At 36.4% G+C, this 68,064-nt stretch overlaps 1 protein-coding gene across 1 annotated transcript; it reads left to right on the top strand.

Annotated features, from left to right (window-relative positions):
• Positions 1 to 17,425: 17,425 nt before the first annotated feature.
• LOC150101596 (lactosylceramide 4-alpha-galactosyltransferase-like) lies at positions 17,426 to 34,127 on the top strand. Its single transcript, XM_090400852.1, has 2 exons — positions 17,426 to 17,573; positions 33,250 to 34,127. The coding sequence occupies exons 1-2, from the start codon at positions 17,426 to 17,428 to the stop codon at positions 34,125 to 34,127; spliced, it is 1,026 nt and encodes a 341-aa protein (XP_090256978.1).
• Positions 34,128 to 68,064: the final 33,937 nt, after the last annotated feature.

Raw genomic sequence — 68,064 nt, 5'->3', positions numbered from 1 at the left:
AGAGTTAAACGCCTTATAGCCATACATATAATGAAAGGATACAGGACAATATCTTTAGAGGCAGCTTGTGTTATTGCAGCTCTAACACCAATCTGCCTGAAAATACAAGAATTCTCTCTTATATATGACGTCACTCCTGGAAGATATAATGAAAATTAGAACATTGATTCAAATTACTACTGACTTCCACTTCACTACAGTAGGTGGCCTTACCCGGCAAAAAGAACGTATATTAAGGAGAACGAAAGTGACGATTTTCATATATATATATTTAAAGTTCTTTAAGAAAGATAATAGAGATGACCCTAAAAACTATAGAGGTATCAGTATACTAAATTCCTGTTAATAACATTCTAGAGGTACAGAATGGATTTAGAAAAGGACGATCATGTATAGACCCGGCCTTTTGCCTAAAATTAATAATAGAGAAAAAAGAGAATATAATTTAGAAACACATATTGCATTTATTGACTTTGAAAAAGCATTTGACAAAGTTAAAAGAAACATTATTTAACATATTAAAAGAAAGACAAATACCAAATAATATCTTAAAAGCTATCACAAGTATATATGAAAATAATCAAATAAAAATAAGATTAAATCACGAGCTATCATATACAAGAGAGATAAACCAAGGGGTCCGACAGGGATGTCCCCTCTCAGAAACTCATTTTAATATCTACTTAAATGAAATAATAATAAAATGGAGTAAAAATTTACATCGAGGAATTAAACTTTCACCTACAGTTAACTTAAACACTCTCCTCTTTGCAGTCGACCAAATAATAATTACAAATTCTGAAGATAACTTACAGAAAGCTATTTTAAATCTAAATGAGATATCCAAAGATTATGGTATGATAATATCAACGGAAAAATCAAAAACTATGACCTTTAAAGGACAAGATCCAGCAAGAACTAAAAGAGTAATAGATAACAAGATCTTAGAACAGGTGAATTCATTTAACTACCTAGGATGTATGATCACATATGAAAATGAAAAAGATATAAACGTAAAAATTGCAAAATATTTAAAAATAACAGGTGTAATTAACCCTATATTTAAACCAAACCTAGTTCAAAAACAAACCAGGCTAAAAGTATACAATACATTAGCCTTACCGGTCTTAATGTATGGAAGCGAAATCTGGACAATAAAACAAGACAAACAAAGATTAACAACAGCAGAAATGAAGTTTATGAGAAAAACTGCAAAGTATACCCTATTTGATCACAAAAGAAACGAAGATATTATGAAAGAATTAAACTAAGACCCAGTAATAGAAAAAATTAAAAAATATAAACATAAATGGATGGAACACGTTCAAAGAATGAAAACAGAAAGATTACCAAAACAAGCCTTAAAGTACAAGCCATTAGGAAAAAGAAAACCAGGACGTCCTCTTAAACGATTCAACGATAACTTCTAAGGCCGGAACAGGCCATGCCTAAACAGGCCTAAATCCTTGATACGTATGATGATGATGATATATATATATATATATATATATTAGGATAACCAAGCAATTTTATATGCTTGGTTATTTTAGCTCCTAATCCCAAGTATGCAAACAATTAAGTTTGCGCCTGAAACAAAGTTCAAGTCTAAAGATGGTACAACACCAGGCAACTCATTGTAAAGGTGGTTAAAGCTTTGATCACTATTCTTAGTATTTTCCCATAATGTAAAGCACATCTCACTAGAAGATGTATACTGCAATGCATTATGGGTGGGGTCACTACCCAGACCGGTTTCGACCTTTTTTGAGGTCTCCTCAGTGAGTAGCTAGACCCTAAATACCAAGGTTTTAGTAATACAAAGCCTTATCAACTTTACCTATATAAGTTGCAACAAGGTGTATTAAGTTTTAATAAAAATCTCTGGAGGAGATATTGATGGGAATAAATTTTTAACTTGGGTATATTGTATATTATTCCCATCAATATCTCCTCCAGAGATTTTTATTAAAACTTAATACACCTTGTTGCAACTTATATAGGTAAAGTTGATAAGGCTTTGTATTACTAAAACCTTGGTATTTAGGGTCTAGCTACTCACTGAGGAGACCTCAAAAAAGGTCGAAACCGGTCTGGGTAGTGACCCCACCCATAATGCATTGCAGTATACATCTTCTAGTGAGATGTGCTTTACATTATGGGAAAATACTAAGAATAGTGATCAAAGCTTTAACCACCTTTACAATGAGTTGCCTGGTGTTGTACCATCTTTAGACTTGAACTTTGTTTCAGGCGCAAACTTAATTGTTTGCATACTTGGGATTAGGAGCTAAAATAACCAAGCATATAAAATTGCTTGGTTATCCTAATATACAATATACCCAAGTTAAAAATTTATTCCCATATATATATATATATATATCTACTGATGGAAGCAAAATCGGAGGGAACGTCAGCTGTTCTTTCATTGCATATAACAGCAGTCCATTATACAAGAACGCTGCTCTGGACCGCATCCTATCTGTTCCAACAACCAATCAGAACAACTTGCTATAGTTCATTCACTTACATATCTCCAGGAGTTAGAATTCAACACCTCTCACCAAAAGACAGCAGCAATTTACAGTGACAGTAGAAGCACTATGCACGAAATAAAAAGAACAACTATAAAGCGTTAATAGAACAGACAAGAAATCTGGTTTGGAAACTCTAGAGGGAGGATGGAATCAACAGAATCAAGTTCTGTTGGGTGAACGTGCATACTGGGATCGCAGGAAACGAGAGCGGATCGGATCACCTTACTAAAGCTTCTAAAAACGAATGGCTAGAAATAAGTTACCAAAAGTACTGGATATCTATAACATTAAAAAGCGGATCAACAACAAAATAATTCTAGCCAAGCATCAGAAGCAGATTCCGGCTAAAAAAACACCCCAACCAGGTTTAAATACGCTACTAACGGGATATGGAAAATTACGACATTGCCTACACCGATTCCATATCCTGGAATCGCCATCCTGCATTTGTTGTCTGCAATTTCAACAGACCGTTGATCACATACTCTACGACTGTCAGCTACTGGATTCTATCCGGATGCCCCTAATACAACACGTCATCACTTCCGGAGACAAGTGGCCAGTGTCAAAACAGACATCGAAAAGTATTACTCAGAATTGATTAAATTTGCGAATAAGATCAATTTCCAGTTGTTGTAATGTAACGGTTACTGATGTTGTATGAATTATATAATGAAAAAATATATATAAAAGAAAATATGAATGTTAATCAATACTTGGCAGCTACAATGTAATATATGCATTGTATACAATAAAGTATTTAGGAATAAATTACCTTCTGGTAGGGCAATTATTTAGGGGAAAAACGCAAAAAACACAAAAATTAACTTAGCCTGTTATCAACCCAGCCAATGTATATATATGAAACTGACAAAGGAAAAATGTATATATATATATATATATATATATATATATATATATATATATATATATATATAAATTTGAAAACATTGTACCATTCCGAAAGCTGATAAAGTTCACATGATATGCAAAAAAGCTACAATGATAAACTTATAAATTCGATCATTTATTTTATTTGCTCAAATAATGTCGAATTATTTGTAATGCAATGAGGGAGTTCGTAAAATTATTTGTTCTAGGACCCAAAATGGATAAATAATGCCAAATTTCATTTCAAGTTATGCTTCAAAGTTCAAATTGCCACCCGATGAATTCTAAAAGATTTCTAGTGCATTCTGAGCAGTAAAAGGGGTCAAAAACACAAAACGTAATACAGATAAAATATTTCAAGAAAAATAACTTTTATTGCTTCTACAACTTCGGTTACAGCAATTAAGACAAACTTCGATAGTGGGATTAAAAACCCTAGTTTCCTGGGAGAAAAAACTCTGCATCTCTGTATTTTTTTTTCTAACACTGAAATACAAGTACACCTAAATAAACAATCATTTGATCATGAGTAAAACTGAACTTAAGTCTTTTCTGGTAGAAGGACGCAATGGATGCTCAATCATCCAACTTTTATGAAGACCCACATTTCTGAAAGCAGCTACAAAAATATCATCTTTTGTACTTTGGGAGAGTCTCCTGAATTGAGCAGTAGCAACTCTTTTATGTTTGACTGCAAATCTCTCTCTCTGCTATCTGTATAAAAAAAAAAGGAAAAGAATTCATTATTCAACCGGAACTTTAGACGAGATTTCCCTTTCGTAAGGACACCGGCACGAACAATGAGTGTCACCGTTTCCTCCCCCTCCTAATGGGCTAACATATGCTGCACTGGTGGCCCCACCCCCATCGTCTGGATCCGGTTGTTCTAATCAATACTCAACTTAACCTCTCTTATGTAACTAATTGGCTCGTGGCTGCCAGCTCAGAAGAGCGGCTCTACACGGCCTGTAATATTGTGACGAACCCCTTCTGGATGGACACGCTGCATTTCAACTATGCAAGACATGTAGGAACAATTACCATATCCTCCAACTCCTAACGATCAAAGTTCGACTACAGCAAAGTGCCGTTCAGTTAAAAGCCAACACGCCCATCGTTCTTCACATTTGGGCTTCTCAACGAATGAGAATGATCATCTTCAAACAAACAAAAACAAAATACCTGAAAACGACAATAAAAGAAAACCTATTCTAAAACAAATGTTGAATTTGCTAATTAATACTTAAAATTATCATCAAAGGGAAAATAAAAACTAGATGGATAAATAATCGCTGTCATTAAGAATAACTTATAAAATCAGCTTTCTCTTGTACATTTTACACTATCCCCTCGTAACATCAGTCACTCGCATGCAAGTTACCGATATAACACTGATCTTTTCTTCTTTTTGCCAATTTCTATAAATTCACTTGTGACATCGGAAATATACTTATCGAAGACAGCGTTCTATCTTCCGATTGAAGAACTAATCACACTGTAATCTCAATAAAAGAACCATACTATTGTATTGGTTCTTTTGTTGTGAAAGTGAATTTTAGCTTTCCTATCAACAATGGAAAGCATCCTAACCGAGGCATTTGCTGTTGAAACGATTGTTTGAATCGTCATCATTTAATACGGTTTCACTCTATATGAAATAAATAAACCTGGGACTGATTTGATGATAAATGGGGGGTAATGTTTTTGTGAAAGGTGGAAGTGAAAACGAAACGTTACAGACTACATTCGTTTCCAATTTCAGCTTATCATTTTATAGTATAGAGTAGATATATATGTTCATGTGTGTGTGTGTGTGTGTGAGTGTGTGTATATATATATATATATATATATATATATATATATATATATATATATATATATATATACATAGTGGGAAACACTGAACTAAAGCTTCTCTCAATGCTTTATTTCAGTTCAAATTTATTAAATTAATGCGTGCGTCTTTGTGTTGTGTGGCAGATTTTTCTGTTTTCAGAGGTGAAAAACGTCTGCTAGGAAAACCTCTTATGAGGTTGTGTAACTCACCTTTAGTCAAAATATATATGTGTGTATGTGTGTTCCTTGCGTCTTAGAAACTGGATTCAAACCAGGTTTTTCAAATCGAAGGCAAATTTCCTCGTAACTGAGTTGCAAAACTTAGGTATTGTTCTTTGAACGCTGGAAAGAAATCGCAGTCCTCAGTTTCTTTATTAAAAAGCTATAAGCACACACACACACACACACTGAAAAGTGACGTTTTGAGCAGACGGTTGAAAAATATTAACCACAGTTGCAACGGTACCCGAACTTCAACATAGAGATTCTTTCGACTAATCTAAAATGAAAGGAAAGAATTACGTATCTACCTCTCTATATTGTGGGGATTTAGAAACACACGCATGACAAATAAAACAAAGATCATTCTTATTGATTTATTTACTTAAATCACTCCACGTGAAGGTTTATTTATCTTAGGTTTATTTTTTTCATATAGAGGGAAACTGTATTAAACGATGGAGATTCAACAATCGTTATTTCAATAGCAAATGCCTCAGTCAGGATGCTTGTCATTGTTGATAGGAAAGTTAAAATTCACTTTTACAACAAAGGAAACTGAGATTATAAAGTGAACGCCACATTTACCACAATAATTAGTTCTTCAATAGGAAGATAGAGCGGGAACTCCGAGAGTAAACCGTCACGTGGGGTGATTTAAGTAAATAAATCAATAAGAAAGATCTTTGTTTTATTTGTCATGCGTGTGTTTCTAAATCTGATCTTTTCCTTTTTTTGCTAACTTCTGTAAATTGACTTGTGAAATCGCAAATATACTCTCGGAGTTCTCGTTCTATCTTCCTATTGAAGAATTAATCATTGTGGTAAATGTGGTGTTCACTTTGTAATCTCAATTTCCTTTGTTGTAAAAGTGAATTTTAACTTTCCTATCAACAATGAAAAGCATCCTGACTGAGGCATTTGCTATTGAAATAACGATTGTTGAATCTCCATCGTTTAATACAGTTTCCCTCTAAATTGGAAACGAATGTAGGCTGTAACGTTTCGTTTTCACTTCTACCTTTCACAAAAACATTACCCCCCATTTATCATCAAATCAGTCCCAGGTTTATTTATTTCATATAGAGTGAAACCGTATTAAATGATGACGATTCAAACAATCGTTTCAACAGCAAATGCCTCGGTTAGGATGCTTTCCATTGTTGATAGGAAAGCTAAAATTCACTTTCACAACAAAAGAACCAATACAATAGTATGGTTCTTTTATTGAGATTACAGTGTGATTAGTTCTTCAATCGGAAGATAGAACGCTGTCTTCGATAAGTATATTTCCGATGTCACAAGTGAATTTATAGAAATTGGCAAAAAGAAGAAAAGATCAGTGTTATATCGGTAACTTGCATGCGAGTGACTGATGTTACGAGGGGATAGTGTAAAATGTACAAGAGAAAGCTGATTTTATAAGTTATTCTTAATGACAGCGATTATTTATCCATCTAGTTTTTATTTTCCCTTTGATGATAATTTTAAGTATTAATTAGCAAATTCAACATTTGTTTTAGAATAGGTTTTCTTTTATTGTCGTTTTCAGGTATTTTGTTTTTGTTTGTTTGAAGATGATCATTCTCATTCGTTGAGAAGCCCAAATGTGAAGAACGATGGGCGTGTTGGCTTTTAACTGAACGGCACTTTGCTGTAGTCGAACTTTGATCGTTAGGAGTTGGAGGATATGGTAATTGTTCCTACATGTCTTGCATAGTTGAAATGCAGCGTGTCCATCCAGAAGGGGTTCGTCACAATATTACAGGCCGTGTAGAGCCGCTCTTCTGAGCTGGCAGCCACGAGCCAATTAGTTACATAAGAGAGGTTAAGTTGAGTATTGATTAGAACAACTGGATCCAGACGATGGGGGTGGGGCCACCAGTGCAGCATATGTTTGGCCGTTAGAAGGGGGAGGAAACGGGGACACTTTTCGATGAAACGGTGTCATTGTTCGTACTGGTGTCCTTCCGAAAGGGAAATCTCGTCTAAAGTTCCGGTTGAATAATGAATTCTTTTCATTTCCTTTTTTTTAATTTTTTTTTTTATTTTACAGATAGCAGAGAGAGAGAGAGAGACAGAGAGATTTGCAGTCAAACATAAAAGAGTTGCTACTGCTCAATTCAGGAGACTCTCCCAAAGTACAAAAGATGATATTTTTGTAGCTGCTTTCAGCAATGCAGGTCTTCATAAGACAGTTGGATGATTGAGCGTCCATTGCATCCTTCTACCGGAAAAGACTTAAGTTCAATTTTACTCATGACCAAATGATAGTTTATATAGGTGTACTTGTATTTCAGTGTTAGTTAACAGATCTCATATGGCGATAGCAGGATTTTTTCTCCCAGGAAACTCGGGTTTTTAATCCCGCGATCGAAGTTTGTCTTAATTGCTGTAACCGAAGTTGTAGAAGCAATAAAAGTTATTTTTCTTGAATTTTTTTTTTTTTTTTTAATCTGTATTACTTTTTGTGTTTTTGACTCCTTTTACTGTTCAGAATGCACTAGGAATCTTTTAGAATTCATCTGGCGGCAATTTGAACTTTAAAACATAACTTTAAGTGAAATTTCGCATTATTTATCCATTTTGGGTCCTAGAACAAATAATTTTGCGAACTCATTACAAATACAGTAATTTGACATTATTCGAGAAAATAAAATAAATGATCGAATTTATAAGTTCATCACTGTAACTTTTGCAGATCATTTTGAACTTTATTCTCAGTTTTCTGAACACTAGAAAATTTTTAACTTTATTATAAGATTTTTTGTTATTTTTAAATATTTTTCCTTCGTCAACTTAATGTATACATCGGCTGGGTTGATAAGAGGCTTAGTTATTTTGTGTGTGTGTGTGTGTGTGTGTGTGTGTGTGTGTGTGTGTGTGTGTGTGTGTGTGTGTGTGTGTGTGTGTGTGTGTGTGTGTGTGTGTGTGTGTGTTTACCATCTTTCAAATTTCAGCAATAAAGGGCACAGCTTTAATAAAAATGAGATGTGTGTGTAGTGAAATAGGGTGTCCTCCCGCGATGAATTCCTTGAAGGTGTAACACGTAATAAATAATAAAAAGTGCCCATGCCTAAAAAGGGGTACACCGATGGTACTAGAATTTTAAAAGGAATGAATGGGTACTGAAAATTTCGGGAAACAATCGTCCAGTATCTATGTAAATAAACTTGGTTTAGTTGATTTGACGATGATTCCAAACAAACAGAAAGTAATAAATAAAAATAAACTACAGGTGACAAAAAATGATGCGTCAAAAATAACTCAAAAAATGTTGATTATATTTGATATCCAATATTACCGAGAATTCTTTTTTACTTGTAGTTCTCAAAAAAGAACGTGAATAAACTGAGTTTATTTCTATAAATGTTGAATATATTGCCTACATTTCGTTGTAGCTGTTTCTTGCTGTCATAGTTTTCTAAAACAGAATAATACACAAAATATTTTCATAAATCAATATTTTCTATCCTTAGATAACATATTCATTTAATCAGTGGGCGCCTTGTAATTCATGGCACATTAAATTTCGATCGTTGGACTTCAGCCCGAATACAATTTTCGGTAAATAAAATAAAATAACTCTCTTCAATCCATCAAAATTACAAAAAAGATTTAATGTTGAATATCCGGAAGAGTGGCGACAAAATTCGAAACGAAAGTGACAGAATCAATTTCTTTTACGTAATCACAGAGCATCAACACTCAGTCGGTATAGACCAAGCCTTCTGATTGAAAAGACCTGGGTTCAAATGCTGTCTAGGACATGAAAAACCCGCATGAGAAGTTTTCTACTGAAAGTAAGTTATATGGGCTTTTTCCTCCTGCAAACTTGGGTTATTCATCCCGCAAACAGGCAAACCGAATCCCTGACCACACATATCTAAGGCACTAGCAATCCACACGTCAAGGGGCGCGTTATCAGAGACAAGTGGCGAGCGAATTTTTAGTCTTGTTCTAATGCTGAAAATATATTAACTTATTTTCTTCACCTAATTAACACGTATTTTTTTGTTTGTTTGCTTTTCATTTTAAAACCTCATTCTGTTAAGTTATTTGATCACGGATGGAATCCAATGAGTATAACAAAGAAATTTTATGTTAAACTGAAGTCGAAAGTAAGACTAGAAGGTATTAAAAACGAGAAAGAGTTCTGCTGTCTCATCAACTAAAAACAAAGTCTTACTTTTCAAGAAAAATGAAAGAAAGTCAAGTGGTTGTGCTACAAAAACGATATGTAATGTATAAACAATAACTTTGAGCTGATGACAGAAAATATAGATTACTATAACATTTTCAAGGCTCTTTCAAAGTGGAGACATCTAGTGTTCATAAGGCATTCAGTTATCACACACACATAAAAAAAAAGTAATATAGACTTGGTCAGAAATCACCCGGGAAACACATCTCTAGCTACTTTTCAAACAAAAGAGGATTCTTTTTAATACAGCCTAATATAAAGCTAATTTTAATAAATCAATTTATTCATTTCAATCAGTTCAAAGTCTCAATAGTCCAATTATTATTGCATGTAATTTGAATTTGACTAGTTTAAACAATACCAAAATGACATGAAATGTAAAGAATTTGGGTCGAATTATTGAAATATTTCAAGAAATCAGATTCCAGTAGCGAGTCTTCCAAATGCTTCAAATATTTCTAATGAAAAGAAAATTCATCCATTATAGGAAATGAGTAAATAAAAATCGCATAATTCCACACACAGAGCTATAGTACTTTGATAGAATAGAGGATGAAATGAACAAGCTTTTCTTTCTAGAACAGTGTTTCTTAACCAGGGGCGCGAACTGGAAAATATTCCAACATATATTGACTAATTATTTACATCATATTTGCTTTTTCCGCGAGAGGTGAAAAGTTATGCAAACTAAATATATTTAAGATATATAATCTTTCAATCCGCGCAGAATTATTTTATTTCACCAAGAACCATTAAATATAAGTTATATTTTTTATTCGTTACATTTTAAGAAGTTAAAAACCACTATATTCAAAAAATATCCCCGGATGCACTGCTACTCACAAACCCTCACGCATGCGCCCAAGAAGAACGTACGGATACTTGCTGCGGATACACTCGCCATTGTCATGAGAAACGTCATTTCATTGTGTACAAACGTCAACAAAGTGGATCAAGTGACAGGCGAACGCTATTTTTTTTTTGTTTGTTTGTTAGTAAAGAACAATTGATTAAATTTTTTCTCTCGAATTTTGAAAAGTTTCGTAAGAACTAAAAGTAACTTTTGTTTACGCGTTATTTTATAATTTTCTTAAGGAACCATGGCCAAATGCGTAGTTAAATAATATGTAAATATTAATTTATTATTTGTAATAATCCTTGAGCAAACCGCGCGGTTAGCCTAGTGGCTGTGCGCTTCGCAACCATATGCCTCGGGAAGGAGTGTCCCAGGTTCGATTCCCGTTGTAGACGTGAGGAATTTGAGGATCTTCCTCAGGCATAGCCAAGTTAGCCGGTCTTGGGCGCGGTCAGTAGGGTTTTTTCCGCCAGTTTATCTGGTGTTTTTCATCCCGCAAACAGGCAAACCGGCCCCGTGAACATACGCCTCTACAGTCAAAAATATCTCCCCCCCCCCAGCGGCAGACCAGGCGACGGGTCGGTTGGGAGTAGTACTAACAAGAAGTCGCATCTAAAAGTAACACGCGGACCCTGCATAGGAAGCGGGAATAACGGGTAGAAGAAGAAGAAGAAGATTTGTAATAATCCTTGCCATGTCAAAGATGCCACTGGAAAGACGTTTATGTTGCTTATGGATTTACTTGTGCAACAGAGAACGGTACTCAAAGACCACGAAGCTGCAGGACATACATTGAACATCTTGAAGTCTAAGAAGGCACGATTCGATAGCAGCGGTACCATTACAAAATTTGATTCTGCCTTAGTTCAATAGTCTTTGCTAGAAGCTTCTTATCAGGTAGCATATCTGTGCGTAAAGAAAAAAAAACTTCATACAATAGCTGAAGAATTGATGGAGCCATGTGCATTAGAAATTGCGAAAATTGTATTAGGTTCTGAAGCACATAAAATTCAGCAGATTCCATTATCAAACGATGTGATTCGATCACGCATTCAAGACATCAGTCAGGATATTTTACTGCGAGTAGTGCAAGATATCAAAACCAATCCTCTGAAAGTGTGTATTCAATTGGACGACCAGCAATTGTGCAATACATAAAGAAAGAGGAAATTTTGGAAGAATTTTTATTTTGTGATCAACTGGAACTCAAATCAAAAGGAATTGATGGTTTTAATCACATTAAAAACTTTTTTCTTGAAACGTCAAATACCAATGGATGTGATTAGCTCAATATGTACTCATGGTGTACCTACAATGTTAGGCAATCCGTTTTTTTTTCCTGCCTATATCAAAAAAGAGTACCGCAAGTTACAATAACACATTGCAAGTTGCAAAGACATGCACTTGCATCGAAAACTTTGCCAGAGAACTTAAAATACCGGGTGATTATAAAATAACGTCAAGTGTTCAGAGCCCTCTCGCAAGTAATGTATTGGACGAAACACACCAATATTCGGTAGACGTACACAGTGGAACATGGGGATTCGACTTAACGAAGAAAAAAAAAGTACCAAAAGTCGCCAACAGGGGAAATTTTGGCGCTGCTTACCGAGTAAAATGCATTAATTTGCATTATCGCGTTGCTTTTGAGCGATCATGCAATAAAAGGAAAGCCTGTGAGATTTCTTATCATTCGTAGACGAACTGCTTTTCGATGCCTCTTACCTTACGTGAGCGTGCTTTGTTAGTCAAACTCTATTATAGCGGAACAATAATGCCAGTGATTTTTGGCGTATGAAAAATTTACGAAAAGGACCGATTAGCGTAACAAACTTACGAAAACTGATTCGGCGATTTGAAACTACTGGAACTCTAGCAGTGCAGGTAGGCAGGGGATGCAAACCAATCAATCTCCAACAAGTTGAACAAGTTGCAACTGCTATTATGGAACAGGGGATGACGAATGTGCAGGGTACCAGCAGTGCACGAGCAATATCCCGACAAACTGATATCGCATACACAGCGGTGTGGAAAATCCTACATCAGATGTTGAAGTTTTACCCCTATAAAATCAGTCATGTTCAAGAATTGTGGCCTGGTGATGCGACCACATGAATCGACATCTTTGAGATTCTTAACGCGCATGGAAGTGGATGATGCATGGCTGTGGCAGATTTTACGGAGTGACGAAGCGCACTTTTATTTGAACGGCGATATTAACACACGCAACTATCGCATTTGGGCTGCAACTAATCCGCACGTGTATCTGCAGATGCCTATCCACTCGCCCAAAGTCACAGTGTGGTGCGGGTTTACGGCCTCTTTTATCATCGGTCCATACTTTTACGAGGAAAATCGCCAAAATGGACCAGTGACCTGTTCCATCAATGCTAACAGGTATGCCAATATGCTACAGAACTTTGTGGTTCCACAACTGAAGCAAAGAGGATGTCTCGATTCGACCATCTTCATGCAGGATGGTGCACCACCCCCACATCGGACTTCAAGTACAGCGTGTTTTGCAACATTTCTCTGACAGAATCATTAGTCGTGCATTTCCCATGTCACAAGGATTGAGACAAGTCTCAATCCTTGTGACTTTTGGCTGTGGGGATTTCTTAAAAGCATTGTGTATCAAGGACATGTACCCAATATTCCAACTTTGAAAGATCGAATAACGTTACATGTGAGACAAATCAATTCCGATATGTTGCGAGCCACTGTGGAAAATGTCATGCACCGTATGCAGTTCCTGGAACATCAGAATGGTGGTCAATTTTGGCGCTGCCAAATTAATTTTTGGTAGCGCCAAAATTGACCACCATTCTGAAATTTCCCCTGTTGGCGACATTGGGTACTATTTTTTTTTTCGTTAAATCGAATCCCCATGTTCCCGTGTGTATGTCTACCGAATATTGGTGTGTTTCGTCCAATACATTACTCTCTAGAGGGCTCTGAACACTTGACGTTATTTTATAATAACCGGTATTTAGCTACAGCAGTAAACCCTCTCTTCAAAAAGAAACCGAACTTTTCGAAAATAGAAGAAACTAGTGGCGTTACCTGTTGTATCTTTTTGTTGTCGAAAGCGGTAACCTTCATTAGTGTTGTGTCAACTGTTTATGACATTTGTTTCAATAGAAGCCGAGTTATAGTGCCAAGAGTGACAGTGTGTTTTCACTAACGGTCGGAAAATGAGTCTCAAACAGAGAGCTGCGGTTGACTATCGTGTTAAACTTGGTAAAAGTTTTAACAAAATGAATCAAATGCTTCAAAACGCATACGGTGATGAATGCTTATCCCGTACTGAAATTTACGAGTGGCTTAAGCGATTTCAAACTGGTCGTGAGACGTTTGAGGACGACGAAAAACCGGGCCGTCCAAAAAACTGAACTGAGCGATGTTAACATCCAAAAAGTGCGTGATTTCATCAAAGATAACCCAAAATTGTTCGCGAGATTGATTGAAGATGAATTAGGGATTCCAAAATTAACTGTGCACAAGTCCGAGAATTTGGGCCTTCATAAATTGAATTCGCGATTTCTTCCCCACAAGTTGACCGACGACTAAAAACTGTATCGAATTGAACACTGCAAGGACCTCATTAAAACCGTAAGGACCCAAACTTCCTTGAAGCGATCGTTACGGTGACGAAATGTGGTGTTTTGAGTATGAGACCGAAACAGAGTGCTGAGTGGAGACCACCAGAAGAGGGGCATCGGAAAAAAAGTCGCTTAGAGAAGTCAAAAGTAAAGACAATGCTGATTTTTTTTTCTACGATTCCACGGGCATTATCCACAAGCGAATTCGTTCCGCCTGGCCAAACCGTCAATGGTAAGTTTTATGTCGAAGTTTTGAAGCGATTGATAGCGAGAATTCGTCGCGTACGGCATGAATATCGTGACTACCGACAGTTCGTCAAAACACACTGTCACTCTTGGCACTATAACTCGGCTTGTAATAAAACAAATGTCATAAACAGTTGACACAACACTAATGAAGGTTGCCGCTTTCGACAACAAAAAGATACAACAGGTGGCACCACTAATTTCTTCTATTTTCGAAAAGTTCCGTTTCTTTTTGGACAGAGGGTGTAGTAAATCATATTCGAGCACGGGCGCTTAATTATTGTAACTTTGGTGTTTTTTGCGAAGAAATCGGTGCTACATAGTGTGCTTCTTTTTCACACTGACATAAGATGGCTCTCCAAGGGACATATGCTTAGAAGGGTTTTTGAGATGCGCAAAGAGATTATTCAGTTTATTACTAACCAGAATTGTAATTTAGTACAAGACTTTGAAAGCAGAGATGCAGTAGTTCGATTGGCCTATTTAGCAGATATTTTCGCTCGCCTAAATGAATTAAATATATCAATGCAAGGGTATTGTAAGAACATAATAACATCTAGTGAAAAATTATTTGCTTTTATTGAAAAACTAAAAACTTGGATACGAGTTGAAAATGGTAAATTTCCAAACTTTCCCTTGCTTGACGAAATTGTTGTGGAAAACGAAAACAATCACAATTTTACCTGAAATTGTAATACATTTGCAACAATTGCTTGATTGATTCTTTTCATGGATATTTTTCCACTGGAGATATTGGCAAAGAGCAGAGGTGGATACTGGATCCATTTCTTTTTTTTTTAGTCTTAATTCTATAAACGATGGTAATTTAATAAAGACGATCTTACTGAAATGCGAGTCGGTGCACGTATTCAAATTGAATTTGAGAAATTGGATTTAGAACAATTCTGGGTACTCAGAACCATTTCTACACCTGGCAAAGGCAGCATTGCAGACATTTTTACAATTTGCTACCACCTATCTTTGCAAAATGAGACTTTCATCACTTTTGCACATAAAAACAAAAACCCGAAATTGCTTAATGCAAGTGATGATATGCGCGTAGCCCTTTCGAAAAAGGAACCTCGCTTTCAAAATATTATTATGAAAAAGCAACAACAAATTAGTCACTAAAAATTGATGTTATTTTGATTTTATATTGATACATATATGTATGTATTTTTCAATAAATTGTTTTGCAAGAAATTTTCTTATCTAACAAATACATTTCATTTTCTAACAAATAAAAAAAAAAAAAACATTTTTCAAGGGGGTACGAGAATGTAAATTGAAGTTCACTGGGGTGCGGGCCAGTAAAAAATTAAGAACCACTGTTCTAGAAGACTGTTAATTAGTAGGCATCTGACACATAAGTAGCATGTTACATTCTGGTGGGAAAAAAAGAAAGAAAGAAAGAAAAGAAAAGGACTAGGGGCAAACTTAAAGAGACATACCAGCACTTATAAATTATCACACCTAATCTGAATTTAGTTATTATACATTCTATTAAAGATGTTCCCTTTATTGCTGAAATTCGAAAGGTGGTAAATATACAACACACATATACTTAGCTTCAAATTAATCTTCAACTCTCTATCAAGGCTGCATATAACTTAACAGAACTCATAAAGATAAAAAAATTATCGGACAAGCATTAATACAAGAACCCTTCAACATCAACAACAAAATATACGGCTCTCCAACTAATTATAAAATATTTTTCAAAGGATCAGAAAGAAAGAGCTGCAATACTCGCGGTCAACCCTGAAGACGAGGCAATATTAATTTATCAGCACAGCAACGAGGACACGGTAGACTTATTGATTACATACCGCGAAATTAAAACTTTTGCTGCGAGTATCAAACTGACAAAAATACGACTTAGAAAAAATAGGCAACATCATGGATTTTACCATCGATCACGGCCTAATTCTTGGAATAGAGAACAATGCCCATTCGGTTTTATGGTTTAACGAGAGCACAAACAATAAAAGTAAAAATTTGGAAGAGTTCTTAGCATCAAATTCCCTACACGCATACTAAAAGACGACTGTAATACTCCATCATCTGAAAATATCAGAGGAAGCATATTCATTGATCTGACAATAGCAAACAACGCTATTTTACCCCGGGTTTCCGAATGGAAATGCAAAGAACAGAAAAGCTGTTCTGATCATCGCATATTAAGTTTCATAATCAGTAACAAAAATTTAAACAGAATACACAACATAAACCATCCCATTAACATCAAGCTTCACCAATAAAACCAACCTAGAGATATTTGTAAAAGCATTAAAAAGAGAATTTTCATGTCTAATCTCAGAGCATCACTTTTAATGGGATCAGCGAACATCCCAGCTTTCACAAGAACCTAGCCATCTGGCATTAGAACAATCCGATATAGACACTTCCTTGCTTTTGCGCTTTCATTAGATCTGAAAAAATCCAGCGACCAAACACTCAGAACCATCAAGAAGCCAAACATCGATGGAAGAAAATCAGTACCTTGGTGGAACGATGAACTAACAGGCCTAAGAAAACGTGTTAACGCACTCAGGCGACTCTATCAAAGAACATACAATAATAAAGATTTAAGACAGAACTACTATAAAGCCAAATGCAGCTATCGGTTCCAAAATTACAAACGCAAAAACAGAATCACGGAAAAAATTCTGTACTCTTTCAACAGTATCGAATCCTTGGAAATGTATATATAAATTAGCAGCAAGCAAGAATAAGGCAAAACCTATATTATCAATTCTTGTATTAAGAAAACAGACGGCTCCTACTCTAAAAACTTAGCAGAAACCGCAGCTATTATGAAAAACAAGTTTATTCCTGATGACGATGAATCGACAGAAGAAGAAATCCACAAAATTTAATGACAAAGAATGAACACAGACGTAGACACTCCTAACGACGGCTGACTTATTTACAACTAATGAAATCGAGTCAGTATTAAGGTTAATGGATCCAAGAAGAACTCTTGGAGAGGACGGAATAACCAGCGATATACTCCTAAAGAGCATTTGTCGAATTCATGACAACAGTTTACAACGAATGCCTAAAAAGAGGGCGATTTCCTTTAGTATGGAAAGGCTCTAAAATTATACCCATAATCAAACCAGAAAAAGAAACATCCGATGAAATTAACAAATATAGGCCAATCGGTCTCATAGACGTTGCTGGTAAGGTGCTAGAAAAACTGTGGATAAACCAAATACATAATGCACTTTGTCTCAGTAGCGCACTCAAGATTTAATCTTGGGGGGGGGGGGGGTCCGAGTTGAGTAGACGATTTGAGAATACACACTACGATTCGCATACGATGTATGACTGAGCGTCTGCATGATCGCTAATTCATAAGTAGTATAGAAATAGAAGACACGACACAACATAAAAAAAAAAGAATTTTAATTCGAAAAAGATTTTTGGAAATTTTTCTAGTGTTTTTTCCCTTTTTCTTTGGGGGGAAGGCAGGGCCCCACTCTGGGTGCGCCACTGCTTTGTCTACTCAAGAAACATAATTGCGTCTACTGTGCTTGATTGAGGGCAAAAAGTTTGCCCTCAATCAAGCACAGTAGACGCAAATATGGAGGTTAAAGAGTTCACAGAAGACGCATTACTGATCTCACTCGATGTACAAGGAGTCCTCGATGCTGCGTGGTGGCCAGCCATAATCAATCAATTAAGAAAATGTCTAAACTAACTTACTCAATCTTACAAAAAATTATTTTACACACAAGACATTAATGTCAAGAGCAACCATGACATTAAAAACCACAGCTGTAACGAAAGAAGTCAAACGAGGCTGCTCGCAAGGCACCAGCTGCGGACCAGGCTTCTGGAACATCCAGTACGACTCACTATTAAGACTTCCTTTCACTACTGAAACAAAAGTCATAACTTTCGTCGATGATGTAATGATAATGGACGTCGTGGACGCGACGGCTTACATCAAGTCTAAAGTGTTCCACGTCTCACGTAAAAAATCAAAACAACCTATAACAGCCTTCCTAAATGGGGAAGTTCTCGAGGTAGCCAGGAAACTAAAATACCTAGAAGTAACAACGGATGAAAAATTACCTTTGACAAGCACATCTCATGTTGCCGAAAATAGCTTACAAACTGTAAACCTTCTAGCAAAGGCGGCAAGGATTAAGTGGGGATTAGGCCAGCGAAGGCTGAAAACAATACATACCGGAGCTATGCTACCATTGATATCTTATGCTGCACTTGCCTGGATATATGCTCTAAAATAATAATAATAATAATAATAATAATAATAATAATAATAATAATAATAATAATAATAATAAAACGACAGAAGCTAAACAGAGTTCAAAGCCTTATAGCCATACATATAATTAAAAGATACGGGACAATATCTTTCGAGGCAGCTTGCGTTATTGCTGGTCTAACACCGATCAGCCTGAAAATACAAGCATTCTCTCATGTATGAAGTCAATTCCGGAAGATATAATGAAAATTACAACACTGATCCAAATTGCTACTGACTTCCGCTTCACTAGCAGGTGGCATCAACCCAGCAAAAAGAACATATATTAAGGAGAAGGAAAGCTCTGAAAGTGACGATTTTCATATATACACTGACGGAAGCAAAACCGGAGGGAACGTCGGCTGTTCTTTCATTGCATATAACAGGCAGTCCATTATACAAGAACGCTACTCTAGATCGCATCCTCTCTGTTCCAACAATCAGGCAGAACAACTTGCTATAATTCATTCACTTACATATCTCCGGGAATTAGAACTCAATACCACTCATCAAACGAGAGCAGCAATTATAGAGCAGTAGAAGCACTATAGACGAAATAAAAAAAATAAAAAAAATCAGAACAACCATATAGCGTTAATAAGAACAGACAAGAAATCTGGTTTGGAATCTCACTCTATCAGGAAGGGAAATCAAGTTCTGTTGGGTGAACGCGCATACTGAGGTAGCAGGATCAGCTGGCTAAAGAAGCTAACGGCTAGTAACAAGTTATTAAAAGCACTTGAAACTGCCTATATCAACAACAAAAGAATTCTTGCCAAGCATCAGAAGCTAATTCCGGCTTAAAAAGAAAAAAAAAAAAAAAAAACGCGATTTCTTCAGGTTTAACTTCGCTACTAACGGGATATGGAAAACTCAGACACACAGGTTCCATATCCTGACATTACATCATACTTGTAGTCCACAGGTTCAACAGACTGTTGACTACATACTTTAGACTGTCAGCTAACACGTCATCACTTCCGGAGACAAGTGGCCAGTGTCAAAACAGACACGTCGGAAAGTATTACTGAGAATTAATGAAATTTGCCAATAAGATCAACTTCCTGTCATTGAATGTAACATAAATTACTGATATTATATGAATTATACAATGTAAATATATGTATATATATATATGGTCGAAACCGGTCTGGGTAGTGGCCTCTTGCCTTTAATACAAAACATCATGCATCTCCTTCTTGGAGATGTGTTTTGGCATTAAGGGTAAATATAAAGATTAGTGATCAGAGCTCATGCCACCTTTACCACGAGTTGCCTTGGTCTTGCACTACCTGTAGGATCAACTAGACTTGCATCACTTGCAGGCGCAAACTTGACTTATTTGTCTGTTTGCTTACTTGGGAAATGGAGTAAAACCAGGTTTAAAAAATTGCTTGGTAGTCTTAACATATATATATATATATATATAAATATGGATGTAAAGGTCGGAATATGTACATATAGATGTAAAAATATAAATGAAATAACAATATTGATACAAAAATTGGAAATGTGAATGTTAATATCAGTACTTGGAAGCCACATGTAATATATGCAGTGGGGCATGTAGGAATAAATTATTCCCAATAGTAACCCTACTCTTAGTAGGGTTACTATTGGGAAGCACACACACACACACGCACACACCCGAAATTGAACCTTTTCTGGGTAAAGAGGAATCTTTATATGAGGTTAATTCATTTTCAGCTGAAAATGAGTTAACCGCTTCGGCGGCCGCCTAAAGTGACTGACAGGAACAAAAGGGTGTTAAAACGGGTGACACGCATAAACCGGTTAAAATAATAATAAATAAAATAACATAAATAGAAATGAAATCTCATCTGTTTTCTGTTAAACGATATTTAACTACTCGTTCGCTCTGATATCATGTTTCGTAACAGCTTGTGTGAAGTCCTGTTGCATTAAACGGAATTTGACAAGTAAGGCATTTTAGCAAACATGTTAGAACCGAGAAGCAGAGTTTGCGGATTTCGGTTCATAGCAGTTATATTGTTTACGGGCAATTGTCTGTTGGCGTTACTTTTTCTTCAGATAGGTAAGTTTTCCTGAACTTGAATTATTGCTTTCTAATTATACCAAACATTGTCTCAAATTGAATACGTTTCTGTTTCCACAAAGAATGCAGACATTTTAAATGCAAATCTTTTTAAAGAGAATTTTACGTATAAAACGACAACATTCTGATTAACCAGATCTTTTTTGTCACTGGATGAAATTTACGCGCATGCGTGCTCGTTATTTTCTAATTAGTGAGTGACAATGTCGACAGTTCAGCGATGCTAAAACACAAAATTTGCGATCGTAATTCATGCGCAATAAGAATTTAAGCGAATTTATAAAACTAATTCATCTAATATAATATACAGAGTGGCCATAAAATAACTTTCCCTCTTTGGAGGCATCTATAACTAAAACCAATAAACAGAATGAGACCAAATTTTATATGGAGACTTTTGAAGGCATGGGGAGATGATTTTCGCGAAAAAAAAAGTACCAAAAGTCGCCGATAGGGGAAATTTTGGCGCTGGAAGAGCCGGAAACAAGCGGATAATTACATTAAAGGCAGATAAAATGGAATAATAACATTTTGACGGTGTAAGCGACAGCCGTGACACTCATTCCAGCTGGATATGTGGCGCGTTACAATGATAATAATAATAACTGAACTAAAACAACAACTTGCGAGAGACACAGAAATTAATGTAGTGAGTGAACTCACAGGAAATAACGTTTTATTCATCAGAATCAGGGTCCCCCGGACCACATACACGATTTTCAATGTGCTGACCTTTCTTGTGTAACGTCTGTTACTGTATCTTCTTGCATTGCTTTCCGTCCTCAGCCAGGTCAAACTCCTAGTGATCCAGTTTCATCAAACTTCTTAATCATAGCTCTCAGTGCTACAGCTGACATAGGACCTGTACAAAGGTTATGAAGCCTTCTAAATTCCCGAAAGGCCGCTACGGCATTGCACTGTTTAAAGTAAAACAACTTAACAAGTAAAGCACGCTGAGGCAAGTAGGACGCATATTGAGCAATTCGTCAGTCATTCGAATAACTGCCTGAACGTTCCCAATCCCTTTTTAAGTGGAATTGGTGGCGCCGCTGTCACGTACGCATAGTAAAATTTGCATAATCCTTTTTATCTGTGTCTACTGCAAATATTTGACATCTTTCGGCTCCGCCAGCGCCAAAATTTCTCCTATCGGCGACTTTTGGTACTGAATCATTTTTTCGTGGAAATCATCTCCCCATGCCTTCAAAAGTTTCAATATAAAATTTGGTCTTACTCCGTTTATTGGTTTTAGCTACAGATGCCTCCAAAGAGGGAAAGTTATTTTATGGCCACCCTGTACATTATCTACCAATACTTGTCCGGACACCCCTGTTATTTGAAGCTACGGAATACTCCAGGTTTGTTAATAACATAAAAACGGTGTACAAATAGTAGGAAGTAGTATTTCATCGTAGCAGTTGAATACAGCTAGTATGGCAACACGACGTGAACTCAGTGACTTCGAGAGAGGTGTTATCGTGGGCTGCTACATCGGTGGCATGTCCATATGTGCCATTGCCACTCAAGTGGAGCATCAAAAATCAACGGTTGGCGATGTGATCAAATGGAGACGTTCTGGCATCATTAGTGCAGGAAAACACCCAGAGTGGCGGCTGGCGGCAGAAAATGACCGACAAGGACAAGGATATGAGGGAGCTAAAACGGGTGGCACACAAAAAACCGACTACAATCGGTACAGACCATCTGTGATGTGTTCCAGATCGCCAGTAACACCATGGTGAGCACCAAACTCCATTTACTAGGTTTCCACGGAAGCGCAGCAGCACAAGCCGAACATCACAACAACGAACAAGGCGGCTCGTCTGACCTATTGAAAAGAGTGTGTAAACTGGACACCTGACTAGTGGAAAACGATGCTCTTGAACAACGACTCAAGGTTCATCTGTTTCCAGTCTGATGGCATGTTGTGGGTGTGGAGACAGCCGGTGAATGCTTGTTACCACGTTGTGTTGTACTCACAGTAAAGTTTGGTGGTGGTGGTGGAGGAGTAATGGCTGATTTGGAGCGGCGATTGAAATTCAGAGCAGCACGTCCTCGATCTGTCGCTGAACTTAGTGCTGCTTTGATGGAGAAATGCAGACAAATTCCACCTGATGTCTGCCGCACATTGGTGGAGAGCATCCTTCAAAGGGTGCAGGAGGTGATCAAAGTCAAAGGTGGATACACCCGATATTAGGGTTCGCCTGCTGGTATCAATAATAAATTGCTAGTGTCCGCCGCACAATTATTGGTAGATAGTGTATTAGATATATAATATAACATATGAGAATATAAATGCATTTTTTATATTAACTCCACACAAAAGAGCCTTGCCAGATTGAAAATAGTGCTATATGATTAGGAGGGGGGGGGGAGAAGCAATGTGATTAAGAAAGACATTGATGTTTTCAAGAAAATCATTAATAAACAGATGGAATTAAATAGGATAAATGAGAAGATGAATTGTTAGGCCTGAAGATGAAGTATGAAGCAGTTGACGAACATCTGGTTTATAAGCATGGTTCAATGGAATAAAGAAAACATGTACAGAAAACAGATTGGTGGTTGTTTTGGATTTCCGATCGAAGCACTAACGCCAGTGTATTATGGACCATCTACCTCACCTACAGTTGAAAAGTTCGTATAAAGATTCTTCGCATCCTAGACGACATTAGAACTCAAGTTTTTCCAACTTAAGGGAATCGCCGATACTGATTGAGATTATCAATTATCTGGATTGCCTTTTCTGAAGAGCATCGATTTTTTTTGGGGGGGGGAAGGAGGGATATTATTATTTGAAACCTCCAGTAAGTCAAGGACTCTGAGTGAGGCCATAAATCACCCAAACCGTCATATCATATCATATCTCTGATCCCTTTCTTGACTGCGAACAAACAACTTCCATGGATGTCCCCGTGTTCTCTCTCTCCACATTCCATATATAACGAAACATTTCATCAGACGATATCCTATAACACCCATTCAAATGTTTATATACCTCTATCACATCACCCCTATTTGTCCCATTAACCAATCTGTAATCCACATACTCACAATCTGTCTCTTCATAATCTAAGTCCCATAATCCGGATATAATCTTTGTAACTTTTCTTTGCACCCTTTCCACAGCTTCTTTATCCCCCTTGAAACCCATGAGACCAAATTTGCGCACAATAATCCAAGTGTGGTCGTATCAAGGCCTTATAAAGAGGCAAAATTACCTTATCCTTATATGTCAAGGTTTGTTTCAACATCGTAATTATCCTCTGAGTTATATTTGAAACTTTTCCTATGTGACCTTTGAATTTCAAATTCCTATCCACCATTATGCCAAAATACCTAGCCTTATCAGTTTCTTGTAGCACAAACCCGCCTCTGGAAATCTCATCACATCAAAGTACTTATTAACATTAAACTGATAGCCATTTTCTTTTGCCCAACTTTCCAGCTTATTCAAATCATTCTGTAAGTGCTGGATATCAATAGCATCTCTGATTGCCCTGCCTATGTTCGCATCATAGGCAAACAATTGCACATTTCCTGTTAGACCCTTCCTAAAATGTATAGATTGAACAACAATGGCCCAAGGACTGAACCTTGAGGTTCAGTCCTTGGGCCATTGTTCACTTTAAACACCACTGGTCACTTTAAATCTGGCAGATTCACACCCACCACATACCACTTTTTAATATGTCAGTCAGCTATTCATTGACAAAAATCAAGAGTTTATATTCCAATTTCATATTCTCCAGTTTATACAACAGCCTTTTGTGGTATCTATCGAATGCCTTAGCAAAATCCAACATTATTATAGTGTATCCATTCCCTTTATCCAACTCGGCAGTAACATTATAAAATATGAGCAAATTGCTAAAATATGACTTTCCTTTAGAAAACCAGTATTGCTTTTTGCAGAATATAGCTTGTCTATTCATTTCTGTATGCGAATTCTTACTAACTTCTCTAAAATCTTCACTACCACACACCAGAGATAGTGATAGGTCGGTGGTTAGACACATTAGGTTTTGCACCACTCTTTTACAATGGAACCATCATACATTCCTTCCGTTCCCGTGGTATCATTCCTGAATGAGACTCAAGTTATACAAACGTGTGAAAGGCCTAGCCAATTCAGCTGAACATTCCTTTCAGACGGGCTGATATTCCATCTGTCTCTATTGACAAATTCTTATCCAGGTTATGCAACAGCTCTTAAACATAATTTTCATGCACTTCTATTCGTCCAATGTAACAGTTGTACTGTGCACCATGTTACATACACCTGGTTGATATATCTTAGCAAAGTGAGCACTCATTAATTCAACAATCTCATTCGTTAGAGTATCATCTCCATTCAATAAAATAAAATTATTCTTCCACATTCATTCTTTATTTTCTTTGCGGCATAACGATAAAACTCTTTTGGATGGCCAATTTCTTTTCATACTCCGATTTAGCTTTCCACACAATAGCCGTTACTTTTCTGGCCTGAGCTTTATATATTTCATAACTCTTCTCACTCTTATTCACAATATTCTTTCCACATCCTCTTCTTCTTGAAGAGAAATCTCACAATAAGAATGAAGATGAATTTATTGAAATGTTGAGAGACAACTTTCTCAAGCAGCATGTGAACGAAGGAACTCGAGGTCAAAACGTGTTGGATTTGCTCATAGCGTCAGAAGGGATCTCTGTTAAGAATATGACTATGACTATTTTACCACCAGTTGGCGACAGTGATAATGCCGTGCTTTCTTGGGAAGTGTTTGGAAAATTAGTCACCCATAATGATCACTCGAAGAAATGCATCGCCAAATATTGGCGATGCATTTCTTCATCCCCTGCAACTGAGCAACCAGGTCTGTAGCAACACCCTACCATATATTTCATTCTGTTAGCTTCCAGTTCACATATGTACCACCAAACACTTTCCTAAAATGGAAAGGACAAAGTCTAGAAATAGAAAAGGCTATGATATATATACTTGTGCTAGGGTAGAAACGTAAAGAAAAATGTGATCAGGGTAATATCAGAAAGCGTGGTATGAGATTTTTCTTATGAGAAAAAAGAACAAGAATGCATTTCAGTAGCATTGTCACATTGTTTTCTTCGTCTCATGAGAGAATGGCAAGGAGATCGGGGTTTAAAGTATTGGTCAATGAAGATCTTGAGGCCTGTCGCTTGAAATGTTTGTGAAATTAAGAAGAGGAATGGAATATATAAATAAATATATAAATATCTTAAACCGCAACAGGATATGAGATTTTCGAAGAAGGATTTAAACAGAGGTTATTGACTTTAGGATGTGCAGTCCAAATCTACCACTTTCTCTTGCAGACAAATGCATATTCAAATGGATGGATGCTGCATCTCTCATGTAATTTTTTTAAACAAATTTTGTGGCCTACTGTCTTCCAGTACAATGTTCAAAGCTTATCTAAACTTTCAGTATTTGGAATATTCTGAAAAGCATTGTGTCTTCCGATATTAGACATTACACACACACAAAAGAAATAAATAAAAGCTAAGTCTTGAAATAAACGTACCTTCCCCTGTTTATCAATCTGTGGGTTTAAGATCAATAGATCACGAATCCACCAAAACGGCCACTACAACGTCGTTTCGTTTATACTGCTGGCTATGTTTACTACAGGTTTTTAGTTTTTCAGCTGATTTTTTTTTTATTTTTTAAAAATTCATAATGTCAAATTTATTATCTTTTTATTTTGTTTTATTTCCCTGCTAGTGACGAGTAGGAGTACAGACAGGAGGTCTCCTGATTTCCAAAAGTTAGTTAAGCTAAAGGAGTTCCGCCTGCTCTCTCTTTATGGAATAAAAGGCATTAGAGGAGCTATTATCTGTACTAATTTTAAATAAAATTTGTTTCACACGGTAATGATTCATCTGTAACAAATATTCTTAGTAGTATATGTAGGGTAACATGTATCCTGGTGACATTTCCTATACCACAATACTAAATCGCGAGAAGAAGAAGAAAGATCATTATAGGTTTGTAGTCACTGATTACAGGAACTTATTCTGTGTCTTTCTTTGTTAGTCAATCTTTGGAGCAGGCAAGTCGATTTTCCTCCCTTGAACTCGAGTTTTCTACTCTGCATCTCCGAAAAAAATACAGAACACTATTGTCTTCAATATAAATACAGTCGTTAAGATTCAGGATCACAAGATAGTGCCATTTATCTGATGTACTTACGCTCTCTCTCCAGTGATTCTAAACAGATTAGCCATATGCTGAGATTTTGGTGATAGCCGAAGATGAAGCCGACTGCTTCCGATTTCCAAAAGTTAGTTACGGCTAAAAGAGATTCAGTTTATTCCCAGAGAATATAGGAGTATATTTCATATATGTCAGTCTGGCTGGCACTTGAAATCATTTGCTTTCCAGCCAAGGCTGTGTTTAAATCGAACTATACATATATGTTTGTGAATATCTTTAGGTGAGAGACCATCGCCACCACGCTGCTTATCGGTGGCTTGAAGTGACATAAAAAGTTTCGTATTTGATCTTCAGAGAAAGATTTTCAGAGTATTTCAAATATCAGTCCGCTCACTGTACCGATACAATACGCTTGTAACCTTTTGTGGATGAAATATTACATAAAAACTTACTATAACTAAAAATATAAATATAAATAAAAATGGCCTTCTTACTAATTGTATGCCCTTATATTATTATTATTATTATTATTCGTGACACCTCCAAGGAGTCCGAAGACTCATCGCAGCATTTCATATCTCACGTGAGATTGTCGTAGCCACGTTATTGCAGTTTCAAAGCATACCGCCAGCGAACTTTTTTTTTTTTTTTTTGGTAAGTTACTGCGAGAAGAAGTAAAACGAGAAGTTCTCATTAAAAGTGTGTGATGTGACAAAATTGCACTGATGTTTGCTGAAGTAATGATGAAAAAGTCTACGTAGTTTGTATTGTAAGTGGCGTGACCATTCCAGAAATAGTATTTATGCTTACACAACAATTTATTTCACAGACTAGTATTGTAAATTGATAATTATGTAATATGAGAAAACTGTAGCAGTCAACTGTTAGTTACAAATAATAACGAATAATAAAAAAAGAACCTACATGAGTAATATACAGCCGAAGTTTCAGTAAAGCTATTAGGAGGAGACGAGGGGGCAGGGAGAGGGATGAGCACTGTACCGTGTACTTTTCATTTGCTATCAAATTATACAGCAAATAACAATGTTATTAACAGTAATACATCAGATTTTAAAAACTAACTTCAAAATATAATGAGCTTTATTTTTTTTTTAATTATTAATTTCATAGCAATGGCGGTAAGCTGTGATTTCGTCAGGGCGGGAAAATTTCATTTTTATTAATTTGATTAATATCCAAACTAAACTTATTAACCTTTCTTTGTAGTCGTATTTAGTAAAGAACATCTAAAAATAAATTTGTCTATTGTTTCCATAGTAGTGTATATTCAGATAGCGGACCTAATCAGGATTTCTAACTTCTTTCTGCAGTCTTCAAGTTTTTTGCAACAATTACGTTTCGGAATATTACTATTATTCGATATATATATATATTATTTTTTTTTTCCTGAAAATTTTAGACGCATTGTAGAGCGTAATAGTTTCACTTAAATATGAAATTCACAGAGCTGAAAAATAAATAATTAAATTTAAAAATAAATATAAACCTCTCACGATAAACACAGTAACCTGAAATGGGGAAGAATTTTGGAGAGAGGATGTTTCTTCTGGAAAGTTTTAAATTTTCTGATATTATGGCGTATTTTAAGGTCTCATTATCACCAGAGGTGATAATGAGTATCATCTAAAAAAACATGACTAGAAGAACATGCATGAATAATATACACTATCTGCAGAAATTATACAAACATCTGAGTCACTAATATTTATTTTCACAAACCTCGAATGTTGTCGCATCTTTGGCTGTACACTTCCGAATCAAAAAATTAGAATAATCAAAGAAAATGTGTTGAATGATTTACAATTCTAATTTAATGCATAGAAAACAACTATTACTAAATATGAATTAGCATCATCTAAATCCACGTACTTTGTAGATTATATAACCACGTAAACACATAATGTAATATAAATTATAAGAAAGCTGTTATCTGAAAACATTCACAAAATTAGAATAATTTTTAAGGTGGTTCAAAATATTAGAATCGTGCGAAAATAAATGCACAAAAATTAGAGTCAAAGGAAAACGACATGATAATTAGTACATTGTTTCATCCCCCCTTAGCTTTTATGGCCGTTCGTAAACGGTTGGGCATATTATTTACTAACGGTTCACATTCTTTTTTTTTATTTTTATTTTTAAATCAACACATGCCCATATGGTCTACAGACTAGAAACAAGTTCATTTTTGCTTCTTGAGGCAACTTCTTGAAAACGTTTCTTCATAATTCTCCACAAATTCTCAACGGGGTTTAAATCTGGTGAGTTTATTAGCCAAGGAATTACATCTAGTAGAGGTCTTGGAAGTGTGACAAGAAGCTGAATCTTGCTGAAAAAGGAAATCGCCATCACATAAATCTTCCGATGCCGGTAACATAAAATGCTCAAGAATTTCTTGGTACACTTTGGAATTGACTCTTTCGTACACAATACACCACCTACCTGAACCCTCTACCGGTCATACTAGCCCATACCGTGACAGAGGTTGCAAATTTTACCGAACGTTTCATGCATTCTTTATCAAATGCTTCTTGCTTAAGACGTCAAACACGTATCTCTTGATGCCAATAGGACACGCAAAACATACTTTCATTGCTAAAAAGTACCCATTTTCCAGTCCTCTTGACCCCACAAGTCTCTGCTTACGCCATCACATTTTAGCTGCCTATTGCTTGGAAGGCATAAGCGGCTTCGTCTTAGGTACATGAGATTTAAAACCCAATTTGTGAAGTCTTCTGAACGTCGTAAATTTAGACACATTCACACCTAGTTCTTTCCATCTCCTGTGAAAATACCTTACACTTCGGAAGCGGTTTTTCATCACGATATTCTTCAATCTCCTCTCATCTCTTGATGTAGTTATTACCTTTCGACCTCTACTGCAGCCATTATTTTGAAGACTCCAGTTTATACTTAATACTGTCTCTACTCACGCTTGCTTGAGAACATTTCAATTCCATAGCTATAAACTTGAATGTTTAGAAAATGATTCCTCACACACGAGTCGGTCCCACATCTACTGAAATATATGCTATTTCTATGCTCTCCTCAAAACCAATAGGAAAAATATGGAATATTCTAATAATTTGAACCACGTTAAAATTTATTCTATTTTGTGAATGTTTTCAAATAACAGTTTTCTTATAATTTATATTAGATTTTTATGTATTTACATGGTTATATAATCTACAAAGTACGCAGAATTAGATGATGCTAATTAATATTGGGTAATAGTTATTTTCTATGAAATAAATTAGAATTGCAAATCATTCAACAAATTTTCTTTGGTTATTCCAATTTTTTGATTTGGAGGTGTAATATACTCTTCTGCGTAGATATAGACTAAATGATGATAAAAGGGTAGGTATTTCTACGCTAAAATGGCGGTTAGTTTTGTAATGAATTTGAACCTGCTGTTCTTGTACTCAACTAATGTTACCATATCCTATGAACAGTGCTTTATAGAATCCAAATCAGAACTCCATCCTAGTGTCTAGCTTTTGTACTCCTTCCTCAATGCAATATGAATGGTACATTATCATGCTGTTGCTCGACTGGACTGTTTCCATAGAGCCACCTAGTCGGTAATGGTAAAATAATATTCTGGGTTTAGTTTTCTGGACATTACACAGTGTGCCCCTTAAGTAATGAGACAATAATTATTTTTTTAAAAACAAAGAACTATATTTGTAATTGTCGATTACACAGATTCAAAATAATCTTCCTCCAAGTCCACACATTACGTTTATATATCTGTCGTACAGGTGTTCGAAGGCACGGGGGAAGTCCTGAACGGAAACATCTTTCACTGTGTGGATCACATCACGTTTGATGTCCTCAATGTTGCTGAGGTGCCCCCCCCCCCCCTTCATGGCACACTTCATCTTTGGGAAGAAGAAAAAGTCTGTGGGAGCCAAATTTGGCGAATAAGGGGGGGGGGATGTTTGATCACACAGATCGACTTCGAAGCCAGCGCACAGTGCCTGGGCGCGTTGTCGTGCAACAGAAACCAGTTGTTGTGGAACAGTTCTTTCATGACACATCTCATGCGGACGTATGGGCGTTGCATTACTCCTAAATAATATTAACCGTTCACTGTTGTGTCCACAGGAACAAATTTGCGGTGGATAATTCCAGCAGCTTCGAAAAAAAAAAAGCAATGACCATTGTCTTGACGTGATTTTTGCAACCTGACTTTCTTATGCCAGAGAGAAGACCTTCCACCCCATCCCATGCTCTGGCGTTTCGTTTCCAGATCAAACTGAAAACACCAATTTTCATCACGATCTTGATCAACTGCATGGATGAAATTTTGACACAATTTCATTTGTCCATGCAGAAATTGCCCGTCCACACAGCGTGGTTCATCCTTCATAGACTCACTTCCCTCTTTAAACGTTGAAAACCAGTGGAACAACAGTGTTGAAAAACAGTGTCTGTGTATGGCTCAGACAGTCATCGCAGTAAACTTTTTTTAGGTCTTTGTACACTTCCGTAGCAGTTTTTCCTACAGTAAAATTTTATCACAGCTCTTTACTTCATAAAACGTCTGACATGCTCTACTCACACACTATTGCTTCAGCAGTTGTTACAGGAAAACTGCTGCATCACCAGACTGGAAAGTTGCACCTGCAATTACAACATACCCTAGCGATCAAAACTATAAACACGTTTGTTACTCTTATCCAAAGGGCTCTCCTGTAAAAAAGTCAATCTCGTCACTTAACAGGCACACTATGTATGACAAAGGTATTAATCCAAACCATAAGAAGCATTACTATAACACTACCGCAAACTACTTAGCAGACAGGATAGTGCATCACATCCATTGGCCTAGAGTGCGTTTCTCTCATTGAGCAGATTTACAATAGTCTACAGCAGTGGTCGATATAACATTGTTAGGGGTCGATAGAAAAATATAAGACATCATTGTACGGGTAATATTTAATTCGGTTAACTTGGATTACCTCCATCCTGAACGACAACGCAATTAAGAGTGATCGTGGGAACAGTGACATGAATAAGATGGAGCAAGGTCATGAAAATAGTTACGGAGGACAACCAAGTAGGCCAAAATGACGTATTTACCAATAAACGGATGTAGTGGTTCCCTCCCGGCTGGCGCGGCAGGAGCGAGATGGCAACACGTGCATGGTTGCTTATTTACTTATACTTACACGTATTCGATCCCAGTCTCATTTTCGCGCATCGACATACAAGTGAGCGTTAATGTTCTAAAATTCATCAACATGCATATCATAATTCAATCGTTATTCATTCACGAACTAAACTTCTCTATGTTGAAGAATTGAGAAGGGCTGGTAGTAATCCCAGTGATATTAATACCAGCATATTAATATCACTAGTAGTACCAGTGATATCACTAGTGATAGTAGTAGTAGTAATAGTAATATAATAATATATACTATATTATACATACAATAAACACTGTAACTATAAAATAAAGAATCTAAAAACTCACATAAGCGTCTTTTTCGCTTGTTCTATTATAATTACGTAATAGTAAAATAGACGATAAAACATCAAGAAACTCTTGAAGGGGGTCGACGGTCAAAGAAGTTTGGCGACCCCTGGTCTAGAGATTCTATTTATTTATAATAGAATACTGTTCGATATAGTTCGAACTGCGTTCTGCACCACGCAGTTCGAACTATAACATTAGTTGTATTTGGCTTGAATGCAGTAACCTCTTCATGGAAACTGCTGTTGTGGATTTCGTCCTGATCAAACTGTTTGCAACTGTGAATACCAAAAACTCCTATCTGATAGAATCTACTGATATGGAGGAAAACAAAACTTTTTCCCCTCAACATTCTGCTATTATTTTCTGCAGTTTCCATAGTGTGCGTATTTGCAAGGCTTCTTCTATCCCCCTCTCCTCACGATCACCTTCTAGAACGGCACATGATTAAAGTAATTACAAACCAATGGGTCAAGTTTCCTCCTATCAGGGTAGATTAAAGATTTTCAGAATCCTCTCTCTCCTTTCTACATATATACATTATTTGCCAATTGATTATCCAGTATATTATTATCCAGCATGCTTCGGATAGTGATCACATGATCTGATGGGAAACTGGAACATTGTTATAGCACAAATCATATCTCAAGTCGCAAAATGGCTCAAATCTTACCAACCATAGGGAATTGTAACAACTGAAGATTTGATTTGAAATAAATTTTGGGAAGAAAAGACACCATTTTATCTTTCCAAAAGAAGTAACTGTAAAACACTAGCGTATATAACTTCTAATTATCTAAAACTAATAACTGATTTTTAACTTTCAGGTCAGAATTCAAGAACGACCAATGACTATTTCACTTCTAGAAGACTAGATCGAATATTCTTTCTTGAAACATCTGGAAATAATTATTTGAACGGTCGCCAAATGTGTGCAGTAGAATCAGCGACAAAGCACAATCCCAACATGGAAGTGATAGTATTCGTGACAAGTTCTAATATAGAAATGACTTCTCTTATGTTGGAAATTCAAAGAAGGTACCCCAACGTGTACTTTCAGTCTCTTAATGTGAAGAGATTTACAGAAGACACTCCATTAAAAGATTGGGTTTCAAAATCCAACTGGACCAATGGTCCTTTTAAAGTTGCACACCTCAGTGATGCATTAAGACTGGCTGTTCTCTGGAAATATGGTGGTATTTATCTCGATTTGGATATTGTGGTATTACAGTCAATAAACCATTTAAGAAACACGCTTTTCAGAGTGGGAGATAGACATCTTGCAAGTGGAATTTTAATTTTCGACCGACTGCATTCTTTCCTGAAGAATTGTCTTTATGAATTTACGAACCATTATGAAATTAATTATTGGGGATCTAATGGTCCAGATCTTGTAGAGAAGATATTGAAATCACACTGTGGAGTAAAGAAGATTAGATTCGCAAATGAAAACACGTGCAATATTACAGTACTTAGTCAACAAACTGCTTTTCCAGTGCACTGGACCGAATGGAAAAAATATTTTAACAACCAAATTGCTTCGGATATTGTATCCCAATTTAGTAAAAGCTACATGATTCATGTGTGGAATAAACTGAGCAAGTACACAACAATAAGAATTGGCGATAACTGCGCTTATGAAATTGCATCGAGTGTGAACTGTCCTCTTACATATGAGTATGCACGTAGTATTGGATTACTCTAAAAACAACAAACAGTTGATCATTGTTTTTGTTTAATGTAAATGTAAAACAACAGCATTATTTTTGTGACGAGCATTTCTCAAAACGCCAATTGTTTTAATTTATTGTTAGAATTCATTACTTTCATTGCGTCTGGGAACTCATAAACCAGTGTTGGTTTATAAAACAGCGATCACTGTTTTATAGTTATCTTAATGTTCGTGGTTACGATTTGTGCCCACGCTTGCATATCCTCTTTTTGTAGTGATCTTAGCCCACAGTTGTTGGTGGTAAATACGCAGTGGTAACTTTTTTCATCTAAACAGTATTTATGGTTTATGTACAAGATGATTTTTATTTCATTTTTTTTTTTTTTTTAAATAAACAGCTATTTAGGAATAATACCAGTTCTTAGCATATAAGGACACTACTATTTTTTTCCTCTGGAAAGAATGATTCGATATCTGTTCGTAAAATAGTAATACAAACTTGAAGAGGAACTGTATAAGTTCACCGACTCACCAACATTCCAAGATACAGACCAGCTGCTTTTTTTTTTTCCATATAAAAAGGATCTTAATCACATCCCTTCCAGAGAAGATCAGATTTCTCTTCCCTGACTAACATTTACATGTAATCTTTCCTAGCACAAACAAACACATCATCTGCCCTTCTTAGCCCGTATAAACACATGGTACCTTTATCGCTTTTCATCCGAACAACCTTAGAATACTGTTATCATGTTTAGGGTGAAGCACCGAGGTCCTTTCTAAAAACTCTTGATGCTGGGCAAGTCAGGGAAATTCGGTTGATCAGTAATTGCTCTCTCTTAATGACCAACTTCAATTACTGTTCACAGACGCTCCGTTTCCGCCTTATGGAACAAATGTAAGTGGAAGAATGATAGATACCAGTTCACTGAAGTGGTATCTATCATTGCTCCACTTTCTACTAAACCTATTGAAAATGCGAGCTGTAAGGTATATATATCTACCCTATATAAAATGATAAGCCTTTTTATGTCACGTTTTTTGAAACTCAGGGGAATACCCTGAGTGTCGAGTCTTCAAAATTCTACTCATCAGAATTAAGGAGAAGCGGCCTACCAGTTCGGAACTCGGGGAATTGGGCGCCGTAGGCGACAGTGGGGCGAAACCCTCCCTTTCGAGTCATCAGAATTCAAGGAGAACTGGCCTACCAGTCTGGAACACGGAGGGTTGGGCGCCGTAGGCACATCCCCCATAGTATATATATATATATATATATATATATATATATATATATATATATATATATATATATATATATTACTGAACGAAATCGAGCTGCTCAGTGGCAAAAAAATCAAGGCAATAAAATTCGAAGATAGTTATAAATATTTGGGAATTTTAGGAAGACTAAGTACTATATATTAATAAAAATTGAGCATATGCAGCAGAATACAGTACTAATTGAATTCAATTACTGGACTTCTTGACGGCCAATTGTCTTAAGCAGCATGTAGTGGAGAGAACATGAGGATCAATAGGTTTGAACTTGGTCATAGTATTAGAAAGTTTAATTTTGAAGGATATATCATCATGCTCTTCCCAGCACCAGTTTGTGACCATGTTGTTCCGACTTGGAACATGAATAGAAATGCAGAAGTATCCAGTTGAAAAAAAAATTATGTGAAATCATTATCACACTCTCCAAGGAGTTAGCAGACTCACTATGAGAGGTTTGCTCAAGTGACAACACATTTATCATCTGCACCTTGAAATCCTTAACACTCTACATTCACAACATATTCTGGCAAGGAACATGGACACGCAATTATTAATGTAAAAAATCTACTCCTCACACCCTTCTTCACCACACTTTTACACATCTTCCACGTATGGCATCATTAAGGCACTCTTATATATATAATCATTGAAAAATCTACAGCGCCAGACGGCCTGAAGGAAGACTGTCGCAAGTTCTGTTCTATTCTAATCGCCAACTGGAGGAACTTTTACTGGCTTTTTTTAAAGATTTTGTAAAAATTAGTGAGTACCCTTATACAGAACTGGACAGATGAGGGAATTATTTATAAAGACCAGCCTGGATTTATTAAGGCACTCTTATAATCACTGAAAAATCTACAGCACCAGACGGCCTGAAGGAAGACCGTCGCAAGTTCTATTCTAATCGCCAACTGGAGGAACTTTTACTGGCTTTTTTTAAAGATTTTGTAAAAATTAGTGAGTACCCTTATACAGAACTGGACAGATGAGGGAATTATTTATAAAGACCAGCCTGGATTTATTAAGGCACTCTTATAATCCTTGAAAAATCTACAGCGCCAGACGGCCTGAAGGAAGACCGTTGCAAGTTCTATTCTAGTCGCCAACTGGAGGGACTTTTACTGGCTTTTTTTTGAAGACTGGTTCCTGAGTTAATCGATTTCTGGTACGGGCAAGCGAATGTTTTTATCCCGTTAACTCAAGACAATCAACCGTAGAATTCAGTTTTCGCACAGTAAAACAGTGTGAAGATTAGAGATCACGAGACGGCACTTGTTAGTCGCATCTCTTCACTGGTGCCGTGTATAATTAGCGATAGTCATGGGCTAGCTATCTCTGATTAGCTACCGGTAGTGATTAAACTGCTTCCCACCCACCCTCAGTGTCCAAAAGTTAGATAAAACATTTCATCTAACTTTTAACACTTGCCTACTCTTTATTGTGGAATAAAAGGCATTAGCTTATTTTTTTTTTTATCTCCCTTTATAACAGAATACCAAAAACAGTGGATGAAGGTAAAGCATACACTGCATCGTTTTGGATTTTGCGAAGACATTTGATAGGATGCAAAATGACAAGTTCGTTTTTAAGATGCAACACATGGGTTTGGATATCTGGTTAGCGATTGGATTGTAACCGGTTTTCTGAACGATATGACAGTTGTACAGTGAAAACAGTATAAGGGAGTAGGAAGGTTACAAGTGGAGTTCCTTAGGGTTCATTCAGTTCAATCTTTATGTCAATGATATTGTCATTGGACTGCAGGACAATATCCAGTTGTTTGAAGATCATGTAAAGCATGGGAAGGTTATTAGTAATAGTGCTGATGTTCTAGCTCTTCAAGAGGATTTGGTAAAGCTGAAAAGGTGGGCAAATGAATGAGGTTCTCGGTTTAATGCAACCAAATGTAAGGTTTTGATATGGGATCCATAGATGTGATGCTTCATACTGGATTGGGGTGATTATAGATATAAATTTGAAGTTCAGCGGTTATACTGCAAATATTGCGAAGATAATTCAGAGAATTATACATAGAAAGGCTTACGTTGTTGATTATTCATAAGTGTTTCACGGTATAAACAAAACCAACAGAGGAGAAATGAATTGACATATTGGATGTCTTTTCCAGTCTTGCCGTTTATACCATGGAGCATTATGATGAACTCAGGGAACTGCTGCAATAATGAGGAAACACCGATCATGGGAGATAAAAGATTGGTGGTTCCATCGTATATGGTTCTGACCAGACCACACCTTGATTTCTATGTTCACATCTGGTCGCTGGGATTTGAAGAGGGTGAAATAACCTTGGAGAGGATGCAGACGGATAACGAAAATAATACCACGACTATACAATGTTGCAAATTCCAGTTTGGTGAATGGAAGACGAAGACGGAACATGAATGAGAGATTAGGCAGAACGAGAGGGAACAAGGTAGACCGTCCCTGGAAGTCGTAAAAGGATGCATGGGTAGTTCCCAACTTCACGAGGTAATTCATTCCAAGCACGAGCTTGTGAAGCGAAAACTCGTCAAATGGGAATTTATGTCCGATAGACATAGCAAAAAATCAGAGTACATTTCCAAAGCTGAAATTTGACCATAGTAATGTTAATGTTAACTAAACGTCAACAAAATGATAGAGTATGTTTTAACGATGATTTATCCAAAAAATTAAAACATAAGTTTTAAAATGAAGCAAATTACTGTATGTTATAAATATAAGAGCCTGTGTAGCTCAGTGGATGTGGCGTTTGCACACCATGGTACTTGACTTCATGAAGGAAGACTGTTTCAAATCTAGTCGTCGACTAGAGGAAATTTTTCTAAGCCTTTTTTCGACTGGATCCCGAGTTAGTCGATCTCTGACACGGGCAAACGGGTTTTTTCTGCTGGAAACTCAATAAAATCGACTGTAGAATCCACATTATTTCAGACATTAAATATGGTGTTAGGGACTACGAGATGGCGGCACTTGTTGAGCCGTCGCTCTTCACTGCGTGCCGTTTATTTAGTGATAGCCTTGGGCCTGCTATCTCTGATTGGATGCCAGTGGAGATTGAACTGCCCACTGTCTCCAAAAGTTAGATAGAGATAATCGGCCTCGTCTACTCCCTATACAGGAATAAAAAGGCATTAGCTGATTTTTTTTTATAAATATAAAATTATTTGTCATAGAAACATTAAAGAATGTTTATTCTTCATTATCAAATGCACATTTGTTGATGGTCCAGCTTCACTGTTTCTTTTTATTAACATTACTCTCTGCAGGATTAAAAATGAAGAGCAATAAAACTCTGTAAAGGTCAGCACCATAACTGCTTTGATATGGGAGTTAATATAATACGCTCTACGCTCGTTTGCATGAATGCACGCAGAGTAGTGCATTGTATAACTATAACTACGTGCGGGTTTCATGTGCCGAACGTATAAATGTTTGGCATTTACTCTGTGATTAATGTTCACATTTTGATTTTTTGTTGATACTGGATACCTGGAAAAATAATAAACGCGAGAACTGCCTGTAATCAGTAAGCAATAAATGTTTTGCATGGCGAATGGTAAGAGCATTGTCTGAGGGGTGGTAAAAGTGCACACGGCAGACAAGTTTAAGGAGGGAAACAATTGGCTGTGTTGTACAGCATTGACATCTCACAAGTATCATGACTCCTTGGAGATGAAGAAAATAATAATCCAAGTCTCTCTTCCACACATTATTGCTACTCAATTCTGCATTATCGTATCTGGTTAATATGCCGTGTTCCTTCTCACTCTTCTGCTGCACAACTTCTAATATTAATCTCAGATCTCTCGTCACACAATTCACATTACCTCTCATGTCATTCTTAACCACTATGATTTATCTCACCGTGTGAAATAAATCATAGGGCACACAGCAAATAATTGAATCTCAATACATTACACCAACTCTTATTGATTCATTCATTTCTGCATCTCTCCCCCTCCTCTCTCTTGATCATGCATTAACATAGCTTTCTCTTATTACAACTCTTTCCGTAGTTTCTCCCATTTTTTTCTTCTGTGATTTCCACAACTCTTTATCCTACTTTTGTTTGCATCACATCAAATTAGCTTTCCAGGTCGTTAATTCTATCTCTTCCTACATAGCATGCAATCCACTTCTCTGAATGCCTGTTTCTCTCTAAGAAACCTATCCTCGCTCAACATTTGCTTACTCAATCAACACCATTCTCCAAATCTGCTACACTTCTTAATGTTATACTCATCACCAAGAATGGACAGGGAAAGATTTTAAGAGACAGTACGTGACAGCTCTTCCTGCTATCAACACAAACACCATAGTCTACATATTTGAGCAAGGCATTCTATTATATTATAGTTTCTTTTTTGACAGTAAAAAAATAAAAGCACTACACAAGACAGAAACTTTTGAGCACCCGCATCTTGTCAGTACAGCTGGGGGACAGTATTTCACACTCAGAATTGATGCTGCAGCCACAGAGAGATTTTTAACAAATGGAGATGCTCCGAGATATACAGTAGCGAATAAATTAATCCGAACACTCACATTTTAAAGAAAAATGTTCCCTTCGCAAGAAAATAAGTACAAAAGTTAAACTTCAACTTTAATTTATATGTGCACCTCTGTTCTTAATAAGTTCATTAATTTGCTTAGGCATGGATTCTACCCACTTAGTACACATTTTTCCTTGCTTCTGCATCTCGAAACGATATTTTTATAATGGACTGTATTAAGTTATCCTTCGTATTACAATTTAATTTTCCAAGTCTCTTTCACTAAAGCTCATAATTTCTCTATTGGGATTAATTTAGGAGTTACCTGGCCACCGAAGCAATTAAATGCTGTGATTTTTGAGGAACTCGAACTTTTGGAAGATGAGCTCATTCTGGATCTGTAAGACTACTATTTTCGCCAATATTTTTATTTATGTATTGTATTGGTAACTTTCCATTATCCCATCAAGAGGCACAAGTGATCCTGGACCGTCATGCATAATTCAACTATAGAATATATTTTTTTAGCTGGTGTTTAGGAGCTTGTTCAAAGTGGACAGGAGAAGTCTTCTCAGTCACTGATTTGCAAACATAGGGTACTCGCCCTCCTTGGAAAGAAGTGGCTCTCATCCGAGAATGACCTTCCCCTTCTCAGCAGCCCAATTTTTTCACTTTTACCAATGGGCAAAAGTGCACAACGCCTCCTTTTCTGTATAGCCTTTGTCAAAAGTTGTTTCATTTTTTGGTCTGTGCAGTCCAACAATGTGATGGACTGTCATGTCAGAAACATTAATCCCACTAGCTGCCAAGTCTCTATTTGTCTACAGCAGACAATCTTGGATGCATTTTGCTTTTCCTAACTGGCAAACAATCTTGAGTATGTGTAGTTTTTTTTTTCTTTCACCCACATTTTCCTTTTGTCAGAAGGTACCTATCTCCCTAAACACTCATTGGCAATTTGTTTTTGAGTCATAAATGTGCCGAGGAAAAAAGTACATATTTTTATTTTTAAACGCTTTCTTGGAGATGTATCCATTTTATAGCTACACAAATAAAACACTACGAATGCCAACTGGTTTACACTATTAAAAACGTACAACACTCATTAATAGACATAGACATCTTAGAGACAGTTAAAACATGCAACACTCAATAAATAGTTAACTAAAACCAAACACTTGACGAATATTCGGATTAATTTGTTCGCTTCTGTAGATTATTAAGGTATTTTAATACAATGTCTCCAGGTTAGGTCATAAGCTTTTATTATGTCAAAGAAAACTGTCACCTGGCGTTCTCAGTTCAGGAGTGCTTCACTGTTTCTTTCTAAATAAGTGGTACAACACCGATCAGTTTAAACCACGACTGTAATAATAAAATAAATAAATCAACTAATGCCTTTTATTTCCTTATAGGAAGTAGGCAAGGCCTTTATACCCTATCTGGCTTTTGGAGACTGAGTGGGCAGTTCAATCTCCACAGGTAGCCAATCAGAGATAGCTTTCCCATGTCTATCACTAATTATATAGCATAGCAACTACCGATGAAGAGGCTGGCAAAGAAGTGCTGCCATCTCTTGGTACCTAACCCTAACAAGATATGATACTTTACTGTCTGAAATAATCTGGGTACTAGTCGAGTTTCTTGAGTTTATGAGATGAAAAACCTGCTTGCCCGTACCAGAGCTCGACTAACTCGGGAATCGGCCGAAGAAAGGCTTAGGAAAAGTTCTTCCAGTTGGCGACTAGACTTGAACTTGTCTAACTTCGAGCGACAAAGCGCCACCTCTACTGAGCTACACAGGCCTTCCTGTAATAATAAGACATTGCTTTCTACTACATCCATCATTTTCTTCAAGCTGTTACATAGACAGTACACTTAGAGGGACAGGGCAGTAAATGGTTGCAAGTTTTTCTCAACTTTTGAAAGGAAATGACAATGGGCTTTCGCCATGAAAGTGACAACTGTTCCTGTGATATTAAGAACAGAAGATACATGAAAGTGTATGCACTTTTCAATTCTTCCTAAATGTGCTGATTATATGGTTCTGGTCCATGGAAAGAGAAATTAAAGCACTGTTTTTCTCTGATTGTTTTGAGTGTTAAACATTCAGAATATGAACCCATTATATTCTTACAAAACTTTCTCCTAGAGTATCTGCAATTGTTTTTATTTCAGAAACACATCCGTTATATTCCAGGGTCGAAGAATGACATGCATCATACTACCTTTCTTTTCTGCATTTTATTTACTATAGTGTTTGCATTAGTTTTACTGTATGATTGGTAGATGATGTAAACTGGATCCAAAATTGCTCTCGACTCTAACATCTAATGTAACATATTCTGGCTGTCACATTCAAAAGCTGTTTGATGGGGTAAGGTATCTATGAAATATATATATATATCTCATCTCTATTTTGATCATCTTTGCTGAATGGTATTCATGGTTCTGCCATAATTTCAGACAGGGTTGAAAGCAGGATGTTTTATGGAATTGTATTTGTCATTGCTTTAAGAATAAAATCACTCATTCACTTGAGAGATGCTAGTTTACACAACTCAGGATGATTCTGCAAGTTACAAAAAAGAATTCCAGTCAATCTTTCAATTTCGACTTTGCAAAGGCATTTGGCAGAATAACACATGAAAAATTATTACAATAGTAAAAGATTAACTATTCTGCCTTGGGTTGGTGACACTATAGTCACTCCCCAAGTGGTACTCACTCGGAGAGCGACTAAATTTATGAATGTTCCATTCAGAAAAGGTTACATGCTGAACTACAAAACAGCAAATTATGGCAGAGTTTAGTTGATATTCTTCCCATCCAGCAACCGATGGAATCGGTTGCTGGGTGGGAAGAATATTGACAGTGCATGGGAAACATTTAAACAATACTTAAATGATGGGATATCAGAATGTCCTGAGAGTTCGAAGAATAAATAGGGTAGGAGTCAAATAGATGTGTAATCTTATTAAGCAAGAAATTTGTAAGAAATTGAAGATGTGGAAGGAATACCATGTGCATGAGGATGATGTCCGTTATGAAAATAGTCGAGCCTCCATAGCTCAGTCAGTATAGACGAAGCCCTTTGGTCAAAGACCTGGGTTGGATTCCCGGCAGTGACATGAAGAACACCTTTATCTAGTTTCTTTCAACTAAAGGTGAGTTAAGTCTCATGGAGGTAGAAGGTTTTTCTCCCAGAAACTATGGTTTTTCGTCCCTCAAAAGAGACAAACCGGCCAGTAGAACACATAATTTACAAACAAGAATACTTAGAGACATAGGGGTAACTGCCTTATCCTCGTATTATGGTTGGGAAGTCCAATGATACTTGGAAGGCCATGGGTACTTAAGTGCCTGTTAAAGCCACTGATGGATGGATAGAGGCAAGAAGTCACAACTGTTGTATGGAAAGCAAAGTCTGAGGATGAAAAGAAACTGGCTCTGCATGCTAAATACAACCCACAAGAATTCTATCGACATGCTGCAAGTGCAAGTAAAAAGAAAAATGAATATGAAAGAATAATTCTTCTAAATGCAGATGGAGTGAAGGTTCAGATACAGAAGAGGTTTAGTTGAGTGCCCATTTTGTTAAAAGCTATCAACCTGGTGTACGAAACATTGAGCTCACTTCTAACTCTTTACTGGATGAAGAAATTTAGGTGTATGAGGACGAGTTATTAGAACTGTTGCACAAACTAAATAAGAATTCGGCAATAGGGACTGATGGGATATCAACACAGGTGCTAAAAGAGTGTTCAGCTGAACTGGCTATTCCTTTGAGAAGGGTGTTTAATGAGTCCTAGAAAACAGGGAAGATTCCACAGGAATGGAAAGAATGTATGGTAATTCCATTGCACAAGGGTGCAAAAACCGATGTATCCAACTATCAACCAATTAGTATCTTTGGAGTGGTGGTGGTGAAGATTTTGGAAAAATTAGGGCTCGCATTCAGAAATGGGTTGACAGTGAATCTCTGCCTTGCATTGAGCAACATGGGTTTACTAAGGGAAGGGCATGTTATAGCAACTTGTTCACATTCTAGTTCAATGTTACCACTGAACTAGACAAAGGAAATGGATACACCATGATACTTTTGGATTTTGCAGGCCTTTGACAGAATAGAGCATGGTAGACTGCTGCATAAATTGGAGAATATGCAATTGGGTTATAGAATATTAGCATGGATAAGATGGCTGACTGACAGATATCAAAAAGTAGTACACGGAGAGATGTGTGTGCAAGGTTTAAGGTAACAAGTGGTGTACCACTAGGATCAGTGCTTGGTCCACTGTTATTCAATCTGTACATTAATGTTATTGGGAAGGATTTGACCAGCAACATACAGCTATTTGCTGCTGCTGATGATGAGATAGGTAAGGTATCGGGAATACTGCTGATATGCAGAACTTCTAGAATGTTTTGAATAGACTGGAATTGTGGACATGAGAAAATGGATATCAGTAAATGTAAAAATCATTCACTTCAGCATGATTAGATATCCAATGTCACATTATATGGGTGGCATTATGCTAGAAGAAACTGATGAGGCTAGGAATCTTAGAGTGTTAGTACATAGGAAGTTGAAGTTCAGGTTATATGTAGCAAAGATTGCAATGCTGAAACGAACTTTCACATGGCCATTTTGCCTTTTTACAAGACCTCAATAACACCTCACTTGGACTATTATGCATGGGTCTGGTCTCCATTGTGATTCTGATATATAGTGGAGAAAATGCAAAGGAGTGTGTTAAAAATGATATCAGGATTGTGGAATACTGATTATGAAGCCAGATCGAGAATTTATAGACTGCAGACACTAGCAAACAGGAGTGATATGATTGAGAGTTAAAAACTTCTGAATATATAGTGCAGAACTTCTTATATAGTTCAGGATTTCAGTTGATGGAATTTTTCAATTTATGGATGGTGAGAAAAGGACATCCTTGGATGCTGAGAATTAATGCCGCTAAGAAGGGGGGGGGGGCTAGATTTTTCTCTCATAGGATGGTGTGACTGGAATGGATTGCCATTGGATATTGTGAGTGCAAATGAATTCAAGAATAAGTATGGTAGCTGGTTGTGGCCTCCCTTGACGAGTCCCTGACTCCTAGGAGGTCTTTCTTAATAATAATAAAACTGTACAGGATGGGAATGGATCTGAGGCTAGTAGCATGGATAGGAAGACACCAGAGAGTAGTATATAGTGGAGTGGAGTCTAGGAGAATGATGGTGACTAGTGGAGTACCTCACTTCGGCCACTACTCTTTGATTTGTTAGCAATGACATAGGGAAAGATTTAAGAGAGGATATTCAGTTGTTTGCTGGTGGGTTATAAAGTTTAACTGATAGGCACAAAATAAGGGACATGATAGAAACTTTTAAGATATTAAAGGTTTTATAAAAATTGATGTAAGTGAAGTTTCTCAATATATGACAAATAGTCAGAGAACTAGGGACTATCCATGAAGTCGTGTATGTGGTTAGCAGAGATGTGCGGACCAAATTTTTTACATGGAGAGTGGTGAGTGAGTGGAATGGATTCAAGGAGAGGTATGATAGGATTTGTGGTTGATAGGATATGAATGGTTGTTTTGGGTCTCCAAATTCCATGGAGATGCCGTAAATAATAATAATTTAGTGAACTTAATTTTCTCATTTTAGGATTAATATTTCTTTTCTTGTACATTGTACTGTGCATCATGGCACTGATGTGCAAAACAATGGTGGGCGAATTTAATGTGGGTGATTATGCTCACTGCAGTGTGTACACACAATGATGGCCTTTGCAGAACAAGAGATTTATGGAAGAATAATGAAATTGGAGAATGGTTATCAATGGTGTTTCGTTTAATGAGCGAGTGCCAGAATTGTGAAGAGAGTAACAAGAATGATATCACTCAGCCTGAAAGACAAAATGCATGGTAATGCGACTGGTATAGGTAGTGATACAAGTGGTATGATTGACTGTATGAATCATGCAGTGGAAAATCAAGAGAATGACCAGATGGTAATGGAAAAGATAGAAACCTCCACAGAACATCAGAGTGGGTGGTTGTAGAAATGCCTGGTAGATGGTATGACACTGAAGTGAAAGAAAGGGGGAAGAGAAACCAGACTGTGAAAGTGTGAGAATAAGGATCAGATTTTGTATGTTGATTCACTGATAACAGAAATCCTTGAGTGTGTGATGAAATCGTGTTTTCCTGATGCTAAGATTAAGGATGTCAGTGATGCTGTAAGGATGTAAAGTTAAGGTGGAAGAACATGAAAGAGTTCTTTGGGCATACAAAAATAAGTGAGAAAGTAAAAGGTGTGTCTGTTGCTAGTGTATGATAGAGGTGAGCTAAGAAAGAGAGCTATGATCGCAAATGAGTCAGTGCAGAGATTGTGATTTCATGGAAGGATTTATATAAGGTATTGCATCTGAATTGATTTAGTGTCAGGGGTCTTGAAAAAGTGTTGTTCAGTGAGAGGAAGTGCAAAGTCAGAGAAACTAGAATGTTTAGGGAGGGATGCAGGTGAGCATTCCTCACCTGCAAATAAGTGGGAGAGTGATTACACGATGCAAAATGTAGCACCTAAGGTTCTTGACTTGAGTGGGCTAAGTAGCACAAAGTGTAAGGAAGGTTGTAGGATGAAAGTGATATTGGAGTTTACATATACTAATGCTAGAGAAGTATTTGAAATATAAGGGTGAGGAGGTTTTGGCATTGGTTAGCACAACTTGGCCAAAATTATAGTCATTAATGAGACCTGGTTGACTGAGGATGATATGGTCATAAGAATAGAATACAAGGAATATGATCTTTAGAGAGGGCAGAAAGAACAGGGGGGGGGTTGTTAATGATAGTAGAATTAAAGCCAAAAAAAAGTAGAAGTACATTTGGGGGGATGGGTATGCAAAGAGCAGTTCATTTTAGGCTATTTGGTGTGAGATAGAGGCCAAATGGACAAAATATGTAATTGGTTGCTGCTATAATCTGGGGGGGGGGTATAACAGAGAATGTAGATGACATGCATGAGCAAATTAGCACAATGAGTGCATGATGAATAATTATTACATGGGATTTTAACTATGGAAATATAGATTGGAAGGAGGAGTCACAGACAGGAAGGAAATGTAATTTATACATCTGCTGAGAGATAATTATTTGAGGCAACATATAATGGAGGGGACACGAGGTTCAAGAGTGCTGGATGATCATTACATTACAGAACTTAATACTAACCAATCTAGCTACACTGCCTCTGCTTGGAGAAGGTGATCATGTAGGCTTGACCCTTGGAGATAGCAGACACACAGAATTTTCTGTTAAGAAGGAATATGTGTGAAATTACAAAGCGGGTGATTATGACAAGCTGAGAAGTCACCTTTCAGAGTGTCATGGCATAAGAATTTGGAGGGGATAGTGGTGGTGCATGGAAAGTGGTCAAGCGGTGTTTGAAGGAAGTAGTATCAGAATGTATACCCAGTGTCAGAAGGGTATATCAGGAAGGAGTTGGATGGATGAATAGCTTCATTAAGCAGGAATTCATACAAAGAAAAAGTTGTGGAGGGATTATACAGAAAAATGTGATCAGCATGCCCATGAGCCCTATAAGACACAGTCAAGAAGGGTCACCTGTATGGTAAGGAAGGCCCAAGCTAATAATGAGAGAAAGCTAGCTGATGAGGCCATAAGAAATCATAAAGAGTTCTTTTGCTATGTGGCAAGTAAAAGGTTGAATAACTATGGAAGGATTACTTTAAAAAGTGCTGAAGGTGGGGAGATAACAGAACCCAAACTAAATAGTCGAATTACTAAGTGAGCCTTTTGCAAGGAAGTGGTGGCATTGCATTGCAGTGCCAGATATGACATTGACTGATAGAAGAATAGAGCTTGAAGAAATGGAGTTGCTTAAATATTGAGAAACTTTAATACAAACATAGGCCATGGGATTAGATGGTATATCAGCCCCTGTGTATTATGAGAACATGGAAGGGTATTAGGAGCGCTCCTCTGACCAATTAATTGAAGCCTCACTACTCGGAAAGTGCCAGTGAAGTGAAATTATAGGCCAATTAGCATCACAGGCAGTGGTAGTTAAGATTTTGGAGAAATTTGCAAAGACAGAATTCAGGATTGGAATATGATTTGGTATAAGGGACATGGTTTTGCCTTAGTAATCTTACTTTTTATAATAAAGTGACAATAGAGTTGGATGAGGGAAATGGCTACTCAGTGATATTGCTAGACTTTACAAGAGCATTTGATAAGATTTCACACAGAACTCTATTACGTAAACTGGAGCAAATAGGGATGGATATGAATCTGGTGATTTGGATGAGAGGGTGGCTAATGGACAGATACCAAAGAGTGGTTTAGGAGGAGTTGAGACCAGGAGAAGGCAAGTGACTGGTGATGTACTACAGGGCCCAGTACTTGTCCTGTTATTTAATTTGTATATCGGTGATAAAGGAAATGATTTGATAGGAAATATTCAGTCATTTGTTAGTTTCATGATGATAAAGTGGGAAGAGTAATGGTAAATGAAGGTAATTCAGTGATCCTGCAAGAAGACTTAAAACAGACTGGTAGTATGGGCAAAGGTAAATAGCTGTGAGTTTTATGCAGCCAAGTCTAAGGTGATGCACTTTGCAAAGAGATCATTAACTATGTACTATATTGATGGAATTGAAATGCAGGAAACTGATGAGGCCAGGGATTTGAGGGTGATTGTGGACAGGGAATTGATGTTTAGAGGGCATTTTAAAGGCAAACAAAACAGCACATCAGATTAGTGGTTGTTGAAGAACAAGCAGGAAAAATAATATAGAAGATTATTTTTCCCTTAAGGCCACATTTGGATCCCCAGATTCCATGGGGATGAAGAAGTCGTGGAAAGGAATAAGAGACAAGTGACAGAGATTGTGGTATTGTTGGATTCTGATTATGTAGAGATTAGAGTAATTATTATTTGGTTCAGAATCCAACATGATCTTCCATCACAAAAGCTAGAATTGTAAATATTATTTAATGTAAACAACTTATTTTACAATTTAATATTCATATAACTACTTTAATTTTATCTAATATCAAATTATTTAATCAAAGATATATGTATTAATAAAAAAGACTGTATTAAATATTATTAAGCTATTTTAATTATTACTATGTTAATATTATAAGAACTTGTATTTGATAATTTAACTGCGCATTAATTGAAATGTTAATATTCTCTATTTATTCCTATTTGTACAAGTTTAACGTTATGCAAGAGCTCAATTTTATTATGTTTTGTTTTGTTGTCATGGAGACGCATGTAAGTAAGCGAGCGCGAGTTGGAACACCACGTGAAAAGAAGGTTTATTGAAAAGTTTTAGTTAAAGAGATCACGAGAACAATTTTGGCGGGAAGAACGGATATATAAGCGATGAACGCTGAAATTAGAGATTATTAAGATAGAGAGGAAACAGAGAGAGAGGATTGGCATTGGGCATTCGAGAATCAGAGTGCGATATTAGAGAGTCGGCAAGTCACTCAAGCAGCTATTTTAAGTCTACTAGTCGAGAAGCAGTTAGCTAATAAGTTGTAGAATAACAATTATAGCTACCAGTTGAGAGACTATTAAATAGACTAGTGATACTTGAGTTGAGATTTAATTTCAACGTCGACCTTTCAAGGACATACGGAACCTTGAAGCAAAGAACGAAGTTTCTAGAGAATAGTAGAGGCTGTGAAGTTGAAGTTTACCGTTAGCTGTGTTTAGAATTATAGTGCCTAAAGAATTATTTGAATGCAGGAGGAATGAATAACTGTGCATATAAAACCTCAAGATAAGGAATTATTGTGTATTGCCTTAATTCATGAGTGATCAGTGGTACTTCATGCAAGAACGTTTGTTTATGTGTATAGTGACCGATGATTAATTCAGTTATTGCTTAGAAGATTTATTTAATGAGTGCCGTATACTGTTTAAGTGTTTACGTATAAGTAGATGAAGAAAAAAGATTATCGGTAAGATTATTCCAACCTTTAATATTCCTATACAACGAAATGTGAGAGTTTCATCCTAGAATTTCCTTATACTAACAGTAACTATTGCAGAAGTTAGCTAAAGTGTAAATTTAAAAGTGTTTGTTTGTGAAGAGATATTACTGCAATTTTTATTATATTTTGGAACTTAAGGAACTGTGGGAAGACTGTATTATAGAGATAACAGATTTACCATTGTATGAGTTGTATTGATTGAATTTATCTGAGGAGTTAAAATGTTTGTAATATCTTAATTACTGATTTGAATTTAAGTGTAAAATTTATGATTCTAAAATTTAATGTTTTTTTTTGTTTATCTAAAGTTGTATTTTGCCTGAATCTCTTTTACTGCACCATTCATAAAATATTCAAACCAAAGCGGGAGTGATAAATAAGTTAAATACACTCGGCCAGTATATATAATAACAACATATAAAGGAAGGGTAGTTGAGAGTTGGTTTATCTTCAATTCTTGAACTAATTCAGATATAAAGTGGCAGTCTTTAAATATAAATTTTCTTTATATTTGAATTAGAAATCAACTTACAACTTATCAATTAGTTAAGAACATCGTAATAGTAATCATGTCGGATCCAAAGTATAGATTGAGAAGAAGTAGGACCCAACAGTATGTCTATGGAATGTTCCCTATGAGAATAGTGAACAGTTTGTGAACTTTAGGCAAAAAAAGAGTAGAAATGATAGAAGCATTTAAGTTATTAAATGGCTTTTATAGGATTTATGCTGAAGATATTTTTCAACAGGTGGCAAGAAAGGAGAGAACACACAAGGTTGCCAGTGGAAATTGTGTAACCGTGTGGTTAGGACTAGATTTTTTGCTTAGAGGGTAGTGAATGGGTTGCCAGAGGTGGTTGCGAGTGCTTCATCAGTGAATGAGTTTAAGGAGAGGTATGTAGGTATTGTGTGAATAAACAGATCTCCCACAATGAGCTTTCTGACTTCATGGAGATACCTGTATAATAATAATTTTTCATCTGAGCATCCGTGAAGGAGAACACAGTTTTCTTAATTGTATGATATATTGTCAAGTACAGAGAATTAATCACTTTTATAAATGTTCTCTTCAACATCTCACATAAACAATGAAGAGATAATAAGAGAGCAGACTGTATAATCTATTGGAATATCAAATGATACAAATGGGCAGGCACATGAAAGAGGATAAACAGATCTCTCACTAAGAGAAAGGTTACCGTTATCTGGTATACACTTATGGCTTCCACCATTGGTGCTGGCACTATCCCATAGTATCCCCTGAAATCATCTATAAAAAGTATAGTAAGAGTAATTTGCTGTATAAGGTTACTAAGGCCAGTCACAGTTAACTCAGAACAGTGAAAAGTATATGGAACATTGCAATAAGCAATCCAAATAATGTAATTAGCTAGAGATGCCAGACTGATGTGAAGTTGGATATACTAAAAGGAGGTTTTATTTGCCCACGAGAATAGTGGCACCTCCATGAGCACATCCATCAAAAGTACCGTAGTTCTGTCTTTATTAATACTAGTAAAGTGTTGTCAAGACCCCACCATACTACTAGTATAGTGGGTCCTCATTGCATTTAAGAAACATTTCCTGCAGACAGAAACATATAGATTTATGTTTTTTTTTGTAAAAATTTAACTTGGCTTTGCAGACTTATCTGATTTTTGAGAGGTTGTAGGCTTACCTCTGTGTCTTGTGCTTGTTATTTGATTTTGGAAAGTATAAACAGCGATTGTCCATTCTTTCTCCTCCAGAAAAGTGCTCACTACATTATCTTATATATGTCTGAGCCAGTTATTATGTTTGCTTAAATTTATTGGATACTGAGTTATTCATTTTTTGTATGAATGTATGATCGAAGTTACAACTGTCTTTCTCAGCGTTATCCAGAAATTCTTGTCATGAAAAAGTCACCTTCAAAAGCTTCTAAATATGTGGCAGGGTAGATTATGTATCAGGTGCAGAATATTATTCTATTTTTTATAATAAATTTAATTTAATCCTTTATCCAAGTGTAAGCTAACAAAGTTTGCGCCTGAAAATATCTTCAGGATAGAGGTAAGGTAGTGCAACACCAGGCTACTCCAAGCAAAGGTGGTCCAAGCTCTCATCACTCCTTGTCTCAGTATCTCCCATAATGCAAAGCACATCTCCTTGCGGACATGTATACTGCTATGCATTAAGGGAAGGGCCACTACCCAGACCGGTTTCAACCTTTATTGAGGACTCGTCATTGGGAGGCAGACCCAAACGTGGAGATACTAAGGCAGAAGCAATAGGAGAGGTCATATTTACCTATAGGAGTTGCAAAGCACCACCTTATTATTGAATTACTCTGGATTTAGAGAAAGATGTTGAAAGTTTATTTTTCTCTTGGTTAGACTATAATAAATTTAGTTTAATCCTTTATCCAAATGTAATCAAACAAAGTTTGCACCTGAAAATATCTTCAGGACTGAGGTAAGGTAGTGCAACACCAGGCTCCAAGCAAAGGTGGACAAAGCTCTGATCACTTCTTGTCTCCAATAATGCAAAGCACATCTCCTTGCGGACATATATACTGCTACGCAAGGAGATGCACTTTGCATTATGGGAGATACTAAGACAAGGGGTGATGAGAGCTTGATCCACCTTTGCTAGGAGTTGCACTACCTTACCTCAGTTCTGAAGATATTTTCAGGCGCAAACTTTGCTTACACTTGGATAAAGGATTAAACTAAATTTATTATAGTCTAAACAAGTGAAAAATAAACTTTCAACATCTTTCTCTAAAGCCAGAGTAATTCAATAATAAGGTTGGCAACTCCTATAGGTAAATATGACCCCTCCTATTGCTTCAGCCTTAGTATCTCCACGTTTGGGTCTGCCTCCCACTGACGAGACCTCAATAAAGGTTGAAACTGGTCTGGGTAGTGGCCCTTCCCTTAATGCATAGTGCATAGCAGTATACATGTCCACAAGGAGATGTGCTTTGCATTATGAGAGATACTGAGACAAGGAGTGATAAGAGCTTGGTCCACCTTTGCTCGGAGTTGCCTGGTGTTGCACTGCCTTACCTCAGTCCTGAAGATATTTTCAGGTGCAAACTTTGTTTGCTTACACTTGGATAAAGAATTAAACTAAATTAATTAGTCTAACCAAGTGAAAAATAAACTATTCTCTTTTTTATTCACAACATTTTCTTACTTAGACAGAATGGGAGAGGAAAGATTAGCAAAACAAGTGTTTTCTGCCAGTTTGGCAGGAAAAAGACCCAGAAGAAGACCAAGATATAGGTGGATTGATATGGTAAAAAGTGCCTTAGAAGATAGAAATATCAGATCTGACAAGATATATACATAGATATGACAATGTATAATAAAATATCAGATCTGAAAAGGTGCCTTGACAAGTAACAGACTGATTTCGAGGAGAATTGTAGATAGGAAGTTATGCAAATTTTTCATGTAGTATTATCATATCCTGTACACCCCTTGAGGGTAAATGTCAGGAATTTGATGATGACAACGTTTTCTTGCTATTGCTTCTTTTTGATTGAGGGGGGGGGGGGATTCTTATTCAGCGGAATCATTTTAGTTGGGTAATACTATAATAGTTTTAACATTAATATGCTACAAAGAGAAACAGTTAAGATCATAATAATGTTAAGTATGCTGAAATTGTTGGGATAGTGGGACAAAGATTTGGATATGTGATCTTTATGATATTTTCTTATCTATCACGGTCTCAATATAAGAGGATTTCATGCCAGATGCTGTGGTGGTATCCTCTCTGCCTCCTAATATGAGATATTCTATTCAGATCTTGATTTGTTGTTATTATTTTTGTCAGCTCCCAGGGATGACCTCATGTCTTCCCCCATTATATGAAAAACCTCCTCCACATTGAGATGGTAATAACCCCTTACCAGCTTATGCTCAATAATTTAAGTGTGCTTTGCATTATGGAATACCGAGGCAACTAACTTGAAGCAATTGGCCTCTATATATACAAGAAATTCAGTAAAAGCCTCACATGCGACTTTGTTTGCTTACACTTGGATTGGGTGTTCTGATATCTACAGGTACCTAAACAGAAAATAAAACACTCCCCCCCCCCAAATATTTCTATCATAACAGGCAGTGTATGTACAAGAATATAATTTCTTTGCAAGTATAATTTACTTTGTAACCAAGTGAAAAAACTTATCTCTGCCCAGAGTATTATTTTAATGAGGTGATGAAACTTTCCACTATCTGTATATGAGGAATATATGATTTCCACATTAATTTACCCTTTCTATCTTTGTGGGTCTGGCTCCCAATGATAAGACTTCAATAAAGGTGAAAATCAATCAATGGAATGATCCTTTCCATATACACACATCTGAAAGGATTTCTCGGCAAGTAAAATTCTATTGAGCATGTGTTGATATAACTCGCTGAGATTTCTTTTGGCCTCATTAACTAACTGTTGCTCATACTGCTCTTCTGCTACCCTTATCAAGCAAGTCATCTTTCTGACCTGCTCTTTGTACTCATTGTTCAAAATTATTGAAATTCATCTCATGCTGCTTCCATAATGCCTTCTTCTTATGCCAGATCTTCAGTCATCCATTTTATATCTAACTTACTTAGCCTCATGACCTTTGGAATACATTCAAACATTGTCACCACTAGATACTTTCTGAGCATGGCCTAAGCAGCACAATCTCTTTCTCATCCAATTCCTTATTCAATGATATAGCTACAAGCTATATCATGCCAACCATCTCCTTAGTTGGTCATAATCACCAGCCATATAGTTCCACATACATCCTTTTGTCACAAAGATTCAAGTGGTCACTTTCACCAACTGGAGTAAAATTTGACAGCTGATGTGTAACAACAAAATTCTGATGAGATGGCGATAAAAGCCAAGATCCTTAATCCTCATATATCCTCTGTTATATACCACCTAAGGAAGCTGTCTCTCAAAAAACTTCAGAAATTCATTCTCTTTGTTCCCAGATGTTATTTATTCATTCCAATGTTTATTACTATAATTAAAACCACTTGTAATGATCACTTACATAGATTTTGCCAGGAACACTCAGTAGGGAAATACCTCTGTAATTCTCCCATTCAGTTTTATTTCGCTTTTTATATATGGGTACTATAAGAGCTCTACTCCAATCATCGGGAATTCGTCCCTCTGTCCAGGCTTTCTGAATTATGCAGTGCAGCCACTATAAGACTCTTATACCACCATACTTCAGCATTTCTGGTCGAATATCATCTACTCCTGCTGCCTTTCCACATTTCAAGCCTTTGATGGCTTTTTCTACTTCAAGTATGGATATGTATTCCTGACTGTATGCCTGCTGAGTGTTTTTTTTACCACTGTGCTATCACTGCTTGTTTCATTTAGCAAATTTTCAAAGTAATTACTCCATACTTCAAGGATATCTTTTTCTCCCGTTTTCATTTCACCTTTATCATCTCTAACTCCTTTTACAGCACTCTTTCCTCCATTCCTAAACTTCTTCAACAACCTCCAGGATATTTTGCCACCTTCTTGATATTTATTTTCTATGTTCTTGCCAAAGTCCTCCCATGACTTTTGTTTAGCTAGTTTTACACAGTGTTTAGCATTCTTGCATTTGTCTCTGTATTCTCTAAGAGCACAAGCTGACTTATTTGCCAGGAACTTTTGATATGCTTTCTTCTTTTCCTTCACTGCCTCTTTAACTTCCTGTGTCCACCATGGAGTTCTAATTTTTCTATCCTTGCAGACAACTTCACCACATACCTCTCTAGCTGAATCAATCAGGGCTTTTTTCAAGGCTTGCCACTGAATCTCCAAGGTTTGATTCCTGTTCTCAAACTCTTTCATTTTTTCTTCAATAATCTTTGTGTATTTTAGTCTACAGTTCACATCTGAGAGCTGCTCAACTTTTACAAAAATCAATCTGTTACTTGACAAGTAACAGACTGATTTGGAGGAAAATTGTAGATAGGAAGTTAGTAATAATGTAATTTTTTTCATGTAGTACTATCATATCCTGTACACCCCTTGAGGGTACATGGCAGGAATTTGATGATGTAATGATCACCCTTTTCTTATTTGCCTATACAGTTCCTTCTCACTGTCCTCTACATTACCAGGTCTATAGCAACACCCAACTAAACATGGATGGGCATAACTCTTCTATTATCACAAAGCACGCCTTCTTTTCTGTCCTGTGTGTCTTCACAAAAAACACCATATCATTCCATCTTTATATTCCTGTCACAATGTTTTCCTCATTGAACCACGTCTCATTTACTCCATTTTGATCATTCTGAGCAGATGAACTGAATAATTTTTCGTTATTGAGAATACTTTATTTGTATACAAACATAATAGTTCCTGTCCAATTCTTTAACAAGTCCAATGGACAACACTTCTCAGACATAATTCCTCCATAACCCCCTCGCACAGGTCATTCCTCTCTATCACCACCAATCCTACATCCCTCACCAAACCCATCGACTCTCCATATATTCTAGACCAGAGGATGGCAACGCAGTGTCCGCGGGCACAATGGCACCCGCAGTGAATTTTTAGTACACCCTCAGAGAAATTATTGTAAACTGCTTTGGAGATCGTAGTGGTAATTTTGCAGCATAGATCGCAGTATATCTGAGAGATACATTCATTACTAGTATGTGTTAAAATGCAAGAAAACATAAATAAATAAAACTGCAAATATCGTACATGATAGTACAAATTAAGTGAATATTGAATCCAACATTATTTCATAGTCGAATATAGAAAATACAAGAGTTGCGTGCTGAATATATAGAAACTAAAAGTTTCGGCAGATGCAAGCATAAGTAGTGCCTTATGGGCAATTCATAGTAAAGGTGGAGAAAGCTCCAGACATCTTTCCTTAGTATTTTCCATAAATGTAAAGCACATCTTGCAGAGGTCAGCAACCTTTTTAATATGAAGGCACAATATAAAATTTGAAAATTACAGAGAGCTCATGACACAGGCATTTTTTCTCTCATTTCAGGCTTAGAAATTCTATGATTAGTTGTTTTTTAAGAAAAATGAGATTTCAAATTTTAACATTATTTTATTTACCTCGCTTTTAAAACATATTTTTGTCACATATGAATGAATATAAAATACCATAAAAAATAAAAATAAAAAATGAATACAAAAAGAATATTCATGTTAACAATTAGAATGTATCTGTCAGATCAGATGAGCGTGCCTTGCTTTATCAATAATCATAATGGCAAATGTATTTGTTTATTATGCAATCATAGTATGGCTATTTCTAAAAAAAAAAATAATATAGAAAGACATTTCCAAACCATTCATGCCAATTGTAATTTTAAGTTTAATTATTTAACTCAGGAGGAGTCGGCAATGCAGCACCCGTGAGTGTCATGGCGCCCACAGTATTGTACCCTTTGTATTAAAAATGTTGCCGACCACTGTTCTAGACCATCTCAAGCTTTTCATATATCCACTCACATGTTCACATCTAAATCCAGCATGCACATTTCTCATATAATATCTCTGTCATGTTTCTGCAGTCTCATTTGCTTCATTCATACTACTCACTTGTCCATTCACAAGCTCTTCTATCTTATTTCTCTGCCCTTCTGCACCTCTTACATCTTCAGATCTTCTATTCACTGCAGTCATTACTCACCCTTTCAGCAACAGTCTCTCCTACTGACTCACACCAAAACCATTTAAATGCAGTCCAACTGTATTATATTATACAGTTCCACACATCCCTCAAATTCATTCCACACCTGCACTCTTACTTTTCCTTACACAATTTTGCTAGCATACCATTCATGATCATTGCAGCCATTTCAATTCATCACTGTCATACCTCGGCAACACAGTGACTACCTTTCCTATTACAATGCTATCTTTTAGTCCTCCTAGCAACCTCCTGATATCAAACCTTAATTCTCCTTGTTCCCAACTAAATCATTTGTTCCTACTCATTATGACTCTTTTGCTTGTTTACTCCCCATATCCAATGTGCCAATCGTTCTGCTCATTCTACCTTCAGGAAAACAAACTGTGCACTTTCACTTTCTCATTCACCACACCAGTAATAACTGAATTCTCACACAAAGCTACTCTTGAATCATTCAATACCACTTTTACATGAAAATTTTTCATTCCATTCTTCCTCATCTTCCATGAAAATTTATAATTTGCCTCATATCACTCCTTGTATGCTTCATCTCTTGCCTCATGTTCACCAACATTGCTTTCATATCTTCAATCACTTTGTTACTGTCTTTCATGACTGCTATCTTACCATCAGTCCTACACACACTATCGCTACTGCACTGCCTATTGCATCCACTTTTTTGTTACCAGTATCTCATACTGTTTTACTATATTTTGTCTTACAATTCTGTCATACTGTCTTACAATATTTTGTATATCCCTTCCCATCATTCCACTTTTGTCATGCTTGGGAATAGGCTGGATGGGTTCCCACACAACTGATGTGTTCAGGTGTTTTTGCTGAGCATAATTTATCACGTTCTTTACTGACACATAGGACACAAATGGTTAAGAGCCTACTTTCGAAGATGTCAGTTTAGGATGTCAAAAGTAAGGAAGATATTCATGGTAAGAAGCAGACCAACATGTGCAATCTGTTTTAACGTATCATGATGCACCTCATAGATGTCACTCCACAGTTTATAAGCTATGAACATACAATATCTCCTCAACTGGAACAGAATATCAAGGCAATTCTATTCTGATATGTCTTCTGTAGAATTATTTGTGTTTTATTGGATGTTACAGTAATTGGTACTTCCCCAAATTGACCAAGTTCGTTATAGCTTTAATGAGTATGGATGACATATATCCACTAGAATATTACTAGAACATAGTTTTTTTTTTAACCATTTTGATAGATCCTTCTGAATTATTTGAAAAGAATAAAAAAAGAGTGGTTTCCCCCTATGACCAGTTGACTAGTTATATGGTTGATGAAAAATGGTGTGTCAGGAATTTTCTATTTCTTACTTTTATCAAACGATTTCTGTACTTTTGTTGAGCCTCTACGCTACACCCTGTCGACAGTACTGACCACCTGTCTTGCTGATGCAGGTGCCAATTCAGTGCATGCACACTACCAGGCAAACACTGTGGCAGGATGTTGGATCTCAGTAATGGTGGCCAGAGAATAGGAAAGCAAAAGATTCAGTGAAGTAGAGCAAAGAATATGAGATGAAAAGTAGAGAAAAGAGAAAGAATTGCAACAACCACAAACAGGTAGTCCCACATAGAAGAGTCCAACAATTCAGAATTGTAACAGACATTAATTATTTTGTCCATTATAATTAATTTCTTCCAGTGCTACTTGATTACACTACCTGTGTACTTTACTGTGTTCATTTTTTATGATCAAATAATGTTGGTTTGAATTCAGTGGTATATCAAGAACTTAATAAGATTTATTTATTTTCTCCTTGTGATATTATGTTTATACTCTTAAATGGTAAGGTGAATTATTGTCATCTAATCCTTTTATACACTTCTTAAGAGTTATTATTATTATTATTTGACACCTCCAGGGAGTCCATAGACTCATCGAGAGAGGGCACCTGCTCTACAGCTCTCTCCACCATTTAATCCACCAACTACAACTAACCGCAACTACACCAGCAGCATCTACTACTGACTACCACCACTAGTTTTTCCACAGACAATCACAAACATCCATGCCCATGGCGGGATTCGAACCCGCAGCCTTTTGGTTTGAGAGCGGATACGTTAACCACTCGGCCAGCCAGGCCGGCTTATATAATATTTTTGTTTAGTATCAAATATCTGATAAATTTCAAATACCGATTTCAATATTTGATTAAGTACTGAAATTCCTCCACCATATTCCTGGACAGACAATCAAGTTTTTATGATTTTTAACCAAATCACTCACACACACACACACACACACACACACACACACACACACACACACACACACACACACACACACACACACGTTTCATTACCAAACTGCAGCTTTCACTTCTTTTACTAGTATAGAATATTTTCATAGTTTTATTTTATTTATTTTTTGTATTTAAAATTTAAATACTAAGACTATTTCAGTGCCAATTTCAGAAGAGAAACAAAACACAGAAAATTAAGCAAGTTCATGTAAGCTGGGCATTTTTTCCCAAACTGGGGGGGGGGAAGAGATAAGACTAAGGCTACAAATTATAGGCAAACTTGTGTGTTTGGTAAGGCATTAGAGAAGTTGGTGAGGACTAAGATTCAGGAATGGTTGATAATAGCAGTATTCATTAAAACACTCAGCATGTCACATTGCTAAAATTGTAACAACATCAGAACGGATTATGGCAATAATGAGGTGGATATTGATATGCAAAAGCAAAGAGGCTATGGTTACCTTGTAACCATAGCCTCTTTGATCAGGCCACATATGGATTACTTTGGCTTCCAATCAGGCAACATATGGATTACTGCGTGAAGATCTGGTCACCTGATTTTCAGGGGTATGAGATGTATTGAAGACGGTCCAGGGAAGGTTTATTAAAAATTAAAGATGTCAAGAAATTATATTCTTGGTTTAATTCTTCACCCAAGTCAGGATTACAATCAGTGCCAGGTCTATGGAATGCCAGATATAAGGGAGATTGAGGGGAATGCAACTTACAGAGCCTTAAAGAAGAGTGGAAGAAAAAGAGGGGATATAATTGAGACATATAAATGCTACCTGATTAATATAGAGAAGATTTCTTACAGAGTAGAGGGAGGCAAGGGTAGAACTAGAGGCCATCCCTGTAAGCTGTATAAGGAAGGTGTCAGCAGGGGGGTGATTGGTGAATGGAATGCAATACCTGAATGTGTGGTGAACATAGCAACTGTGAATGGGTTTAAAGTATGGTTTGATGATCTTTTTGAGTGATAATGGAAAAAGAAAAAAATACAGAGAATTTATAAAATAAATAAAATAAATTTTAGTTATAAGTAAAATGTTATTTGACCTCTGACTGTGATACAATAGAATGTATAGAAAAAAAAAATTTTGTATCCCCCCCCCTTCTCTGCAAGAAGCATATGACTTATTTCGACAAGGGTGTCCGAAATGTTTGTGGAATTTGTCATTATACTTAACTGCCATTTTTTACGTGCATGTCATAATAAATAATCATATCTGTTCTACACCAGATTACAGTGCTTGTTCCCACAGCAAAGTGATATAAGAAAGTTTAAAGCTTAAGTGATTTTTTTTATTGTTTAAAATGAGTGGTCCAAACAATCTGATTTGATTATGTTGGTATAATTTTCACGTAGCTGAAGTAATGGAAACATTTGTAGTGCAAAAACTATGAAGAGCACACTGCATTGGATATCCTAATGCCCACAGTCAAAATTACTTGCCATCCTGGAATATTTCATTAAATAAACATTTTTACCCATGATGAAAGTTGCATATACATAATTTTTCAAGAAGAAGAATCTATTTCAACAATCCAAAACCAACAGATAACTTGAGTGAACAATTAAGTCCTACTAAGAGGCAGATTTGAGAAAAATGTCATGCATTTAGTAGAATTTTAACAGTTCAGTTCACTTTGAGTCAGTTTCAGATGGGCACATCAATGCCAGCTTATCTTCTCTACCATTAGAGACTGCATGCTTTCTGCATGACTAGTACTAACCAATATTCAATTCAAAACAAGACCTCAACCACTATCATACGACCCATCCACACTGAGTGCTCGAAAGTGAACACATGCTTTTGACTGCTTCTCTTGTTAACTGTTTCTGTGCAGTTCTGAATAAAAAAAAACCTAATCTAGTATTGATTGATAGCTTGTACTGTGTTCTTTCTTGTAATGACTAAATTACTCCCCATTTTTATAATTTTAAAAGCACAAAAGGGATTTTTTTTCTACTTTTCTTTGTTGGACTATGGTTTAGCATAATTGCATCTATTGTTCAGCCACCCTAAATTACTAATGGTCCTATTAGCATACGATTAGCAATGATTAGAACTGCACCCCCCTCCCCATCCCACCCACTGCAAATGAGAGCAGACACAGGTCACAAGCAACTGTTCCCTGTAAGCCTGAGCCCTTTGATGTTGCAACAGTGGCCAGTCATAATTACTTAAGGAATTTTTCATGTCCAAAAAACTTATTCAATCTTAAAAAATTATTTTGAACACAGAAAAGCAACCATGATATTGAAAACCACAAGGATCTTGCTGTGTTAAATATCCTGTATGACCATTGCGACTCTTACATTACTAAAACAAAAGTTATAGCTCTTGGAGATGATTTAATGATCATGATTCGAGGATATGACAGTCAATGAAGAACTGAACTCTTTAAAATTGCAAAATGGGTGTATGTGAGGGAAGTTGCATTTAACAGCAGCAAGCTAAAAGTGCTTTGCATATCACGCAAGTGATCAAAACAACTGATAATGATCTTCTTAACTGGGGAAATTGTAGAGGTAGTCAGTGAGATAAAATACCTAGGAGTTATAATTGACAACAAATTCAACTTCAGCAAGTACATTTCATATGTTGCTGACAAAAGCTTACAAGTAGTAAACCTCCTAGTGAAATCAGCAAGAATAAACTGGGGATTAGTATAATGAGTGCTGAAGACAATATATATATACAGGCACTATTTTACCTTTGATGATATTGACTGCACCCACTTGGAAAGACACATTGAAATCTAAGAAAAATCAACAAAAATTTAACAGAGTTCCATGCCTTATAGTTATATGCATAATTAGAAGATACAGGACAATATCTTTTGAGGTGGTTTGTGGTATTGCCAGTCTAATAACGATCAGCTTGAAAATATTATAAGAATACTACCTTATATATAAAGTTACTTCTGGAAGATATTATAGAAATGCCAATGTTGACCTCGGATTCACCAAACAACATACATTAAGGAGAAGGAAAGCTCTGAAAACAGCAAAGAATATGAATATACTTTTAAGTAAACACAAGAAATGATAACATTTTAATTGCAAATATCATGGCTTAAAACTAAGAAGCCATTATCAGTGTAGAATGTTGAACAAGTTAGAATCAAAAATAACAATGGATTATTTCCAATGATATTAGTTGAGTGTGCATATGATGTGACTACATTGAGATATGAATATAATACTTAAACCAGCGATGACTAAGGAGAATGAGACTTTCCCATATTTTTGATAAAGACGTGATTATTATACATATTTTTGGTCGTAAAATGTTAAAAAATAATGAAGACCTATAGATAAACTGAACATAGATTCTTAATTCGTATGTATGTTCGTACAATATTGCCTACCGGTTTCGCTAGTAACTGACTAGCTTTTTCAAGGCTTGCAGAGAACAAAAAATTGATAAATGCAAAAAAGGTTAAAGAATACAAAAAATGTTAGTACCTGTTAGGTAGCAAAGGTAACACACGTTCGCATGACATATCTGTATGCATTGTGACATTCTACTGAGTATCATGAACACGCGTTACATGCAAATGCGTAATATGATTATTTGCGTACTGTAGTTCTGTTGAACTGAGGGAATTAATTAGATTTTTCCAAGTATCATTCCGTATGTCCCCTTGATTTCTGTTTAGGTTGCTGCCTGTATGTAGCACTACTGCTGCTTCTTTGAATAATCTATGTCTGTAATCATCAACTACGTAGGGCATAGAGCTGTCATCCCAGTCTATAGCGTGGTTCGAAGTTGAAAAGTGATGTGCTAAACCGGAGGTGATTGTTCTGTTGTGATTTACATCGCCAACATGTTCTTTCTGTCTTATTTCCAGGCTTCTCGAAGTTTGTCCAATGTAGGAAAGACTGCATGTGCATGGAATATTATACACACCTGGATATTTATAAAATGGAACTCTGTCCTTAGGAGATCTTAGAACCTGTTTGATGTTAGTAGTTGGTTTAAATACAACCCTGATGTTATGGGCTTTTAACAATCTCACAATTTTGGTGGAAACTGAACCCATAAAGGGGATGACTGCTGTTGAAATTTGCTGGGAGACTGTTCTTTCTTATTGGTTATCTTTGTATAGAAATTTGTTGATGATGTTTCGAGGATAACCATTTTGCGATAGTGTTATAGCGATTGGACAGTTCTGTCTGAACTTCATCGTCGGAGATAAAGTTTCTGGCTCGATTTCTCAACATGTGGATGATGCTCTGTTTATGTGACCTATAATGGTTTGAAGAGTAATGTAGATATCATCCAGTGTCTGTCGGTTTTTTGTGAATGGACATTTTGAAATTGTTATCTTGTCTTTTAACTAGTATGTCCAAGAAGTGCAGTTGTTCGTTGTTTTCTACTTCTAGAGTAAATTTAATTTTATTGTGGAGTGAGAGAGATGATTCTATCAACAAACATATGTAGGTTTTCCATGTTGTCCTGCCATATGATGAAGATATCATCCACATATCTCCACCATATTTAGGAGTAATGCTGGTGAAGATTTCATTTTCAAATTTCTCCATGAAAAGGTCTGCATATGGTGGTGACAGAGGGATGCCCATGGCTAGGCCTTCTAATTGTTGGTATACCTTTTTGTTAACCTTGAAGAAATTTGATTTTAGGCAGTGCTTGAATATCTTTGTAATATCAGCAGGAAAGAGATCTTTGATAATGTTCATGACTTCTTCTACTGGTACATTCGTGAATTTAGAATACTACGTCTAGGCTGGCCATTATGTCTGTTTGTGTTATCTTCACGTTTTTAAGTTTGTCAACAAATTGTTTAGAATTTTTTATGTAGGACTCTGTTTGTCTGATTTTTCCCTTAAGTAAGTTAGCCGGGTGCTTAGCCAATAGGTAAGTGGGGGACGACCTGCCATCTACAATTCGACGAAGTGGCACTTCTTCCTTATGCACTTTAGGTGCTCCATACAGTCCAGGAGTAATGGAAGATTTAAGCTTTCTTTTTAGTTCTTCAGGCCAAGTATTCATGTTACGGATCAGGAAGTTTGTCTCATTATGGTTCTTCATGGTAGGATCTTTGTTGAGGATTTTGTACGTGGAACTGTCTGATAGTAAGTCGTTTATCTTCTTGAAATAGTCTTTTGAGTTTAGGATGATGGTGGCATTCCCCTTGTCCACTTTAGTTATTATTATTTCTTTGTTCTTCCTCAAGTTCCGAATAGCTTTCCTATCATATGGAGTGGTATTAAGTTTTGGTTGTTTTGCTGTTGCTAGAATAATCATGCTTTGGAATCTAATATCATTGGCTACAGCTTGTGGTAGAGCGGGTAGAGACATTTTTCAATTCCACACATAAAGTCCATTTTAGGAATGTAATTTGAAGTGATTGAAAAGTTAAAACCTTTCTTTAGTATATCTGATTCATGTTTGGAAAGGCAGTGATTCAACATGTTGAAAATCACTTTGTTATCTGGGAGCCTTTGTGTGTCTGGTATTTTTTCTTGTAAAGTTCTTCAAATTTTCTAATTTGTTTGACTTTATTTAACTGGAAAGTTTTTTCATTGCTCTGTTCTATCATGTGGTCTATATTATTCCAGGTCGTGTAATCTAGACTATTAGAAATGTCATCAAAATAGTTGCGGCAATTAACATCACTTATATTCAATTCGTACCTGTGTTGGATTCTTTCTCTGAGTAGTGCTAATGAAGTCCTTTGGTAAATTCTTTTGGCTTGTATGGATTGAATATGTCCTTTGATGTTGGCAATGTAAATCACAACAGAATGATCACCTCCGGTTTAGCACATCACTTTTCAACTTCGAACCACGCTACAGACTGGGATAAACAGCTCTATGCCCTATGTAGTTGATGATTACAGACATAGATTATTCAAAGAAGCAGCAGTAGTGCTATGTACAGGCAGCAACCTAAACAGAAATCAAGGGGCCATACTGGACGACACTTGGAAAAATCTAATTAATTCCCTCAGTTCAACAGAACTACAGTACGTGAATAATCATATTACGCATTTTGCATGTAACGTGTGTTCATGATATTGAGTAGAAAGTCACGATGCATACCGACATGTCACGCGAACATGTTACCTTAGCTACCTAACAGGTACTAACGTTTTTTGTATTCTTTAACCTTTTTTTGCATTTATCAATTTTTTATACTGTGCAAGCCTTGAAAAAGCTAGTCAGTTACTAGCAAAACCGGTAGGCAATATTGTACGAACATACGTACGAATTAAAAATCTATGGTCAGTTTATCTATAATCCTTATTATTTTTTGGCATGTGATTATTTCACTTTAAGTTCAGGTGGTGTAATAAGTTTTGGCACTTTCCTTATGACCAGAAGATTCTATGCTTGGTATATCTACACCATGTCATTCTAAGCAGCCTTCTCAGGTTTATTATAAGAGATGCAAGATTGATTCTCCTCTATTAATTTTTTTTTCACAAAATGGCCAGTTTGTTCAAATAAATAAGTTTACAATCACATGAAATTTAGTGCAAGCCTGGAAGAGTAACAGGAAACTATCTGTCCTTAGACAAAGGTAACCAAGATGAGAGCCAAGATGAATTATTGGAAAGGATGTTGATATCAAGTTATATTTCTTTCATATTCTTGATACAAGGAGATGCTGGAGATTATGCTTGGGTTTAAAATTTGTGGTAAGTTGTCCACTGTTTATTTTCACAGAAGGCTAAGTGGCTGTATGTGGTCCTTTGCATACCGATAAAGTTAACAGAAGTTGGGATGGGGCGGGTTATGACTGGCAGTATAGGCCAGACTTTTCTTTTTGCATCCGTAACGCAATTGGAAGAACGACAGTACATTGCGCCCTTCGATTAGAAAAGGCCTAAGTTTGATTCTTGTCATGACAGGAGGAATCCTTATATGGACTTTTTCAATTGAAGGTGAGTTAGCCAATCTCATATGGAGGTAGCAAGGTTTTTTTCTCCCAGAAACTCGGGTTTTTCATCCTGCATACAGACAAATCGGTCCTTCAGAACACATGCAATTTACAGACAAAAAATACTAGCTGTGGTGGTGGTAGGGGAGGTAGATGCTGTTGATGTAGGTGATTGGTAGTAGAGGTTCTGTGTAGTAGTGGAAACGGAGAGTTGTACAGTGGGTGTCCTCTCGCGATGAGGCTTCAGACTCCTTGGAGGCGTTACGAATAATAAATAAATTATTGAAGTTGGTATATAGGCATCGTAAATCTGTTGTATTTGTTTTTTGGAGAAAACATTTTTGAATATATTTTGGATGTTACAATTTCTAGCTGGAGGTCTTAAGAATTGGAACAAACAACATATGCATGGTTTAGGAGATTCTTTATAATGCCAAGCTTTTAGAAAATATGATGAGCTGAATTATGTAGTATATAACATCCAGATGGAGAGTGGAAAAAAAAAAAAAGAAAGAAAAAAAAAAGGCAATTTTATTCTCTTTTCAACTCCCATTGTGAATTTTATTTGAGAATGATGAGACCTGATTGTGAATGGGATTGTATTGAATGGAATTACATATCCTCAAAATGCCCCATTCCAGATAGAAATTAGTTAATGTGGGTGAGAGAGAGAAAGAGTGGACAAATAGAAGAAACTCCAACTTCAATGTTGGAGTTTCTTCTATTTGATTGAATTTTTTTTATTTATTTATTTTTTTGTAACTGAAATACCCAAGAGTGAATTACAAAATCAAACAGTTTAACTATATCAGAGAGAAAGCCTTGTGATATCAGATGAAGAGTAACACCCAGAGGAACAATGGTGAATAATGATTCCACATCTAAACAGATCATAATGTCAGTAGTTTGAATTAATTTTAATATTAATTGTTGCTAGAAATTTCAAGGAATTTTTGATAAATGAATGAGCCTTTCCAATACGTAGACTTCATATCATAGTCTGGTTAAAAGTTTGAATATATAATTAGTTGAAGAATCTATGCAGTGCACAATAGGGTGAAGAGGAATGCTATCTTTATGGATCTTCGGTAATCCATAAAAATGTGGAGTTTGAGCAAAATGTAACTTCAGGTTTTTATGGATTACCAAAGATCATACCTATGTCTAGACTTGTGACTTCCTGTACTAGAGGAAGTCACAAGTTTAGACATAGCATACCACAGTCAATCCATTACTGAAGAATGCTGTTTCAAACTACACCCTTCCTCTGTTCAAGAAATCAAACAGAA

The sequence above is a fragment of the Typopeltis vanoorti genome, chromosome 11, assembly GCF_054136105.1.
Source record: "Typopeltis vanoorti isolate ZY-2024b chromosome 11, IOZ_Tvanoo_1.0, whole genome shotgun sequence".
Lineage (NCBI taxonomy): Eukaryota > Metazoa > Arthropoda > Arachnida > Uropygi > Thelyphonidae > Typopeltis > Typopeltis vanoorti.
The sequence above is the reverse complement of the archived record's forward strand: the minus strand, read 5'-3'. Positions and strand labels throughout refer to the sequence as shown.

What these genes read in the sequence shown, in the direction of transcription:
- LOC150101596 (XM_090400852.1), top strand. Translation starts at nt 17,426, where the DNA reads ATGACAACAGTTTACAACGAATGCCTAAAAAGAGGGCGATTTCCTTTA. An exon ending in CGGTCTCATAGACGTTGCTG is followed by an intron (nt 17,574 to 33,249) that starts GTAAGGTGCTAG and finishes TTTAACTTTCAG; the next exon opens with GTCAGAATTCAAGAACGACC.